The sequence below is a fragment of the Manis pentadactyla genome, chromosome 7 (assembly GCF_030020395.1).
Source record: "Manis pentadactyla isolate mManPen7 chromosome 7, mManPen7.hap1, whole genome shotgun sequence".
Classification (NCBI taxonomy): domain Eukaryota; kingdom Metazoa; phylum Chordata; class Mammalia; order Pholidota; family Manidae; genus Manis; species Manis pentadactyla.
Genome location: NC_080025.1, coordinates 91,055,653 through 91,109,425, shown reverse-complemented (window position 1 = coordinate 91,109,425; position 53,773 = coordinate 91,055,653). Strand labels below are relative to the sequence as shown.

Below are 53,773 nucleotides of genomic sequence, written 5' to 3'. Positions count from 1 at the left end.
ATTAAAACTACCTGTGAAACTTAGAGGCCAGTTTAGATCTGGTCCCAAACACACCATTCCCATGATGAAGCGGATTGTTCTGTGCTCACCTGCTGTTCTCACTCAGTGGGTCTATAGTGCTCAGCTCATGATGAGCAGTTCCAGTCGGTGACAGTCAGGTTCTTAGTGCCCGCGAGGATGGGGGCAGTAGCATGCCCAGAACTGCTGTTTGAGCAGTGACTAGTTCTCTGCTGAACATGGTAAGGCCTTATTCAGGAACCCTTGGGACCACACTGTGACTCGAAGCTTCCCAGACTTCATAAGGCATTTTTTTTTCCACAGATAATTACAGCACCATGGATTTTGCTGGGTTATTGTATTAGTTGTCTATTGCTATGTAACAATTACCCCAAAACTTACCAGCTTAAAGTATTAGTAAGTATTATCTCACGTGGTTTCTGCAGGCCGGAAATCCAGAGGCAGCTTAACTGGGGGTTTCTTGCTTGGGGTTTCCCAGGAGGGTGTGGGGAAGCTTTGGCTCGGGCTGAGGTCATCAGGTCATCTGAAGGTTTCCCCGGGTCTGGAGGATCTGCTCGCAAGATGGCTCCCCCTGCAGTTGTTGGCAGAACGCCTTCATTCCTCTGGCTTTTGGAAGGAATCTCAGTTCCCCACCACCTGGGCCTCTGAAGGACTGCTTAAATGTCCTCATGACCTGGCAGCTGGCTTCTCACACTCCATCCAGGAGAGAGAGAACAAGGCAACAAACAGTTCAGTTCTTTCCATGTCCAAATCGTGGAGGCCACACGCCATCTCTTTTGCCTTGATATCAGCCACTCACCTTCATCAATATCAAAATCTCTGCTTTTTCTTTCCCCAGCTGTACCTTCTGCCAGGGACCATACCTGAATATTTAGACTGTAGCTGTGCAGAATCCTAAGTGTCCACAGGTGAAAGGAGAGTAGATTCTTAGTCACAGTTCACTGTTCTCTCCAGAGCTTTCAATCTCTTGCCTATTTTGATTTCAGCCCAATGTCTATAGTGTATCCGTGTTACAGTGTGATGGTATTTAATTACTATCAGATAAGGGAGAATGTCCCTCTCCTTTTTATTAGCTTTGCATGTAGCAATGCGTTTGAGTTACGTTAATGTCCAGATTTGTGTCTCAGCACCAGGCAAGCTTTTCTGGTTTCTCTTTCCACAAGCAGCAGAGTTCTGGCTAGGCCAATCTCAGATCATGAGCCCACACCCAGAACTATCAAAGGCATCCAAAGGAGAGAATAAAAGGCAGTAGACCAGATGCATAACTTGTGACAGAATCACACAGTGGAATATTACACAGCAGTGCAAGTGACAGAACTATTGCTACTAGCAGTATGAGTGAATTTTACAGTGTTGAGTAAAAGAAGCCAAACATCAAATAATTAAACTTCTCTGATTCCCTTTATATGCCTTTCAAAAACAGACACAATTTATGGTTTAGGAATCAGGAGAGTGATTACTTTTGGAGTGGGTCGTAACAGATCATAGGACTGGTGGAAGGAATAGGAGGCATTTAGAATGCTGATAATGGTCAGTTCCTTGATCTAGGATGCCAGTTAAATGAACATGTTCAGTTTTTAAAAATTTATTGAACTAAACACTTAGGATTTGTGTATATTCTGTATGCATGCTTCTTCAACAAAAACAACATAAAGTGTAAGAATTATTTTTCATTCTTGGTGTTTCTGCTTACATTTAAATGTTCCAAATAATATATAAAAATATCTAATATGCTGAACCACAGAAAAGTTTAATATACAACAGACAAACACTAGGATGTAGAAATATCAGGGGCTATCTCAGTGTAACTGTGAGCATTTGAGCAGGTTCTGCACCTTTCTCTTGAAGGTATTTTTCCTCTCTTGTTGGAACTGTGTCCCAGTTCAGAAAGGTAATAGCCATCGCTGATCTCTTTAGGGACCTTACAAAAACAGCATCTTCTGGGTCATCAAACACAGTTCTGCAAAAATAGCAGTTATATCAGAAAAAAACCCATTTAGACCAAAACGAATTTTTAAGTAAATAAATGCCTTGTTTTTCTTTGTAGTATTATTTGTAGTATAGTACCTCTAACAAAAACTTTGGGCCCTACTGACAAATGACTTTCAGGATAAGTAGTGCTATTTTTTATTATATATATTATTTAAAAAATAGAGTATTTGAACATATTAGGTCTCACACATTCATGCATTCCTGTTTCGAAACCAATGTTAAGTGAGATGATTAAAATATTTGTAGATCCCAAGCATATTAGCATCTTAGGTACATTTTACTGGAAAGTTATAATTTCTCTACATTATGGTATATTTTATAAATGTGCATGGGAATATTTTTCAACACTGAATCCAAACAAAAAATTCCTATGTGTAAAATTTTAAAAGAATGATGATTTTTTAATTCATTAATATTCATGAAGTTGAAATTGTTTTTTATAGTTTAATGAAGTATTTGTTTTTGAAAATGTAAATTCCAGTGACTATAAAATGTTAATCCAAATGGCAACTGCTCTCACTGAACATATTTAGGAGAATATTAAACAAGGAAGGTAAAGGCCCTCATTTGTAATTTGCTAATAATTCTTAAGTTTTATATTTTTATACATTGAAACAGACTTTCATTTATTTCAGGTTATAATATTAAAAACCTAAATATATCAAATATGAATACATAGCTTGGACTCATTTATCACAGAAAACATAACAATTTTTCCTGTTTATTTAAGAGTTAGTCATTTTTTTAACTTGTTAAAACCTATTTTGGAAATGTGGGTAAATTAGGGGTCAATACAATTAGAAACAATGATAGTAAAAGTAAAAAGTCAAATCACTTACCTGTCTACATTATTTGCAAATGCAAAATCTAAAAAAAACACATTTCTGAATTAGTATATTTCAAATGCTTATTCAGCATTTAAAAACAATGGAACAATGATGTAAAGGAAAAGTCTAGAGCATAACTTGCTCGTTTTCAAACAGTCATTTAGATGAATAGTTCAGTCCATCAAAAATGCCTTGATACTATCCCAAAACTGAAATTTTCTTATATGTAGTGCCTTAGGTTTTCCTTAGATTTTGTGGTAAATTCTTTAATACAATACGCATCTGAAAACTGAGAACAGTATGCTTAATCAACTTAGTTACCAATGAAATCCAAGTGGGAATTTCTGTAATTAAGATAATTGAAGTCTTGTGCAAAAACTGATCCTATTTTTCAGATAGCACATGCATCTATAAATGCACTAATAAACCAAATGAGGGGAAATATTCAGCACAGTTTAAACCATTTGGATTCTTGGCATTAACTTCAAAGAAGTAGAATAAACAAATCCTAGATCACAACAATCTTCATCTTCCCTAGCTTTGGAGCTCAAAGTCTAAGCCTGGATTTCTTATGGTATCTTCCAGACACTGTCATTACTTGGTTTATTCCTCTCCAGAAGGCCTAGTGCCAGGCTACTGATGGAATGTACCAGCACCTGTTGGGCCACCAAAACCCACAATGTGAGCTCTTGCCAATTCACTAGCAGCAGGGGCACACAGCCTCTGCCTTAGGAGAGGAGTTCACAGTATCCGTCCCTTCACAAATGGCTAACGCAAGTCTCCCGTGCCCTTTCTGATCTCTCCAGACTCTCCTCTTCTGTATTTTTAACTACAAACAGTATGTATTTTGCCCATAATGAATATAAACAAGAAAACAGTAAACGGTGGGATCTTCCTTTGACCTTTTTCAGTTCCCCTTGTCAGATGTATCACTAGTCCAGGTTTTTTATGTGAGCTTCCAGCTTCCTCTTTGCATACACACATGCACTCACGCACATACAGAGATTTGTTTGCTGACAAAATCCAATTTTGTCTTTACTCTGCATTTTATTACTCCATGATATATATTTTTTTAATACTTTATATCATGGAATAATTCTAAAATGCAATAAATAGTTCATATTACATGAATGTTCAGATTATTTTCACTTTTTGTTCTATTACAAAAAGTGTTTTCATTGAGCAACTTCATACATGTATCTTTGTCCTTGTGTGCAAATGCTTCTGTGGGAGAGAGACGCCAAATTCAATTGCTATGTTCAATGGTTTGCACCTTTTATAGGCTGATAGATACTACCATATTGCATATGATCATCCAAGAAAGTTGAACCAGTTTACACTCCCACCAATAATAAATGAATTGTGTTCTTTTCTCCCCTCATCTTCACTAACCTTTTTAACTTTTGCCTACCTGCTGGATGAAAATGGTATCCCATTGTTTTATTTTGCACTTATTTACTCACTAGTGAGGCTGATCATTAGACATCACGTTTACTTCTTTCTCTAAATGTCTTGTCCATAGCTTTTGTCACATTTTCTGTTTGGAGTTTTCAAACTGGTTTATAGGAGCCCTTTGATATAACAGGCATTAACTTTTGCTTATGTATATATTGTTAATATTTCTTCCAATTGTGTGTTTTAATTTTTCCCCATATTATATAATGGTTTTCATCTTATGTGGTTAAATCTGTCAACATTTTATTTTAATGGTATTGTGTTTTGTGTCAGACTTTGGCCTTCTTTACCTAAGGATGATAGCAGTATTTTTTTCCAGTACTTTTCAATTCTTTTACATTTAGATATTTACACTCTCTGGAATTTATTTTTGAATATGATGTCTCCATTACAAAGTAGTCTCAGTTTAGCTCTTCGGCCTAGGACTGCTGCATGTCACAACTCCGGGGGTCCCCAGTCATTGTTTTCTGTATGTGTGGAGCCTACTGGACCTGTACAACGTGGTAGCTCTGCTGGCTGCTGGTTTTGCCTCCGCACATCCTTCTGACCCTGCACAGCTTTCTCAATTGCCAGCCTTTCTCCAGATCACACACGGACCTCTGGTACTGAGGCTTCCTACAAAGTAGTATTTGGCATTTGCTTTCCTGGGTGTGCCTGGTGTCATGGCTGCCCAGAGTAAGAGGTGTCTTTGAGGCTTCCTGAGCCTTCAATTACCCAGCTCAAAACTTTTAATTTTCTGTTTTCTCTGGATTCTCCCTTGTTGCTTTGTATCTGGATTCACTCACTGGGATGAACTACTATTTGTTGAATAGTCTGCCTGATTTTCCTGTTTGGTTTTTGTCTTCTCTATTCCTGAGAAATACATGCCTCAGTTGCCAGGCCCAGGTTCTGGGACACTATTCCCCAGCCTGGTCTCAGTACCTAGAGTTCTGTCTTATTTTGGGAAGTCTTGTTCTGAAGTATGATAGAAATTCAGCAATTTCACTTTTAGAACACTAGGAGGTACTTTAAAAGTTCATTAATATTTTCATTTTGAATAGCCCTCAATGTCTTTCCACATTCAGGTAATTACTGGGAAATCTGCAAATGCCTGCTTCCTGAAAGTCATATAAAAACCCAGGGAGTTTTGGTTCTGAGAATATTTTTTATCATGCAGTAAGTACTAGAGGCATTAGTGGGAATAGGTGCATGCCATTTAACCATTCCTACTTGATAAGGATGGATAGCTGGGGTTTGAAGAAACTTCAAGTTGACTTTGCTTCTCAAGCTATTTGAATATAATTGGTTTCTTTCTGAATTTAAGGTTAAGGAAAATAAAATCAAAATGTAGTATTATAATTGCCTTACAAACATTTTCAAGTATACTTTCTTTCCAATAAAATAATTCAGCATGCTAAATGTGTATGTCACAGTAAGATAAGATTTGTATCAAACAAATGTAGAAACTATAAAACTCCAAGATAAACATTTAAAAATCTTAGGGAGTCTTATTAGTTTCATTATAAATATTTGGCTATTAAGATAAAGTAAAGAAAGCCAGCCTATGGGCTAAACTACTTTTCAGTTGCTATGATATAGTGGCATTTTGTGTAAAATGAGCAGGCTGATTATAACCTATTCTTAGGAGTTAAGATATCTATGAATTAAGAAGAGAAACTTTCAAATGCAAGAAAATACTCTTCCTTGCCTTTCTTCCTCTGTTTTTTGTTTTTGGAAGTTTGATATAAAAAGCAGTAAAGAGAATAAAAGGAAAATAGTTTTTTCAACCATCTGGTTGCACCAAAGAAATGTAAGGAATTTAAAGCAATGGCCAGCAGTCCTCCTCACACTTGTAACAAGGCGAGCACTGAAAAATAGGGTGGCCTTACATTGTTTGTTATTGGATGCATCAGCTATTTTTAAGGCGATATTTCCTATACTGAGATTCCTTTCCACAGTATGGCTTACTCCCACTAACCTGTTATCAGTCAGGTTAGGCATCATCTCTTACGTGAAGTAAAGAAAAGCTAAGGAAGTGGCTGACTAATAATAGGACAGTTCAACTAATCATGCACTTGATGTGTGTCAGATCAGGTGTTCAATGTTTCACATGCTAAGCATCATAACAGCCAGAGGAGGATGTTATCCCTGTTTTAAAAATCAGAAGCTGAGGTAAATTAATGTCCAACATAAAATTTCCAATTATTAGTAGAGCTGGTGTTCATACCTAGGAGAATCTGATTCCAATACTTGTGTTTTTGCCTCGACACTGGCTGTTTTCTAATTGGAATGTGCAGCAGAATTTCCTGAAAGGCTTGTTACAAGGGAGCTTTATGGGTTCTATCCCTGGGTTTCTAATTTAATGTATCTCTTTTGGGGCAGGAATTTGCGTTTGTAACAAGTTCCTAAGAAATGCCACTGCTACTGGTTTGGGTACCACACTTTGAGAACCACTGCTCTACACTTTACTTGTCTGCATCCAGAACATGTCCTATAGGTATTACTTCCATTCTATGGGGCATAGAGGGGAAAACGTGCAAGTTAAATGACACCTTGTAGAAACAATCATACAAATCGATGCATTCTACAATATAACTGGCCTGGTACCTTCACAAAGTCATGGAAACAAAATTGGAAATTTATTCTAAATTGAAAGAGACTAAAGGGTCATAATGTCCAAATATAATTGAGAATATTGACTGGATACTGGTTTGAAAAAGCAGGCATAGAAGCCATCTTAGAATTTAATACATTAAATAATACAAATAAACTAGTTATTTTTCTTAGGTATGGTAATGGTATTATGGGTATATAGGAGACTGTCCTTATTTTTAAACTTACAGGCTTATTTATTTAGGAATGAAGTGTCGTGATGTACTGAAACACTGAAGTGTCATAATGCTACTGAAACATTTAAGTGGTTCAGCAATATTTTGATGCTTCCAGTTTACATTGAGGTTGGGGATGGCCAATGAGATGTAAGTAGAAGCTTCTGAGGAATCCTGTTCTTGAATAAAAAGGCAAAACCTTATATATGGAAAGTGGTGAATATGGCAGAGTATTAATAATTATTGAAGAAACATGGGCATATGTGGGTGTTTATTTTAATATTTTTAAAACCATTTCTTTGATAGAAAAATTTTACATTAAGACATTGAGGGGAAAATCTTGATTTTGCACTCATTTTATTTTCCTCTCTCTCATTCTTGGACAATTTAGCTAGTTGTAGAATTCTTGGTTGACTATTACTTTTCCTTAGCATTTTAAAGGCATTATATCACTGTCTTATGATTTCCACATAATTGTAGTTGGGGAGTTTGTTGTGAATCTACAAATTATACTTTTGTAGGTAATCTACATTTTCTATTTTAAGATCATTTTGCCTTTGTCATGGATTTTTGTCACTATATATCTTTTATGCCTTCATATTAATTTTGGTGAATCTAAGGATTCATATCACTTATCAGATTTGGAAAACTCCCAACCATTATCCATTTTAAGATAACTTTTTGCCTAATTTCTCTGTTTTTTTTCTTCCAGGATTACTAAGTTTATACTGGACCTTCTCTTTTGATAGTCTCCTTGTTTCAACAGCTAATTAATATTTTCTATTTCTTGCTTTCTCTGTGTTGCATTCTGGGTAATTTCTTTAAAATTATTTTCCAGTTTAATATTTTTCCCTTCATTTGTGGAAAATCTGGTTCTTTTTCAAATGTATGTTGTCTCTTTGGCAAAGTGTTGTGAGGAAAAGGCTTTGTCTTTGCACCTTTCTTTCTTCCCTCCTTGTGATGCCTAGTGGTATTAGCAGCCACCTTGTAACCAAAAAGCACAGTAAGAATAGAGCAGAAGATAGATGTATTTTTGAACATTAACCCTGCTGTGTGAGAAAAATGAACACCTATTTACTTAAGTCTGTACTTGGATTTTTGTTGATACAAGAAATTAAATTCCAATTAATGAAACATTACTGAAAATATTCAAGTTATACTCTTACATGACAACTGTGTATATAAGTACAATAAAAATATTAATAGTGCTTATTTCTGGGTAGAGGAATTGTAGGTGACCTTTATTGATATTTTTTTCCACTTTACCAGCGCCAATTACAGTTCTAATTTGGTGAAATTGCCCAGGGACAGCGGTAATAATAACAGCAGTATCTTATTTACTGAGCTCATTATACTCTGCTAGATACTAAGGTAAGGACTCCAAAGTAATACCTCATTATTATCACATTACTATTTAACTTAATATACATAAATGAAGATGAAAATTACATATCACTTTCATTATACTAATGAAATTTGAAAATTTTCACCATACAAGTACTTAGTTTAGTGTAAATTGCAGTTATTACTGTTATAATCAAATTACCCAAAAGTTTAAGGAGTTTTAATTTCTTTTTTCAAAATACCTGGAGGTACTTTCTGGGCTGGTTTTTGTTTAAATGGTGATCTAGGATCCCAAGAGGCATCTACTTTTCTTCTGAATGCTATTGATTGAGCAATATGAGCCTTTTTATGGTTAAAAATGGTAAACGTTGATCTTCTTTCTTTTTCTGTAACTTCTGCTAATTGCAAAACATAATGTTATTCCAGAGCATTATAAATGGATATGCAGAGTAATTCAGAATAGAATTGAACACTCAAAAATGTATTTATCTGAACTATGTTATATGTGAACATCCTGTCAAAACTACTTTGTGAAGGACTATCACAGTTATTTCCATAATTTTACAAGTGCTCAATATATGTGCATCATGTCACAAGGCACAGATCAATCCTAGTACAACCCAGACACCATCTAACACATCACTATGGATGACTGAAATCACAACTGTGATACATCCTCATTAACAAATTACTCAGTAATAAATTATCAAGAATGTTCAAACTTGTAGAGATAGGGAGGTAAGTAGATAGATGGGTAATAAAGCAGTTGGGGGTAAAATAGGCCTCCAGAAATGTGAAATGTTAATGCACTGAGATTAGTTATTTTTGTGGCTTATATAAATCAGACACACTAGTTCACAGTGTCTAAAGATAGTTTCATAAAGAAGTCATCATTGATGATAAGCTTATATATATATATATATTTACAGAATTCAAAGAATATGACTTTTATAATTTAAATGGGCCTTAAGAGATTTAGTCTTTCTCATTTTTGAAATAAGAAACTGAGGTTCCAGGGCATAAGTTATTGGCATCCAACACATTACTGTCAAAACCAGAAGCAGAAGGAGACCTATTCTCACGCTCAGATGGCCTTCCTAATATAGTGGTCAAGACATGAATTCCCAAACTAGGGCAAATTTCAAAGAGCAAAATGTTCAAAAATTTAAATATTTGAAAACCTTTCTTACAAAGAAAATTATTTTCGAAGATATTCAACATTTTTAAGGCACTGAGTTATAAGACTGCTTTTCAAATATTTCTCTGCAAGAAAGAGGTGTCCTTACGATTTCGGTCAAGCAACTGTACTCCTGGAAGGTGGTATATTATGTATAAACGGTACAGGTTATATTGGCACAGTGGGTTTTGGTAGAGACCTGAAAAGAAAGAATCCAAATTAAGAGGCCAGATTTTGAAACTGGTTTCATTTATTGCTTGGTAAATATGGGAAACTACAGGATTAATAAAAGGTGTAAGGTCATGTAAAGCTCTGCTTCATAGACCAAACCAATGGTTTTATTAGACCCTTACTTACTCAAAGAAGCACTTATTTTCCTATCTGTTATATTGATTCAGCAACTATTTTCTTAGTGCTTGCTGTCTACTAGGAACTGTCATAGGTGCTTGAGACATATTTTGACCCAAATCTGCTACAAATGAAGGAACATGTCCATAAGTTAATGAACAAAGGAAGAACTAGATATCAGTGCTATGGGGGTCTTGACACTGCTCTTTACTAAAGTATTCACTTGGTTCTCTTCTTCCAGTCTCAGAGGTCACAAGGGTGCCTGTGTGGAGATGGGTAGAGATGGGGTAAATGCTCCAGTAGAAGTCTTCTTCCTCCACTTCACAGCACGGTGCAGAGTTCAGTGTGTAAACGCCAATAGTGGCTTCAGATCTCAGCAGGAGCAAAGCTGGGCAGGTGCTGATCTGACATGTTGTCTCTGGCCAGACACATATGGCTCTGATTTCTTTTGTGCAGGTGCCATGATACCTCCTGAATCATGCTTTCTAATGGTAGCTAGAGGTGGGAGACGTGCAGATACAGAAGAGCTCCTGGCACTTCTCATGTCTCATACCTTAGACATCAGCAACAGCGCAAAGTTGTGAGGGTTTTATTTTCATAGAAAGGGTATGTTCCCTACTCTTCCCTAGATAATATTAAACAGGATTACATCAATACAGTGTGAAATAAAACTTGGATGATTTCCAGTTGGATATCTTTAGCTGTGGGGGTCTGTTACATGCAATTTCTAGAAAATACTTTTGGAAAATAAATACATCTTGTGTGGAGAACCACTAGATGGCAGCAGCAGAAAGAGCTCCAGCTATTGCACAAATTAACTAAACGAGGCTCATTTAATGTACATGTTAAATTTAGGAGTATTGCTGTAGCATTTGACTATATAATACAAAAAAGGTTTAATAAAAGCATGAAAATATTAAGCATTAGAGACCCACAAAGTCATAAAGATTTCTAAAGAACAGTTTGCAACATAAAGAAGATAGGAGCATGCTTAAAAGACAACAAACTATTTGGATAAAAACTGAAAAGTTAATCATCTGGGTGTTTTTCCTTTAGGCAATAAAACATTCTGATATTTGTCATATAAACACAAACTTTTTTAGCTAATAAAATTATTAAATGGAGATGTTCCCTGTGGAAAACTTGAGCTTTAAAGAGAGTTAAAGCAGGCAATGGAAGACACCTGGTGCATAATAAACAAAAGTTACAAGAATGAGGAAAGGCATAAATGAAAATGTACAGTCAGGAGCAACAAGTTCAAAGGAAGGAAACATGTATGTATTGGGGGAAATGAGAGGAAAAATGGCATGGAAAATTTTCAAGATTTCCTAAGTAACAAAAATGGTTTGCATTTTCATCTTAAAAGAAGAAATTTAAAGCGGTAACAAATAATTCTAAGCACAGGAAGAGAATAGAATGGATGTATATTAAACCAGTAATAAGAACAGATTTAAGATCCGCAGGGATCATGCATTGTAGTTTGAGTCAAAAAGAGAAAAGAACACCCTTCAAGGATATAAAAGCAAAACAATTGTTTTTAATGAGAGTTTAGGAGGGAGAAAAAAATCACAAATGCTTTCGTGCAGAAGTTTGCTCTTTGGTTCCTGTCTTAGAGAATCACATCTGACACCTCATAATCCTATGATACATTATAGAGCTGGGAGCAGAGTCCACTTCTGCATGTGATGTTAATGGAAAATGTATCACCATCTTTCAATGATGATTCCTATTGGTATAACCTTCATATTCCCATTCCCCTCTGAGAACATTATAATTTCATTTCTTTTCTTGGCTTTTTCTCCTAGTCCTTAGTTAACTAACTCCTTTCTGTAAATTTAAAGACCTCTCTCTTCAGCTAAACAAAACACCAAATTTGGATTTACTACTATTACATTATTTATTAATTAAATACTATTAAGGTGATTCAACACTAAAAACTCAATGTGTTTATTGTGGTTCACCATTCATCCCACCGTCAAGTAAAATCTAAGTGACAGCAAGTTAGAAAACTGGGCTATTAGCCCAGCTTCTACTTAAATTAACTTGAAAAAAATGGAATTAAATAATTTGAGAGGCATTTCATCTTTTTATTCTTCACTTTTTTTCCTCACTCATAAATTTCATAAATTTTAGAAAGAAGCAATCTTATTTTCAAATGTCTTTCCCCCCGCCCTTCCATACTATTAAGCATTTAACATTTTGGATTTATTAGTTTTGGATTGATGCATAAAAATTACCATACATTAAATTTCTAAGATATGAAATCAGTTTCCTGTGTCTGAAAGTTCTGAAAGGCTTCCATGATGTATGGGTACATTCTTTTAGAAACTATGAAGTGAAATTGCTTACACTTTCACTTTCAGGAGGTTAATACTATTTAATCCACCTTCCCTCTAGGCTACTTATAGAGTACACCTCTGTGGCGCCAGCACTGTCTTGCTTATCTTAATTTGGGATTCTGAGTCTAAGTAATTTACATCTACCCGCTAATATATCAACATGTCTCTACTACCTTACTGCACAAGCTTGAATTACATGACTCACATGTATGAAACTATTTACGACTGAAACTGGAGAGAAAAAAGTATATAGCTGTCTGAATAATTGGCTTCAGTTAATTTTTTTTTAACTTTTAAAGCAAAATTAAAAATCATCTTTTAAATGAAGCTCAGTTTTCTAAAGCCACTTTTGAAGGTTGATGTGATTGATAATGGATCAACCTATCCATTTTCATAGATGGAGAAAATGATACAGAGAAGTTAAAAACAGTTATATTCTGTGCCTGTATCAGGACAACCTGTGGAAGAAGGAAGTTCAGCTGTCAGTCAAGACACTAAGGTTTTGAATTTCTGGTTCAGGTTCCGTAGTAAGGTCAGCATCTCCATTGTTATCACCAACTTATTTTAACTAAAATCAGTGCACCACTGCACATGACATGCTTGTATTGAATATGGAAATCACCTCTGATTTTTGAAAGGCAAACTTGGACTCAAGCCGGGAATGAGAGTGGAGGGGTCAGAACTCTCTCTTCTTTAGGACAAAAAGCAGTGAGACACCCCCTGCCTTTCTTTACTGGGTGGGTTCTGTTTGTTGTTAGGGAGGGGTGGACCTGCCTTGAGGGGCTTTTCTGGTCAGGAGGCTCATGTGAAGGGAGCACTGTCCCTTAGTCCCACCCTGATCTCCCAGCGTTCCCTCTTCAGCCGTTGGTTGTTTGCTGTCAGCAGTGGACTAGGGCCAATGAGGACCAGGTGAAAACATTTAAGAACAAGATCTGTAGAAAAGGGAGACCCTCTTTTGAAAGGGGCATTTCCTGTTTCTAGTGGTGAACTCTTAAGGCTGTGTGAAGAAGCAAGTTTTAAAAATTATGGAATACAGGAATCTAAGTATACTTTCCAACAGTGGAGCTCAATCAAGCATAGAGACAACGTGAGAGAAATGAGATAAGCGTGGAGGAACGGGGGAATGTTGCTGCTGGTGGTGGTGGTGTTTTATCCCCCTCGGTGCTGGGAAAGAGGCAGGGAGACCTGAAAGTTCGTGGAAGTTGTCAGCCACGCAGTGGGTCTTTGACACAAGCACATCTTGATTTAGAATGATTTTGGAGGGAAGCAAAGAGGAAAATGGAGCTGGAGAGGAAGGGTGTGGAAAGGTAGACCACCTGGAGAGAAGAGGTGGGGCTGTCCTGACTCAGCCTGGAAGTCAGGAATTCCAGTTTCCAAGACCTCACACTGCTGCTGGGTTTAGGCCTCCCTGAAGCTCCCAGTCATGTGTCTCCTGGACAATCTCTTGGCAATTCTCCTCATAAATGCCAGTGAAGGGTGCAATGCTGAAATGGATTAGAGGTTTATCCTCTGGGCTATTTTCTCACCCTCTGAAGAACTTGTAGTTGAAGTGTAATAATAGTAACACTTAAGCATTTCATAAAATTTTACAACTTGAAGAGACAAAAATTTTAACATTTGAAAATACATGTACTTTTCAGTTCAGCTGATCAGGTGACCCTAATCTGTGACTGCAAATATGGTTCATAGAAACTTAATCTGAGGACATTAATACACAAATATAATTAGTAGTCTACTCAGTGCAAACATTTTTTTCCATATATCTTTAACCAAAATGGGGCAAGAGTTCAAAATGCGCGTATTTCCTGCCAACAGTTTTCTGAAAATGCTCTTTTTGAGGGGTAATGGGACACGGCATTTTGTCCATTTCAAAAAATAATCCCAGTATAAGAATCTCAGAACAATTATAGTTATATAACTTGAATTACATCACTATGATTTTAAGCACAGGCCATTTAAACTGTTGTGACAGGTAATGATATGGACATTATACTACCAGAATCGCCTAACAGCCTTTCAGAGAACTAGAAAAGTCATGTCTGTAACCCCGACCTCAGGGCTGACACAATTCTTTGCTCACGTACACACTTGACAAGTGGGATGTGGGGAGGATTTCAGACTCCACTCATTCCTGGGCCAGGCACCTTTGTTCAGGACATAATCCCGTGGGCTATGGTAGCAGCAACCTTGATTTGCTTACCTCCAAATCCTGTACTGTAAACTAAGTTTGCTTAAATTACTGAGTTCTTACTTTTAGCAAATTATCCCCTTAATTTCACAGCAAGTGCCTTTAACTCTCTAGAAAATGTATAAAACGGTATGCTCCATAAAGGTCCAGATGGGGTCTTTCTTACTCACTTCTGCATCCCCATCTAGTAGAGTGTCCCATAATGAAGGCATGATATTTAATGAATGAATAAATGGTAAATACTTATTGAACAAATGAGTGAATAAATAATAAATTTAAAAAAGCAAGGCATGAGTCTAAGCTTCAACAGTCCTTAGTAGTTTGGTTTAACTCAGGAGTCTTGCATTTCAACTATTGAAGAGGGAATAATTCTAATCACATCATAGGTGTGCTGTGAAGATGTAAATAAGAATATAATATGAAAGCATTTTCTCAATAGAAAATGACATTCAAATGTGTTACTATAATGATTATTTAAAATGTTAGCTGTGTATTTTAAATTTGTTTACTGCTTAGCAGAATTTATAGAATGTGTGCATCTTAATTCATTACCTCATTTTCATAATCCGCCAAGAAAACAATTTTTGTTTTTTGTTGTTGCTTCAAAATGACATTAATGTAAAGAAATGCTGTTAAAAAATGTTTTACAGAGTTAATATTTGAAGCAATCCTGAGAGGTAGCAATTAGCCCTTATTTTATCTTATTTTTATTTTATTTTTTATTTTGGTACCATTAGTATACAATTACATGAGGAACATTATGTTTACTAGACTCTTCCCATCACCAAGTCCCCCCCACATACCCCATTACAGTCACTGTCCATCAGCATAGTAAGATGCTATAGAATCACTACTTGTCTTCTCTGTTGTACAACCCTCCCTGTGTCACCACCACTTACATTATGTCTGCTAATAGTAATGCCTCCCTTTTTATTCCCCTTATCCCTCCCTTCACACCCATCCTCCCCAGTCCCTTTCCCTTTGGTAACTGTTAGTCCATTCTTGGGTTCTGTGAGTCTGCTGCTGTTTTGTTCCTTCAGTTTTTTTCTTTGTTCTTATACTCCACAGATGAGTGAAATCATTTGATACTTGTCTTTTTCTGCCTGGCTTATTTCACTGAGCATAATACCCTCTAGCTCCATCCATGTTGTTGCAAATGGTAGGATTTGTTTTCTTCTTATGGCTGAGTAATATTCCATTGTGTATATGTACCACATCTTCTTTATCCATTCATCTACTGATGGACACTTAGGTTGCTTCCATTTCTTGGCTATTGTAAATAGTGCTGTGATAAACATAGGGGTGCATATGTCTTTTTCAAACTGAATTAGCCCATTTTATAGTAAAATAAATGTGAGTGTTCCTATCTAGCATCACCTACAGTCCCCCCATCCCTGGGCAAATGCTAATCTATTTAAAAACAGTTATCTCTGTGTTGCTGTGTTGATAGATGTGCCTATTCTGGACATGTCATGTAAACAAAATCATATAATATGTGCTATGTGATTTTGAGGTAAAACCAAAAACACACTCAAACAAACACATAAATCTCCTTTTGTCACTTTTCATTGGGCATGCCGTATCATTTCACAAAAAAAATTTTTTCCTACCTGCTGTTCTTTCAAAAACATATTTTAAAAAAGAGTAAGACCTAGTCCTGTTTTCAGGAATATCTAAGTATTTTAGTTGTAAACATTGACCTAATTTAAGTGTCAACAATGAAAACCATGTCCTGTGTTATTACTATTTTAAGTTAATGGTCATATAAAAGCACAAATCCATACTTAGGGTCTTCAGATTCAGCATTCCCTTTAATTCCTTGACTGTTGCATTGATGTTTGTTAGCTCATTATGTTGTAGCAAAAGTATATGCAATGAAGGCAAGTAGTGCAGGCCTAAAAAAAAAATATTTTTGCAATATTTTAAACATTCTGATGCTAATTAAACATGCTGACTAAAGAAAAGCAAAGAATACATTATAGCTGTTGGAAAGGAGGAATTATTACTAATTGTATTGTGAATTATCATTATGAATACAACAGAACATGAGAGTTCAAATAATTGTGATGTGGAAATGTAAGTTAATTTCAGTTATTTTTCAGTTATTGTAATAATGTTTGATTTTAGAGGAGTTATTTTCTTCTTGCTTTGTTTTGTTTTCCAATGTTACTTAGATTTATAATGCCTGTCAAGGGCAATAATTTTGTCTTATTGTAGTAGCAATAATCAATAATTTCTCATTCAATTCAATACCTCTCCCTAAATTGCTCAACTACATATTTTCTTTATACAGTAGGAAACCAAATATTCATATAATTTCTGTTGATTTTAAATTGCACATTTTCCCACATTTTTAAAAGAAGTTGAAAGTGGGTTGTGCCTTCTTGATGGCTACATTATAGTTTAATTGACAAGAATTTCTTTCTTTATGGCACATGAAATCATGGTGGATCTTAAAATTTATGACATTTTGATTTCATAATACATGATATTAAAGAAAAATATTTTGTGTGCTGTGCCTCTTCATATTTCATAATCACAGTACATCATGTACTTTTGTACCTTGCTTGAAATTGTCAGCATAGTGATTATTGCTCATAAAATTAACTCAGAGTGAAAACAGGAATTTGGCTGGTAATAATTATAGCCAGTAAAAACATTAAGACTATGTATATAAAGTTGTTATATTTATTAATGCTCCCAAATATTGTTAAAATTTGCTTCCAGTGTAACAAGTTTATGTCCAGCTGTGCAGTACAATGGTAAATTTGTATTTTAAATACTTTTTTGTATTTTGAATAACATACATAGCAATATTGCATTAAAACCATAATCAAATACACATTTCTCAAAATGAAATAGTACCTAGGGACATTTAAAAAAAATAGATTCTATCACATATTTTCAACAGAAATGTTAAAACAGATTGTTGCATGCCATTAGCAATATCATAGTTGAACATTATTACTTAATTGAAAATCTATTCAATCAACAGAAAATTTAAAACTTACCTTCTATCTCAAATATTGCATTGTTGTTTAGATATAGTTCTGTCAGACAATAGTTTCTAGTTAGAAATTTTATTCCATGGAGCTGAAAGTGAGAGAGCACAATATAGTCTATAGTAATTACTCATAAAATTATAATAAGACCATACAACTTTGACGTTTGCTCTTATTATTATTATTTGTGACCTTTTGATCTGAGCCATGAATTTACATCTGGATTGTCTTTGAGGACAGTGTGATGAAAAGGATATTTTCAGCTAATTTAGGACACACCTTTTTTACCACATCTCACCAAACTCCCTGACATGGTTTTCAGTGTCTCTGCAATCTGGGCTAGCCCTTCTGCTCTAGCAGCTTCTCACAGGTCTGGTTCCATATAGCCTCATTGGATCTGGCGCCACATAGCCACTAATTCACCAGCACATATTATTTAGTGCCTAATACATGCTAAATGCTGTCTCAGATACTGCTGAAGCCATTTGTGCATTTGTATGTGAGTCATGATTTCTCTGCCTGCATGACTTTCTTCCTGGTACATTCCCGATTATTCTTAAAGATCAGCCCTAGGCCAGCAATGCGTACCAAACCATGCCTGAGCAGGCTGCCACAGGAGGTGTCCCCTGCTCCAGAGAATGGTTGAAACCACCCTTTGTTCTCCTTGCATCTCAATACTGTCTTCCTGCTCTGTTTGACCCGCTTTTTGTTTTCATGAACTTCCACCTGCTTCTAGCACTTGAGTCTCCTAAGTGATGGTCTGATTTTCAACTCTTTCTTTATGCTCCAGTCTATGAGCATCCCCACTTCTCTAGCTCACTGTCCTCTGATAAACAGATCTCCACAGTGTAGCTGAGAACTCTGTAGTCTGAGTAGACACAGGGGCAGCTCTGCCAGGTCAGGCCTGGTGCTAACAGCTCATCCAGCCACCGGGCCAGGACAAGGCAGGGTACCACATGATCCTGTTACCTCACAGCTCAATTGTTTTTAACAAGGCCTTCCTGATAACCCCCTTGCCCATGAACCCTCATTTTCTCGACAACTCTAGCACTTCCTTTGAGTTATATAATTAATTATTTAATCACTAGTTTTGTGTCTTCCTTAAAGGAATCATATTTCTACAGTATCTTTTCTTCCCTACCTTCCCATTCTCCTATTGATGTGGTGAAGTTTCATCTTACTTTTAAGATTAGATAGGAATTCAACGTATATGAATTGGAAATAGTCAAAAGCACTCTTGAAATTTTTTCAAATGAACCATTAAGTACTGTGTACATGATATCGGATATTCAATTCTAAACTGAACGTCAGAAACAATTTGTTACCCTGAAAGGAAAACCCCATTTTAAAAAATATACATTCTATAATCTTGATAAAATGTAACAGATTTGTTTGAATTATGAGGAGACATAGTAAGAGACATAGGAGGGGACAGGTATATTCTAGAAGCAGCAGATAAGTTAAATATAAGAATCATAGCTTTAGACGGAAACAACCCAGGTCACAGTACAGCAGCTGGAAATTACAGGGAAAACCGGGTGCACTAACCCCCTGGGCAACAGCTCTGAGACCCCTCACGGAGGCAAACAGTCAAGCAGCCCCCCCATCCATTACCCCACCGGGCGCTGCGAAAGCAGAGAAGCAGCCTGAGACAAACTCCACCCACAGAAAGGGAAATTCCTCCCTTCTGGCCAGGCAAGACACAAACACCCACTCTACACGCAATTACCCAACACAAGCCACTAGGGGTCGTAGTTGCCCCAGTAAAGAAAGGCCAGTAGCAAGTGAAAATTTTGGCCCTCCCAGCTGACAGTCAATAGCACCTGTCAACATGAAAAGGCAAAAAAATATGATCCAGACAAGACTAACCCAGACAGCTTCAGCATCTGCTACATCTTCCCCTGAGAAGGAATCTGGGGAGATAGATTTAGCCAGTCTACCTGAAAAAGAATTCAAAACAAAAGTCATAACCATGCTGATGGACTTGCAGAGAAATATGCAAGAACTAAGGAAGGAGAATTCAGAAATAAAACAAGCTCTGGAAGGACTTCAAAACAGAATGGACGAGATGCAAGAGACCATTAATGGACTAGAAAACAGAGAACAGGAACGCAGAGAAGCTGATGCAGAGAGAGATAAAAGGATCTCCAGGAATGAAAGAATTTTAAGAGAGCTGAGTGATCAATCTAAAAGGAATAATATAAGAATCATAGGCATTCCAGAAGAAGTAGAGAGAGAAAAGGGGATAGAAAATGTCTTTGAAGAAATAATTGCTGAAAATTTCCCCAAACTAGGGGAAGAAATGGCCTCTCAGACCACAGAGGTACACAGAACTCCCATGACAAGGGATCCAAGGAGGGCAACACCAAGACACATAATAATTAAAATGGCAAAGATCAAAGACAAGGACAAAGTATTACAAGCAGCCAGAGAGAAAAAAAAGGTTACCTACAAAGGAAAACCCATCAGGCTATCATCAGACTTCTCAACAGAAACCCTACAGGCCAGAAGAGAATGGCATGATATACTTAATGCAATGAAACAGAAGGGCGTCGAACCAAGACTACTGTATCCAGCACGGATATCATTTAAATATGAAGGAGGGATTAAACAATTCCCAGACAAGCAAAAGTTGAGGGAATTTGCCTCCCACAAACCACCTCTACAGGGCATCCTACAGGGACTGCTCTAGATGGGAGCACTCCTAAAAAGAGCACACAACAAAACACCCAACATATGAAGAAGGGAGGAGGAGGAATAAGAAGGGACAGAAATAAAGAATCATCAGACTGTGTTTATAATAGCTCAACAAGCGAGTTAAGTTAGACAGTAAGATAGTAAAGAAGCTAACCCTAAACCTTTGGTAACCACAAACTTAAAGCCTGCAATGGCAATAAATTCATACCTTTCAATAATCACCCTAAATGTAAATGGACTGAATGCACCAATCAAAAGACACAGAGTAATAGAATGGATAAAAAAGCAAGATCCATCCATATGCTGCTTACAAGAGACTCACCTCAAACCCAAAGACGTGCACAGACTTAAAGTCAAGGGATGGAAAAAGATATTTCAAGCAAACAACAGAGAGAAGAAAGCAGGTGTTGCAATTCTGGTATCAGACAAAACAGACTTCAAAATAAAGAAAGTAACAAAAGACAAAGAAGGACATTACATAATGATAAAGGGCTCAGTCCATCAAGAGGATATAACCATTATAAATATATATGCACCCAATACAGGAGCACCAACATACCTGAAACAAATATTAACAGAACTAAAGGAGGAAATACAATGCAATGCATTCATTCTAGGAGACTTCAACACACCACTCACTCCAAAGGACAGATCCACCAGACAGAAAATAAGTAAGGACACAGAGGCACTGAACAACACACTAGAACAGATGGACCTAATAGACATCTACAGAACTCTACATCCAAAAGCAACAGGATACACGTTCTTCTCAAGTGCACATGGAACATTCTCCAGAATAGACCACATACTAGGACACAAAAAGAGCCTCAGTAAATTCCAAAAGATTGAAATCCTACCAACCAACTTTTCAGACCACAAAGGCATTAAACTAGAAATAAACTGTTCAAAGAAAGCAAAAAGGCTCACAAACACATGGAGGCTAAACAACACGCTCCTAAATAATCAATGGATCAATGACCAAATCAAAATGGAGATCCAGCAATATATGGAAACAAATGACAACAACAACACTAAGCCCCAACTTCTGTGGGACACAGCAAAAGCAGTCTTAAGAGGAAAGTATATAGCACTCCAAGCATATTTAAAAAAGGAAGAGCAATCCCAAATGAACGGTCTAATGTCACAACTATCAAAATTGGAAAAAGAAGAACAAATGAGGCCTAAGGTCAGCAGAAGGAGGGACATAATAAAGATCAGAGAAGAAATAAATAAAATTGAGAAGAATAAAACAATAGCAAAAATCAATGAAACCAAGAGCTGGTTCTTCGAGAAAATAAACAAAATAGATAAGCCTCTAGCCAGACTTATTAAGAGGAAAAGAGAGTCAACACAAATCAACAGTATCAGAAATGAGAAAGGAAAAATCACAACAGATCCCGCAGAAATACAAAGAATTATTAGAGACTACTATGAAAACCTATATGCTAACAAGCTGGGAAACCTAGGAGAAATGGACAACTTCCTAGAAAAATACAACCTTCCAAGACTGGCCCAAAAAGAAACAGAAAATCTAAACAGACCAATTACCAGCAATGAAATTGAAGCGGTAATCAAAAAACTACCAAAGAACAAAACCCCCGGGCCAGATGGATTTACTTCAGAATTTTATCAGACATACAGGGAAGACATAATACCCATTCTCCTTAAAGTTTTCCAAGAAATAGAAGAGGAGGGGATACTCCTAAACTCATTCTATGAAGCTAACATCACCCTAATACCAAAACCAGGCAAAGACACCACCAAAAAATAAAACTACAGACCAATATCCCTGATGAACGTAGACGCAAAAATACTCAACAAAATTTTAGCAAACCGAATTCAAAAATACATCAAAACCATCGTACAACATGACCAAGTGGGATTCATCCCAGGGATGCAAGGATGGCACAACATTCGAAAGTCCATCAATATCATCCACCACATCAACAAAAAGAAAGACAAAAACCACATGATCATCTCCATAGATGCTGAAAAAGCATTTGACAAAGTTCAACATCCATTCATGATAAAAACTCTCAGCAAAATGGGAATAGAGGGCAAGTACCTCAACATAATAAAGGCCATCTATGAAAAACCCACAGCCAACATTATATTGAATAGCGAGAAGCTGAAAGCATTTCCGCTGAGATCGGGAACTAGACAGGGATGCCCACTCTCCCCACTGTTATTTAACATAGTACTGGAGGTCCTAGCCACGGCAATCAGACAAAACAAAAAAATACAAGGAATCCAGATTGGCAAAGAAGAAGTCAAACTGTCACTATTTGCAGATGACATGATACTGTACATAAAAAACCCTAAAGATTCCACCCCAGAACTACTAGAACTGATATCGGAATACAGCAAAGTTGCAGGATACAAAATCAACACACAGAAATCTGTGGCTTTCCTATATACCAACAATGAACCAACAGAAAGAGAAATCAGGAAAACAACTCCATTCACAATTGCATCAAAAAAAATAAAATACCTAGGAATAAACCTAACCAAAGAAGTGAAAGACTTATATTCTGAAAACTACAAGTCACTCTTAAAAGAAATTAAAGGGGACACTAACAGATGGAAACGCATCCCATGCTCATGGCTAGGAAGAATTAATATCGTCAAAATGGCCATCCTGCCCAAAGCAATATACAGATTTGATGCAATCCCTATGAAACTACCAGCAACATTCTTCAATGAACTGGAACAAATAATTCAAAAATTCATATGGAACCACCAAAGACCCCGAATAGCCAAAGCAATCCTGAGAAAGAAGAATAAAGTAGGGGGGATCTCACTCCCCAACTTCAAGCTCTATTATAAAGCCATAGTAATCAAGACAATTTGGTACTGGCACAAGAACAGAGCCACAGACCAATGGAACAGACTAGACAATCCAGACATTAACTCAGACATATATGGTCAATTAATATTTGATAAAGGAGCCATGGACATACAATGGCGAAATGACAGTCTCTTCAACAGATGGTGCTGGCAAAACTGGACAGCTACATGTAGGAGAATGAAACTGGACCATCGTCTAACCCCATATACAAAAGTAAACTCAAAATGGATCAAAGACCTGAATGTAAGTCATGAAACCATTAAACTCTTGGAAGAAAACATAGGCACAAACCTCTTAGACATAAACATGAGTGACCTCTTCTTGAACATATCTCCCCGGGCAAGGAAAACAACTGCAAAAATGAACAAGTGGGACTATATTAAGCTGAAAAGCTTCTGTACAGCAAAAGACACCATCAATAGAACAAAAAGGAACCCTACAGTATGGGAGAATATCTTTGAAAATGACACATCCGATAAAGGCTTGACGTCCAGAATATATAAAGAGCTCACACGCCTCAACAAACAAAAAACAAATAACCCAATTAAAAAATGGGCAAAGGAACTGAACAGACGGTTCTCCAAAAAAGAAATACAGATGGCCAACAGACACATGAAAAGATGCTCCACATCGCTAATTATCAGAGAAATGCAAATTAAAACTACAATGAGGTATCACCTCACACCAGTAAGGATGGCTGCCATCCAAAAGACAAACAACAACAAATGTTGGCGAGGCTGTGGAGAAAGGGGAACCCTCCTACACTGCTGGTGGGAATGTAAACTTGTTCAGCCATTGTGGAAAGCAGTATGGAGGTACATCAAAATGCTCAAAACAGACATACCATTTGACCCAGGAATTCCACTCCTAGGAATTTACCCTAAGAGTGCAGCAATCAAGTATGAGAAAGACCAATGTACCCCTATGTTTATCGCAGCACTATTTACAATAGCCAAGAATTGGAAGCAACCTAAATGTCCATCGATAGATGAATGGATAAAAAAGATGTGGTACATATACACAATGGAATACTACTCAGCCATAAGAAAAGGGCAAATCCAACCATTTGCAGCAACATGGATGGAGCTGGAGGGTATTTTGCTCAGTGAAACAAGCCAAGCAGAGAAAGAGAAATACCAAATGATTTCACTCATCTGTGGAATATAAGAACAAAGGAAAAACTGAAGGAACAAAACAGCAGCAGAATCACAGAACTCAAGAATGGACTAACAGGTACCAAAGGGAAAGGGACTGGGGAGGATGGGTGGGTAGGGAGGGATAAGGGGGGGCAGAAAAAGAGGGGTATTAAGATTAGCATCCATAGCGGGGTGGGAGAAAGGGGAGGGCTGTACAACACAGAGAAGACAAGTAGTGATTCTACAACAGGTTGCTACGCTGATGGACAGTGACTGTAAAGGAGTATATAGGGGGGACCTGCTATAGGGGAGAGCCTAGTAAACAAAGTATTCGTCATGTAAGTGTAGATTAATGATTAAAAAAAAAAATGCAGTTCCTATGTGGTGACCTCTAATGAGTTCTACACAATGATATAAAGGACATATAAAAGTGTAGGCAAAGGGTCTGTTTGTGTTTATACAGAGGATCAAAGCCTAATTTGGCTACCCCGAAAATGAACTAAGATACGATATGAAAAAGAACTTCCAACATCAGCACTCTCGGGAAGACTCATGACAGAAGATGATCAGAAAAAAAAACAAAAAAAACAAAAAAAAAAAACTTCAACAAAGATCCACGCACTGTCACAGGTGTAGATGCACTCATCCCACCAGTTCCTGGACTTGCCATGGGAAAGATGAAGGAGATATCTAAGCTGGCCTGTGCATGCAGTAAAACAAAAATTGGACTGGATCTATACTGTTGGAACTCAACCAAGAATTAGGAGAAGTGCAAATTGTAGCACTCCAAAATCTTACAACCACAGACTATCTATCGTTAAAAGAACATATGGGATATGAACAGTCCCCAGGAATGGGGTGTTCTAGTTTATCTGAATTCTCTCAGACTGTTCAAGTTCAGTTGGACAATATCCACCATATCATAGATAAGTTTTCACAAATGCCTAAGGTGCCTAACTGGTTTTCTTGGTTTCACTGGAGATGGCTGGTAATTACAGGTATGTTTTGGTTAGGTAACTATATTCCTATTATGTTAATGTGTCTGCACAATTTAATTAGTCGTTTAAAACCTATCCATGCTGAAGTTACTCTACAAGAAGATATGTCAAAGAAATAATCAATCTTCCCAGGTTTTCTTCTGCCTGCTACTTCTATAGCTTTTCTTCTTCCTACCTAATCACAACCTTTAAATAGAACTCGTGCCACATGTCGAATTTACCGAGTATCATAATTCTTCCAAGTGGTAAAGACACCTCAAGACAAATGCTGGGCATAGAAGCCACAGGGCATAAATATGCAAAGAAGTAAAAAGCTAACCTTTTCAAACAATAAGGCTTCTCTCTCACTTACCAACTTCACATTTCCCTGTATGGCCCCGGAAGATGACTGGTTAGCCAGAGACGGGTAAGATTCCTCAAGGGAGGAACAACCTAAGACAGGCACAGTCGCAGGGGGCCATCTGGTGAGAAAATGGGGAGCAGCAGAGGTGAGGCTTAGAACCTCCCCCCTCATGTTCTGAGAGAAATCTTCTGCATACATGGATGTTTATTGCCCTCGTCTAGCGCGGATTAACACATAGTCTACAGGCACACACCTGATCATCTACATTTGCTCTCTTACAACACTAAACTCTGTTTTCTACCTTTATCTCGTATCTACCTACCACTTCAGCATTTTATTAAAAATAATAATAATAGAGAAATGTGGTATCCACATATAAATCAAGTTTAAAAATCAAATGAATATTCATATTTGAACTGACTGTGTATAGTTCATAATGCATGAACAAAACCGAAAGCTTCTGTGATGACTGCCCTTGCACTGTTCACCATGTAACTTATTCACTATGTAAGAATTTGTTCTCCATGTAAGAATTTGTTCGTTATGCATCAGAAGATTGGAGACTGACGAAAATTAGGCTTGGGGTGGATTAATGAGTGTGCATTGAGTATTGACCCCCCTATACAGAAATTTATTGTGGTTAACAACTATTTGATCAATAAATATGAGAGATGCCCTCATAATATATATATATATATATATATATATATATATATATATATATATATATAAACACACTTCCAATTGTAAAATAAATAAGTAACCGGGACGTAATGTATAGCATAAGGAATATAGTCAAAATATTGTAACAACTTGGTATGGTGATACCTGGTACCTAGAATTATCATGTATATAAATGTTGAGTCGCTGTGTTGTACACCTGAAACTAATGTAATGCAATGCTGTTGTCAACTACCCTTCAATAAAAAAAAAAAAAAAAAAAAAGTTAAATTAAAAAAAAAAAAAGAATCATAGCTTTACTAGTTAATACAGGATCTAGCAGATAGAATACTTTCATGAGTTATTGATCCAGTGCTTACTAATTTATAAACACAGAAGTATATGCTCACAATTGTAAATTAGTCTTATATGTTTAATTAAAGTTTATCATGGAACTATTGTTATCAGTTAACTGGAACTGTTTTGCCTTGAATGGAATGATTCAGTCAGATGCGAACCTATCTGATTTAGTGAGTTTTTGGAAATTCTACTCATGCTCTGTCATATCTCAGAAAATCTATTTTAGATTTGTATCCAAACTTTGCAAACTGGTTTCTTTAATGAATTTTCTTTACATTTTTTCTCATATTTGCAGCATTCACAAGTTATGAAGCTATAAAAGGCACATGTGCTGCTCATCTCATTGTTTCACAGATTCATTTCACCAAATCATGTCAGCATTCATGCAGGAGGACCACTGATGATTTCACCACAGCTTTTGTTAAAAAGTCACGAGAGCAGCTGTGTTTCTCCCAGGCAGGACAGCCCACTCAACACCAGGAGCAGGTGGGTGGGTCCGGTTGGCTTCCTACCCCTCTCTGCTCTTCCTACAGGCCTCCCGACAGCAGCTCACTGCCTTCTGTCCTTCTCTTCGTCACTCTCTGATCTGATGATGGGTGCACCAGACAGCAGCGTCGAGATATACCACTGGAAACCATGGCTTTTTCTTCTCTTCTCTTCATGTTGCCTGCCTAGCCACACACTAACAGAACATTACTAATTAGTTGAGCCTCTAATTTCTCTTCCATTACTCATTAGCACAAGAAGACTACTAAAAACTCAATAGTTTCATCTTGATTATAGAACCATAGTTTTCCCCAGAACATTAACATCCTTGGACTGTGATCACTGAGATTTGCACTGTCTGTTGGGGTGAGATGGGTTGGGGGAATTGAGTGTAAAGAGATAAAGCCAGGTCATGAGGACCCTGGGGAGCTATTAAAATATTTTGTGCAGAGGAGCATTATTGCCCAATTTTATTTAAGAAAGACAATGGCAGGGAGGAACATGATTTAGGTGAGATAGTAAGTATAGTGGTAGGATATGAATAAGAAGGGTGTTATGCTAATTTAGAAGAATGTATGGTAGTCAGAGTAGAGTAATGACAGTAGGAGGAGAGAGAAGTAGAAGAAAGTGAGAGGTAATTCCATAAATCCAAGAATTCACAGGATTTAATAGACATTGCAATATAGCAAGTTGTTGAAGTAAAGATCTAGCAGTAGAAATTGGAAGCTATGCTGATCATTCTCAAAAGCAAAGCAAAATATTATTATAATTATCTTTTTAGAACAATCTACACTATTGATTCAAGGGCTGCCGTAGGATTTATATGAAATGTGACATTTCACAAATCGTATATCTTTAGCTCAAGGCTTGGCATGTAGCAAGTACCCAATAACAATAGCTATTAGTAGTAGTAGTATTTTTTTTTATACAGCTGAGAGCACTAACATTTAATGTAAAGCACTTACAAGTAACCACTGATGTACTAGTATGGAAAATTGTGTATCAGCATGAATTTAAAATTAAGGAGGCATTTTTTTTTAGAACAGGTTTTCTCAACCTCTACAACTATTGACATTTTTGGGCCAGATAATTATTTGTTGGTGGGGGGCTGCCTTGTATATTGTGGTATGTTTAGCAGCACCCCTAGTTTCTACCCACTAAATGCCAGTAGCACACAGACCCAACTGTGACAATCAGTGTCTCCAGACATTGTCAAATGTCAGCTTGGAACCAGGTGGGGGAGGTTGCAAACTCACTCCTGGTTGAGAATTGCTAATTTAGAGTCAAGGGAAAGGGGAGAGTTATATTTACTAAGTGCTTTTTATGAGCTGGGCCCTAAGCTCAATGTTTTCACAGACATTATCAAATATGATCTTTACACTAGTCCTATGTTGTTTTGTTCCTTATTTACCTAGCAGAAAACTGAGGCTCAGAGAAGTTACAGATTTCTCAAGGTAACAGAGCAAGGATTCGAAACCAGTTCTGACTTTCAAATAAAAAATTGGCATATAGCACATCAAAATTGGGTTAATTAATTTGGAGAAGCTTCTGTATAAACCATCTAGAAGATATTAATTTGAACATACTTTGAGGTAATGAAAAATATTGGTTTGAGTAATGGAAAATATTGAGTAATGAGAAATATTCCATAAGTTAATTTTTTCTACTATTTCAGCAATAACCAAAAAACATGTTTAAAATGCAGCCAAAAATATTTGGCATAAAATGGAGAAAAATAGAACTATAATTATATATCTACATCATTGTCTGGCATGCAGTAAGGCTACATCCTTTTTGTGCATTATTACTGAAATACTAGAAAAAATCAATTTATGGACTATTTCTCATTGCTCTAATATTTTCCCCTACTCAAACTAATAATATTTCCATTACAACAAAGTATTTTCAAACTAGTATCTTGTGGCTGGTGTATATATCAACTTATTTAATCTTTACAACAAACTCATGAGGTAGGCATACTATTATTACCTTATTTTAAGCAATGAAACTGAGGCACAGAGAGGTTGAGTAACTATTCAAGATTACACAGCGAGTATATGGTGAACTGAGGTCTGACCCAGATTTCAGAGTCCTTTCTGGGAACCACTACATTTTATTACCATCCATAGTAGGAAGCTGAGATATCGGTCAAGTTCTTTCCCAGACTCAGCTTGAGTCATTGGCTTGATTTGTGCCACCCACCTGATCTAATCTTGATCTCTCAAGTGATATGGATTTCTCTCAAAAATTGCTGCAGCCTGGCTGGCCTACCTCAGGCTAGCTTTGGGTCTCAGGCACTGTCCTAGCCTGTCTCCACTCCATAGGAAGTTTTCCTCATGTTTTTGCAATGACCTTCCAGCAGAACCTAGATGGATACTTACAGCTGCCAATCAATCGAAAGTACAAGAACTACCCAGGACTGGAGCTAAGCAGCATTGTATGCAAGTGAGTGCACTTGCTCCTGGCTTCCTCAGCCTCACCTCTCAGCAGTCCTTTTCCTTCCCCTATTAACCCTGAACACCCCACACTTGCTTTCTCCTTCTCTCTCCATACCCATTCAACATGCTCTAGAGTCCCACTTCTGTAGATTCATTTTAGTAAACATATTGTTGATAAGGCTTAAGATAGACATCCCAAGATTATTTATTTTAAATTAGAGGATTATGATCAGTGACTCTAATCGTTGACTTTCAGGTCAGTTTGAATAGATACTGCAATCTGAGAAAACTTGCTAAGTGTCCCTCAAATTAAGCTCCAAATAACTTGCTAAGACACCAACTTGTAAAATCATCTTTAGAGACTATGTTCACTAAATCCAAATAGTGTCATCACTATAAAGGATGACTTCAAAAAGCTTATTATTGTGAAACAAGACCACAGAACTCTAGACTTGGAATGGAACTTCAGAATTATGCACGAGATTGTGTAAGTAAGGAAAATGGCTTCTGCTTAAAGGTTTAGATTGCACAACAGATCTAATTTTTTTTCCATACAAAGAACTCATATAAAATGACAGTAAAAGAATTGTTTGAAAAGATATATATCCATAAAGACAGAGAGAGCAGGAAATGAGATGACAGCAGTACAACTTTTGGAAGCTGGAAAGCATATGGTCTAGTGGTAATAGAACTAACATAAATAAGAAAGCCAAGTCCTAAACCAGAATGCCACCTGATATATATATACCACAATATTCTAAAAAGGCTTAATGACTGGAAATGAGGGTAAAGAGGAGTGGATTAAGTAAGCATTACTGGAAGTTTTTAAAGCAGCAATTCTATCCCTCAAGGTTGCTCCCAGTAGAACCACTTGGCAACTGGACCTCTCCTACCACCTCAAAAGATGAGAGGTTTATTCCCTGAGCAGAATAAAAGAGTTCCTGTATAGATAGACACTAAACAGAGGTAAAGATAAGAGGTTCATACTGAAAACAGGAAGATTTAAGGGAAGGTGTGCACACTGGATGTTGAGAGCTCTCAGTCCTCTTTTTGAAGGTCAGCTGTCAGAATGCTGGCAGCAGGTCTTTATCTATCAGGAAGGAGACTGGGAAAGGTTTTTCTGAGTGTTCTGATCATTTCTGAGGGGAGACTAAAACTACTAATATCAGGATTTCTCCCTGAAACTGCCCTGCCTGAAAACCTATATTGGACATACCCCACTCATACATACTCAGTCCTTCCAATCAACATTGTAGGCTCACATCTTAAATATGAACAGTTAGTCAAAGATATTTGAGTAAAAATTCTGGCATGAAAAATAGAGATTAAAAATGGTAATAAGATTAACTTAGAGATAATAGATATTATATAAACAGTAGCAACAATGACAAAACTTATTATTATGCTTGTGGAGATTAGAGAAGATATCCTTGAAACAATAAGAAGGTGCTATAAAAAATATGTATGTAAGTAATATAAAATGTTATATATTTTAATATAAAATATATAATTTTATTATATATAAAGTAATATGATAAACCTTTAGAGAAAAAAAGAGCCCTTGGAAGAGCAGACATTTAAACATACTAGGAGAGTTGGAAAAGAATGTTGAAGAGTCTCCCAGGAAGTAGAGCAGAATGACAAAAAGAAAAAAGAAAGAGAGAAAATAAAAGAAAATGAGAGGACTAGTTGAGTAGTTCAATATCTGCATAGTAGAACTAAAGGAAGAAATCAGCTATATACTTCAAGAAAATTTCCCCAAGCTGGAAGATGTGTACTCCAGATTGAGTATTCCCCAAGCTCAGCACAGTGGATAAAAATAGACCCACAGCAAGGCACATCATTGTGAAATGTCAGAACACTGTGCTCCAGACAGGAAACATGCACACGTGTGCGTACACATACACCCCCCACACACATAGAGCCTATATTCAAGGATTAAGACTCATAATGGCTCCATGCTTTTCAACAGCTACACTGAAAACTAGAAGACAGTGGAGTGATGCCTTATCTCCAACCTAGAATTCTGTTAGCTGAACAAACAAAAATACCGTTCCCAATATAAGAACTGAATAAACAGAATTGCAGGCATGTACAGTCTTTAAAAGGTTATCACCTGCAACCCTTTCTCAGGAAGCCACTGGAGAATGTACTTCAGAAAAATGAAAGACGCCCAATACAAGAAATAGGAAAAAAGACAGAGGGAATCCCCAAGTTGGTGATGAAAGATGACTGAAGTTGTGCACTGGCGCACAGGCAAAGTCCAGACTGGAACAAGTCAGAAGGTTCTGGGCAGACCTTTCCAACAAGTGAAAGTAATTGAATGCATTGAATACATGTGGTCAACTGGCAGAGAGTTTGGATTGAATAAAATGATAGTGGCAAATAAAAAATTAGATTGCTAGGGTTGCACAACAAATGCCACAGATGAGTGGCTTTAACAACAGAAATTCATTTCCTCATAGCTCTGGAGGCTTGAAGTCCAAGATCAAGGTGGTGACAAGGATGTTTCATTCTGAGGCTTCTCTCCTTGGCTCATAGATGGCCATCTTTGTACAGTATCTTCACATGATCTTCCCTCTTTACATGTGTATGTTTGGTGTCTCTGTATTCCAATCTCCTCTTCTTATAAAGACTCTCCATATTGTATTAGGACTCACCTAATGACTCTATCTTAACTTCATTTCCCCTTTAAAGGCCCCATCTCCAAATACAGTCCCATTTTAAGGTATTGGGGATGAAAGATTCAACATATGAATTTTGTTTGTTCACAATTCAGCCCATAACAAAATGCTAATGAAAAAAATCAAACAAATATAAAACCCAGGGTAGTGAGGAAAACATAATTATGGAAAAATAAATACAGCTTAATACATGATCTAACTCTGAAGAACATAAATTATTGTAACAATGCAACCAGTGAATACTGATTTAACCAAAATTACAATACAACCACATCAGGGGACAGAGAATGGAAAGTATGCATGTGTATGGAAAGTATGGAAGTAGGGTCAGGTACAAGAAAGAATGAAATTCTATCTCAGTGGGAACTTAGTAGCTTTTGCCCACATTAGAAAAATCAAGAGGTGGAAGCAATATCAACATGTGACTTTGAGATATTCTGACAGAAGATTACTTAAGAGAATTAAAAGTTGCATCTGTGGGCTAGCAAGTGAGGACAGAGTGTGGGGAAATGTCGCTAACTTAAAAACTAGCAAAATCTTTAAAACTATTGTAATACCTATATAGCTGTTTTAAAAACAAAACAATGTTTTTTTAAAAAAGAGTGGGTCCTTAATATTCTTTCTGTGCCTACTGTGTGACACTTTCTTTGATCAGTACATCACATATGCCGTCTCATTTCTGTACCACAACAACCCTTAACATAGTTATAAAGAATAAATACTCTACGTATTACGTAAGAGGAAACAGAGCTCTAGAGAGATTTTGTGATTTGCTAAATATCACCAGCTGATTAGTGTCAGGGCCATAATTATATCTAGCTCTCAGTTCAACATAAATGTATTAAATACCTACTGTGTTCCAGATTCTGCAAGGAATCATTTATGCAGATATTGGTGCTATTTTTATGATCTTCATCTTTCTAAACACTATCTAATGAAATGTGGGACATACTTGTCATTATTTTTTAGCTGCCCAGCATCTACGCCTCCTCCCCACAATTCAAGGAATTAGTCATCTACTGAGTATTGGTGGAAATCAGAACCTACTCCCCATTAGGCAAGATACTTGCTTTTCCCGACTTCCTGATAGGGAGGACGTGGACCCATGACTAGGCTAAACCAGTTCTGATGCATTCCCTCTGAACTTTGAATCAAGAACTAGTGATGCAAAGGAGGAGACAGTTCAGAGTTGATTTTGATGGTGACAGAGGTGGGGCCAGCAGCGTTTGGCCCAGCAGTGAACGCGGCAGTGGAGATGGGGGAGGGTCCAGCAGCTGGTGCGGGCCACAGGGAAAGCAGCAACCAGGCTGGGGCTTCTGTTGACTTGGGAAGTCAACAGTGTTTGCAGAAACCATTTCTATGACATGGATTTGAACCTGGCTTACTTTGATCCTAAGAATTTTCTACACTTGATTCTTAAGCTACCTATTATCTACCCATATCTTTTCAATATATTATTTTCCTGCTTAACTCAGCCAAAGCATGCTTCTGTTAAGTGAACTTCTGTTACCTTAACTAGCACCTATGCAAAGAGAAGTTCAACTTGGCAGACCTAACTATGATGTCAAACAGAAACTGACATTTGGAATGAATAAACAGTTATAGTGCTAACAAAATATTATCAATTTACCTTTCTCAAACTTATAATTTATGATCAATTATGTGTCATTTGTGATTCATTTATGAAATGGAAATATATTTATGACAAAATATTAAGATTTTTATTTACTCATTCTTCCATTCAACAACTATTTTTTGAGTAGCTACTATGTGCCTGGCACTGTGCTAAGTTCAGGGGGTAGAGCCATGAACAAAACAGACAAAAAAGAAGAGAAAACAATACCTCCAATAAGTAAATTATATATCATGGTCTCAGTTGATAATAAGTGCTCAGAGAAAATATAAAGCATGGAGATTGGGAGTGCCAGGAGGGGAGGTAGTGTTATATTTTAAATGGGTTGGTCAGTGTGGGGCTCATAGAGGAGGGTACATTTGACAATTTCTAGATCTATTTTTGGCTGTCACTTCCGGGGAGGAATCTCCTGCGATGTAGTGGGTAGAGGCCAGGGATGCTGCTAAACGTCCAGAAGAGGCCAGCACAGCTCCTGCAACCAAGAATTATCTAGTCAAAAAGTCAACAGCACCAAGATTGGAAAACCTAGGGGCAAAGACCCATAGACCAGTGGTTAAATGGCATGGTGAAATTCTGAAAAAATTCTATAATTATGTGTTATTTAAAAGGATATATTATTGCATGTTTGAATATTGAAATCACAGTATTTCCTAAATTTACATAAAACTCTAAGTATTAGTTGGGGAGAATTTGAATGAGATACATTGAATAATATAGGAGAAAAAAATTTTCAATATACTTCCAGGATCCTTAAGCCCATTTTTATGGTGTTCCTGTCTAATAAATGAAAATAATTCATTTCTATCTTAGTTTAAAATAGTAGAAATCTTAAAAATAAAACCTACACTTTAAAAATATTCAGGAATACTTTATCCAATACAAAAATATTTTCGTTCTCATGTTGTCCCCCAGTTCCATGAAGTTTTGTAAATGCCCTTTTCCAAAAATAGGTCACACTTCTTGGTTAAATAATTTTAAGTCATAACTAGATACATAGTGTACATATCTATGAATTTCACAACCATGCAGTGAAACCTTATTTAGGTTATTTATGTTGATTTACTTTCTTAAGGAGGTTTTAAATATTTGGCAAAATATAAGTCTTTCAACAAAGTTGACATAAGGGATAGAATTAATGTTGCCCTGAGGTAACAGAAACACGTTAGAGCCCAAATTATATGGAATGCATGTTAGTTCGCTTTATTCTTTAATAGCTCTTATGCTTTCCCATGGGGTTTGTGCCGCTGTAAATCATATTTTGGAACTAGATATGGTATGTATAAATGAATAATGAATATGTATATACATATACCCAAACCCGATTGGAGGAACCAAGATTCCATGATACAAAGGATGTTGTAAAGCTACCTGAAAAAAGTACTGTCAAACAATTTTTTATTTAAAAAGCGGCACATTAGAAATAATTATTTCAGTTTCCAAATGTAGTTTGCTAATTGCATACATCAGTGTTGCTTCCTTAAATACATAAAATTGTACTATTTACTAAACTTTCAGTGTTTGCTGAAGTTCTTGGAGATAGGAAACAATAACATTTTTAATGGCATGAACAAGCTCAAGACTTTTCTTAAAGCAATTTTGCTTATTTTAATGTGACCATTTTCTACTCAGTGTGGAAAATGTTGTAAGGAAGTATTTCAATTGTTCTTTAGATGATGTACTTTATAAATAATGACTTGGCAGAAGAGATATTTTTATTAGGTTTAGTTTGTAAACTTGGTTCTTCCTACATGGCAGAAACTCAGATTCCATTTTGGACAGTTGCTTGTTGAGGTGTTATACAGGTTTTCATTAAATGCTTACACTAATTGAAGACAAATGAGATAAACCAAAGTACTGCTCCTTCTTCCAGAAATAGAAGGATACTAGTTTGATGGCACCAATATTATGAGCTCATTATAAATCTGTGTAAAATAAATATTTTGAGGTAATGAGCCCAAACACAGATCAAGTGCCATTTGAATTAATAAAAATGAAATCACTTAGATCACTTGTCTGAGCAGACTCAACTTCTCATGAAACGTTGGGAAGAGTGACCTTGTGGACCAGAATTCCCTCGGTCAGGGTCCCCAGAAGGTGAGACCAGGAGACTCTTTAGAAAGCCTCAATTAATATACTCCTAAGAGCAGCTGCCTCCCATAAGTCACAGTAGTGGAGTTAGAAAAAGGGGACCCTGAAAGGGAAGGAAGGCAGAACTATTGAATGTCTATGCAGTATAAGGACAAAACAAGCCCTCAGAAGGGATAATGAAGGAACCAGGATTACCTGTGCAAACCTAGAAGAGCTAAGGCATTGGAGGCCCTTAGAAACAACTGAACCTATTTATCTTGCTAATAACAGGAGAAGTGCACACTCTTCTAGCATGCGAGGCTCCAAACACCAAACTGAAGGCTTGGCCACCCAAGACTACTACTTTCGCTCATTCCATTCCAGGTAGTGCTCAAATGCAGTGTCCTCCTCAGAAGCATAGGCATTCCCTCTGCCCTTTCTAATCTTATCGTTAGAGCAGGTACCATCACCTTTGTTATATTCCATCTGTAGCCTAATGCAAGTACAGAATAAGCCACATCAGATGCGATACTTTTGGCTCCATGTAACTTCTAAGCTCAACTCAAACTGGCCCGCAAAGGAGAACATCTATTATCTTACATGCCAAGATATCCGCAGGTGGTGAGTGCATCAATCTTAGCATCTCAGTGAGTCTCAGGGGGTCTACCTTTCTCTACATGTTGGATACATCCTCACACTGGTAGGATGGCTCCTAGCTTCCTACTGAGACAGAAAACATCCAGAAGAAATGTGGGACGTTTCTTCTCTTGCTGTCTTTTAGGAGTAAGGAAGCCTCTCAGCAGGTGTCTCTATGTCTTCTTTACCACAAATGGGTTATGTGCCCATTCATTGACTGGCCACTCACAAGGAGGGTGGTGTTAATCCTGATTGGCTTAGTTCAGGATCCACCCTTTGGGATTGGCGACAGGGCCACAGACCTGAATAAAAGGGAGAAGTATGTACCCAAATCGCAGCCCAGATTCTGCTGGAGAGGTAAAAGGAGAGAATGGATATCGAACAGACAGCCAGAAATGTCCAATATGTATACTTCAACAAAATTGTTGACTGAATAAATGAATAACCCAAAAAAGTCATGTTCATTTTATTTTATGACTTTGTGCCTTAGTTGTTCCTAAATAGAGAGGAGGGTAGTCAAAGATGTTCACAGTGTAAGAACAATGCTGGTCATAAATTTAGATCATTGTTAACAAAATTCTAAATACTTATGTTCCTATGTTAATGTTGACATTTTTCACCATAATTCTCCATAGCATTTCTATACTGGCATAACTTCTTTGGTGGTCAACCAAGTAAAATCTAGATTTTTTTAAAAACCTAATAATAAAAATTTTACATATGAATTTTAATGAACCAAAATAACTAATATGCCTTTTAGAGTTTTGGATTCTGAATAAGACTTTAATTTTTCATAGAATGTGAATACTCAAGCAGTTTAGCAGGCAGTCAATCATTGATCAATAGGAAAACTCACATTAGCTTATTCACTTATCCCATGACCACTAAAAACTTATGTTGGGTATTATATCCTTTCAGTGTTATGTGGACTAATAAGTCTGTTTTTTAATGAACAAAGTTAAGTGATGGTGATTTGGGAAATAATACAGTTTGTTGAACATAAATAACCAATCGCAAGAAAATTCAGCTGTTTGTTGCATTCCTTTCCCACCAGCCCTGCTTCAAAAACAGAAGAAAGTCATATAGCTGAATAGTTTGGAGATGGGACAGTGTCCACTACCAGAAAGCCAAAAAACGTTACAAAATGCTCACTAGACCTCTCACTGTAGACACATTGCTGAAGTTTGTACATGCTCTTTCCTCTGAAACTGAACACCACTGAACACCACAAGCAGCACACATGAGAAATGAACATTAGTCACTTTTGCCATGCTTGATGATTTCCATCTTGTTCTAATCAGAGGTTGCACACTGTGACCCAAGATAATTTTTGGCAGAGTTTAAAAGAGTTTTGAATTTGTATGCCCTTAGGTGGTGCATGCTCTTTCCATTCAGTTGTTAGCTGCCTGGGTCTTGAAGGTATTTGTGTTTTTTCTCCCAGAAGTTATTTCAAGCTTATGAAACTTATACTTACACTTACAACTAGAAGCACTTTCATTTTCCATTTTCCACTTAGTTAGTTAAAAAAAAAAAGACTGAAAATGATGCAGTGCAGCATTGAACTGCTTTGATAAACCTGGCTGCTTAGAGACTCAATGCTGTGAATCTAGACTGCTGCTTCACAAGCAGACTACGGCTGAAAGCTCAAATTATTTTTTTTAATCAGCTGGCATTTGAAAGTAAATTCAAAATGCCAAGATTGGATCATCAATTTATACTGAACAAAATACAAGCTGTTGGAAAATAAAATTCTTGAAAGTTGAGAAGAAGTAACTGACTAGCTAACTGTAATGACTGAGTGTGAATTTTAGTTCAGCACTGTGCTTTGATGTGGAGAGAACTTGGAGACCCAGTCAGTCCCCTCTCTGGGGGAGGCAGTGAGAGGACTCCCCCTCTTAGACCCGAGCCTCTAAGAGAAGTTTCAAGGACCACACTCAGTGACCTTGAAGAGTTTCCCTGCTGTTGGACTTAGAGCTTGGCACTTCTTGAGGCAGCTAGAGCAGCTTGGGTAGCAATTGGGAGGTAACCAACCCCCTTAGCCTCTGACCACAGGACAAAGGTGTGTGAGTTCTGGGATCTGCATTGTGGGATCATTATAGAAATGTTGAACTTGGACACTTTACAAGGAATCTTGTTCAAGAGGGCAGTTTGCCACAGCCAGGAGACCCTCAGTTGTTAAGAACCATAAAAGAGAAAATAAGGTGAAGGGAGATCAGGAGTGGCTATTGAATAGGAATTAGAATTGGAGAAACCTAGCAGGGGTGCTTCTGAATAACTCAGTAAGAGAAAAAAGTCAACTTTATACATCTATGAATACCAGAAGGTGCAAATCAAATAACTTTGTTTTTCCCTTGCCTTTCCTCTACCTCCACACCTCCCGTTCCATACCAACCCTGGTGAAGGCTGGGGGTAGAATGAAAGGGAAGAAAAACAACCAGCTGTGCCTCCTAGCTATTAAAGAAGGCAGGTGGCCATCTGCAGCCAGCCCTACCTGGGTAAGGGTGGGGAGGTAGGAGGATGTCTCTCACTTATCATGAGCACTGAAAGTTGATTGATACAGTCACCTATGTGTTCTCATTTCTGAACTGGGGCTATAACTAAGATACAAATGGTCTGTAAGATTCCGAGTTACATGAAGAGATTAGGAACGTCATGAGACTGCCCAAATGCCCTTGCAGAAGCCTGGGAAGGAACTGCCTCCACTGAGCAGTTTTGACAGGACCTAAGAAACAAAAGTAAAGTTCTAATAGGATAGCATCTCACAAATTGTGCTATTCAATATACTAGTTTATATATAACATATAACTATGTCTCTATATAATAGTTTCTTAATTAAATATTTAAATTAGGAGTATTAAATATTAATACTTTTAAAGATTAGCTCTATTAACAACATGCAATTAAGATAGTAATTTAATTATAGAGCCACTTAAAGATAAAATATACTACCTTGTTATGATGTAGCCATAAGTACTTTAGTTTTTTAAACCTAGAAAGATCAATAACCTCTGTCAGTTCCCTGGAAAAGAAAAAATAAGTAAACAATAGCAACGATTAATTCTTTCATGCTTAAAACAGGTCATATAGTATGACTTTGGAGTAATTGAAAAGGCTTTGTTCTTTTGAAATTGTTGGCACATCTACATGCTAATTTCTCAACTTCCATCAATAAAACTTCATTCATTTAGATTAAGATTTGGTCAGCCACTTAAAGCAAATACATAAAGGAGAATGATTTTCACAGTAGAAATTTATACTTCAGTATGACTGAATTTATTGGGACCTTGATTTAAAAATGTTTTACTGGGAAGAGGGAGGAAGAAGGAAAAAAAATTAGTTCAGAAAACACTGGATTCTAAGAATGCAGCAGCCCAGTTTGAAAAAGACATGCACCCCTATGTTTATCGCAGCATTGTTCATAATAGCCAAGATATGGAAGCAACCTAAGTGTCCATCAGTAGATGAATGGATAAAGAAGAGGTGGTACATATGCACAATGGAATATTATTCAGCTATAAGAAGAAAACAAGTCCTACCATTTGCAACAACATGGATGGAGCTAGAGGGTATTATGCTCAGTGAAATAAGCCAGGCAGAAAAAGACAAGTATCAAATTATTTCACTTATCTGTGGAGTATAAGAACAAAGAAAACTGAAGGAACAAAACAGCAGCAGACTCACAGAACCCAAGAATGGACTAACAGTTACCAAAGGGAAAGGGACTGGGGAGGATGGGTGGGAAGGGAGGGATAAGGGGGTAAAAAAAAGGCAGGGCATTACGATTAGCAGACATAATGTGTAGGGGGGGCATAGGGCTGTACAACACAGAGAAGACAAGCAGTGATTCTATAGCATCTTACTACGCTGATGGACAGTGACTCTAATGGGGTATATTGGGGGGACTTGGTGATGGGGGGAGTCCAGTAAACATAATGTTCCTCATGTAATTGTAGATTAATGATACCAAAAAAAACACAAAACCCTGGATTTACAGGTAAATGTTGGAAACGCAATTGGCTTCTGCTTCAAGTGTCTGTAGGGTTCTTACTTTGGGGCTCTACAGATCTTGGCCTGTATGACATGGAAGTTGCAGTACACCAAGAGACAGAGTCTGGATAAAGTGTTTTATTCTCCCTTTGTTGCTTTAAATATGGGTTTGAATATATCCCATCCTTCTTGAACTTCTTGAGAGTGCAAGACTCTCACTGTGCAAATGGTCCTGAGCCTTGTTGCTGTGCAGCTCACTCAGCAAAGGGACAGACATGTGGTGTGGAGGGGGTGCTGTCCACAGACAGGGCACATCTCTGAGGATGCTGGCTCTTTGCTGTGGGTTGCAATAAGCAGATCTCTTTTATTTCTCAGGGCTAAAATTGTAGGCTCAGGCCAGGTATTTATATGTTATGTCTCTATCTATCAAACACATAGAGCACACACTTTGTGCCAGACATAAAACCTGAACAGTTTTACCTTAATCCTTTCTCACTTAAAAAAAAAAAATTCTCAGATTAGCCCAGACTATCTTGTCCTGTTGCCATGCACCATTAGTCTTTGAGCACTTCCCCTGGCACAACAAAATATTCCCAGACTCCTTCAAAGCAACTTCTAATAGGAGGTTTACACACATAATGCCTTCTCTTCTCTCACTGTAGCTATGTAACCTCTTTCTGGGAAGGAGCATTTAGACTCTTATGTGCCTAAACTACTGCAAGGAGCACTAACGATAGTATGTTAGCTTCATCTGTTCTGATGAAAACAAAACAATCATTACATAGTAGCAGAGAAACTGAAGCCCCCACTTACAGGATTTCCCCAAGGATTTCCCAGAAGAGTTATTTTAACATGTTAATGCTTTAAAATACCAACTGTCAAATTACTGTTATCAGTTTTCTTCCACTAGTAATATTGATGCTGAATTTGCTTCTATAAGATAATGTAATAAAGTGATTCACATTTAAGGGGACTTCAACTCAAGTCAGAAGGGTCCATTCTGCACATAAACCTGTCCTAAATCAGTAATGAGCTGTTACATTTTAAGGTGAGGCCAATGTAAGATAAAAGGAAATTCCACTAATGATGTCAGTGCTTCATGCTAACAATAATAGCACCATTGTCAGCATATGACTTCTCCCTGATTACATGAGAAGACATTGGTAGGATAATTTCATTTTCCAAGGGCAACAGAGACATAGGCAAATCACCCAGTTTAGCCAGTTTTTTGGTGTCTGGACTATGAAATATTGTTTTATACCAAGGTGGATTAATGGTAACTTAGTATTCTTAGGATATAAAACGTGTTGTCATTTAGTTAAGAAGACCACTAATTACCTACTGACAAAAGATCAATATTTCTAATTTTTTCTAGTGTTATAAAGCTTTTCTTATTAGCTACTCCTACCTTTGTGATCAATACAGTACAGTTGTTAAAAATCATTGAAAGGCTTAGGGATGCAATCTTTTGACCACATAAAATATTCATTTTTATTGTAAAATGAACTGGTCTCTAGAAAGGTTCAAAGTATGACCGTAAGTGTGTCAGAACTATCTATGATACCTGTTCCATTCTAAAATACATGTTTTTAAAAATCTTAAATTGGCCAGGTATTTAACCCTTACTACCAAGAGATTCAGGGCCATTACAAAGATAAATGTTTTTCTCTGCACTAATAAACTGAGAGATTTCCCTACTTCCCAGTGAAATCAATATAGAGGTCATTAGCTAGGGTTTTTGGTATAACAGGGGTTTGAATTGTAATATGGGGGGCATTATTCTCTAATAACAGTGATAATATTAACTGCACCAATGCTCATGGAGCACTGATGGTGTGGCAGGCACTTTCCCACCTTCTACTAACTCATCTCAGCTACACAACAGCCCTAGGAAGCAGGTGGTGTTGTTATGGGGAGGCACTGGGGTTGCCAGATAAAATACAGGATACCCAGTTATGTGTGAATTTCAGAGAAACAACTAATGTCCCAATGTGATGTTGGACATACTTATGGTTAAAACAAGTTTATATGCATTTGTTTCTCCAAAATTAATATTTTTGCTAAGCCTGACAAACCCTAACAAGGAGGTGTCTGACGTGCCAAAAATTACCCAGCTGGAAGAGGGAGAGCTGGGATTCAAACTCAGCCTGGCTCCGTAGTCTTTGTTTTTATCCATTTCGATACCCTGCCTCTCCAACAGAGACTGTGGGTGCTAACAAGCGATGGTTAGAGTGTGGTTCTTGCTTATCTAGTCCTTAGGGGAAACAAGGGAAAAGAACACTCGAATCTTGGAAGCATCATATGATGCCCTTCTATCTCTTCCAGAAGGTACACTTACTTTTTAGAAAGGAACAGCTCAAAGACATCAGCATCCCTCTTGTGGCCACATATCTTTAGTTGATCTTCAACAGCCTGATAACATATAATTAATCTGTCAAGCCACATTCCACTGAGCAAAATTGCTGAGACACATGCAGTCAGTAACAATAACGTCTATACGAAGATCAAAAGAAAGGTGACTATGGGGTCAACCATACTAAACTGATAAATTTCAACACTACAATTACATATTATTTAATCATTTTTGTGGTTGAATTTCATTATCTTTAATCCTGGGCACAGGTGTGTAAATAATTTTTTATCAAAGACCAAAAGTGGTTATTGCACATATATTCCAAAAACAAGTTTTCATTCTCTGTGAGGGGGAGTAATTTGGTCTTTAAATATTCCTAAATGTTCCTTCAAACATGAAGAATTAATATTTGGTAGGTTTTCTGTATTTACAGAAGACAATATCAAGGTTGGAGGTGGAGGGAGTAGACCATAATGTACGTTATCATATAGGTGATTGGCACCCTGTAAGTTGCCAATGTCAGATGAATGAATGAGTGAATAAATATCATTTTCCTTTGCAAAGGAACAGTCTTCATTTTCCTGAGTCACTAACATACTTGCACTGTGGGAAGTTTTGGTGGAGAAGAAGCAATTTTTATTCCCATAGGCTTTGTTCTGAAAATACACCTCCAACAACAGCTATTTAAGTGCTTTGCTTTTTCTACTAAAGGTCCTTTGCTAAATTACAAAATAACATTTATAGGCCACATGGCCTAAGATGATATGGAAAAATTTAAGCCCATCTATAATTTGCCATGAAGGAGTAAAGCTAATGAGACACAACAAAAGTAGAAGGTACAATCGTTGCACTCCTGGAATCTGACAAACATTGTAATTATCAGAGTCAAAACAATCACCAAATTTCAGCTGGGATTTGTTGTGGGTGGTAAGGTTGTAATGTCAGTGATTTATGAGATTTTGGCAATGGTTTCATTATTTAAAAAAGGAATTTAAGAAGAGTTAGATTTTATAGAAGGAATAAATATCTAAAGACATGAGGAAAGCAGATGTCCCAGAGATGGATAGCAGCTAATTTATATCCCAAACTTCCTTTGTTACCCTATTACACAAGCTGAACCTTGGAGCTTAGACAATTCACTGGCTCAGGTATAGGCATTTCCTTCAGAGTACTTTATGAACCTGATAAGCAAGCTGAATTTGGGTCTTGAAAAAAATCCATTGGTGCAGGCTTAGACATCCACATTCGGATATTTTAACTTAAACATCTAAACTATAAGCTTCTACAATACACAGTCAATTGCAACTTTGCCAAAGTGTTTGGGATGTTAAAGGCCAACTGAAATAGAATTAAAATTCTTCAGCTATCTATTAAAATTATAAATGTGCTTGTACCTTGATTCCAACATTCCACATTTGCACTCAGAAAAGCATGGATGCATACACACTCTCAAAAAATGTCAATATCATTGCTCATCTCAGCATACATTGTCTCTAGTTATGAAATATGCCCACTAATTGGAATATGGGTTAAATTATGATGTAATTTCACAATGGAATACTGTGTAGTAGTTTAAAAATACAGAGAGATGGATGTATAAATGTAGAAAGATACCCAAAATATATTTTAAAGTAAAAATGCCATTGGCAGTATAATGAATAAGTGTAATTATATTTTTGTTAACAATGGTATTTATGTGCATACAAAATGCACATAAATTGTTACAAAATTCATCACTCGAGATCATGGGGGACTTTCTAAGCAATACATTTTAAAATAATGTTTGAATGTTTTATAATGAACACATATTAATTTAGTAATAAGAAGTTAGTATGAACTGAAAATTTTATCCATGGTATGACAATGTAAGGATTTAAATCAAATTTTAAAAAGTAACTGGGAAATTGAAACATCAGTATAATAGGGAAATCACTGTTGTAATTAATTATCTACTTACACAGCTTTATATCATGGATTCTTTCCAACCAAAAATTTCATATAATCTGGTAACAAGTATTAATATGAAAGAGCCAAAGAACACGAAAACACGCCAGGAAGTTTCAAGTTTCAGTGAATCTCTGTGGAACAGTTCCAGCTCCCAGTCAACACACAACTTCACGAGCAACAGATTCCTTTTATCTAAAGAATCACAACATGCATTCTTTCCCTGAACTGTTTTTTTCAGCTGTGGTGAAGTGTACATAATATGGAAAACAATATTTTAACTATACAGTTTTGTGGCATTAAGTATATTCATATCATTGTGCAACCAGCACCACTAACCATTTCCAGAAGTTTTTCATCTTCCCCAAATGAAAATCTAGACCCATTACACTATCTCTCCTTTCCTCCACCCCTGGCAATCTCTGTTCTACTTTCTCTCTCTCTGAATTTGACTACTACAGGCACCTCAGTTAAGTGCAATCCGACAATATTTGTATTTTAGTGATTGGCTTATGTCACTTCATAATGTCTTCAGGAATCATCTCTTGTGTTAGAATTTCCTCCCTTTTTGGGGCTGAATAATATTCCATTGTACATCTAGATGACATTTTGTTTTCCGTGTATCCATCGATGGTGTCTTGCCAATGCATTTCAGCCCTGGACAAGTTCACTACGGATTCAATGAGACCAAAGAAATGACAATGGAACATTCTTGGGGTGAAAGGGTTTATACCCAACTTCATTTCCATGGTGGCAGATCAATCACTAGAATTCCACCCATTCAGAATCCCATCCACTCAGAGTGAGTCTGCATGCAGCAAGCTGGTCTCTGCCTCTGGGCCTCTACCCCCGCAGCTGTCTCAGTCTCTGTCCTTGGTGCTGCCACCACTCCAGTCTCATCTCTACTCTCCTGGCAGCCTTACAGCAGTTTTGTCCAGAACACTGGGCAGAGCTCTTTATATAGAGTCAATAACAATGTATTGCCCACACGTGTGTAGTGAGCTAGCACCAGGGCCAGGTGAGAATCGTGGCCACAGGAACCTTCACTTTATCCACAGATGGACACTTGGGTTACTTCCACATTTTGGCTTTTGTGAATAATGCTGCTTTGAACATGAGCCACATTGTGAAGAGGTATTTGTTTGAGCTCCTACTTTCACTTCCTTTGAGTGTATACTCCAAAGTGGAATTGATGGATCATCAATAATTCTATGTTTTTTGAGGAAATGCCATAGCATTTTCCACAGCATCTGCACACGATAACATTCTTTAAGTTGAACACTTTTTCAATAGTAGGTCCAGACCATTTTGCCATTGAACCACAAACTACTGAGTGCTTCCTTGAGGCTGTGACTAGTTTAGTCTGTGACCAGCTAGAAAATGTAGCAATGAATCAGGTAAGGTGCCTGCCCTCTATGAGCAAGCCTTTAAGTAGAAGTAAGGGACATACATTCCTATAAAAGAAGGTTGCAGATGTTAAGAGCTTTAAGAAGGACAATATGCCTGGTATATTCAGAGTAAAAAGAAATTATTCAGCCTGGGAACTCTGAGATTTCAAGGCAGGACTGGTGATTTGGTTGTGTCTGAAAGGGTCAGGAGAAATTAGAAACAAAATACTGATGGATGGATGTTTTAGTCAGAAAGAACAAGTACACAAGAGAAGAAACAAGGAAGAAGGTGTGAAATGCGTAGGCTGTACAGACTTAGACCACAGTGAAAGGTACATGACGGCAACTGAGAGACATAAAATAAAAAGGTGGTTTGGGGTCTTATTATTTGTGTTAACTTTGAAATTTAGGCTCAGAAGTGTGTACTTATTTAGTGTAGTATGCAAACCAAACTTTCATAGGCCCGAGACCTCAACTGAACTTAAAAGCACATATTTTATTTATTAAGGTATCATTGATATACAATCTCACGAAGGTTTCACATGAGCCACATTGTGGTTACTACATTCACCCCTATTATCAATTCCCCCCACACACACCCCATTGTAGTCACTGTCCATCAGCCTAGTAAGATGCTATAGAGTCACTACTTGTCTTCTCTGTGCTATACTGCCTACCTGGTGACCCCCTACATTATATGTGTTAATCATAATGCTTCCTAATCCCCTTCTCCCTCCCTCCCACACACCCTCCTACCCTCTTCCTTTTGGTAACCACTAGTCCCTTCTTAGGGTCTGAGTCTGCTGCTGTTTTGTACCTTCAGTTTTGTAAAGCACATATTTTATGTAATATGTAATTTAAATAAATTTTATATGAGATACATACACATATATATGAAATCCATATACTAACCACATGGTAAATCAATGCAACAAGGTTCTAGTTTTCCCCATGACAACTACATCAGTGCTCTTAATATCAAATTATTTTGAAGACCTTTGTCCTCTTTTGGAGCCCGTGCTTTGCTGGTACTCTAAAAGAATGGGCCTAATAACTACTGGGTAATTCTGCTTTGGACTCAGTTCTTGGACACTAGGCATCAGAGCATTGTTAAACTGGAGAAAAGAGGTGACAAGCCAAGGCCTCAGGGAAATGGCTGTAGCAGCGACACAGACAATGGCCTGAGGTGCAGAGAGAATTGCAGACAGGAAGCAAGGCTGCCTCTGGAAAATCAAGGTAAGAGCTCATGATAGTGGCAGGTGGGAACACACAGTGAACAGGTAGAATGGGAGGTGTACAGGGAGAATTTGTGGGAACTGGAGGCAGAGACGAAAGGCCAGCAGGGACACAGGTGGTTATGATAATGTCATGACCTGATGATGAGCCAGGGAAGGGAAGGTGAATTCAGCTGAGAAATATAGAGGCACAGGTGAAACAGGCATGTCAGGCATCCATGGGAGAGCTGCAAGCCCACCAGGGGATCTCACTAGAGATGTACAGCCCCACGAGTCAGGTCAGTGCAGAGGAGAGAGTGGCACCAGGTAAGAACATTGTGAAGTATTTATTTCTAGAGAGGGGAGGAGGAAACCAAGCCGAGACAGGAGACTGGGGAGGGAATGTTTCTAAAGTTAGGAGGAGAAACAAAAGGACAGTGGGAGCCCATGGGGCTAATTCCAGAAAGGTAGAACTTGAATTTGCCATGTTGCATAGGGTGGTAGAGGATATTACTCAGAAAAGGTGTTGAATTTGGGGGGTAATTTCAGTTGCCTGGTGCATGGTGAAAATCAAACTAACTGGCTAATTTTAAAAATTAACAGAAAAACAAAACCAATCCAACACGGGACTGGGGTGTAGAGAGTTCTAGCACAGGGAGGAAAGCGGCAGCTTCCTCCGCTGCCTGATGCCTTAGGATCTAGACACAAAGGGAAAAACAATGTTCGAACGTTGTGGGATTATTAAATCCTAGGAGAAAGAAGTTTGTACGAAAATCTAAAGAAAAAATAACCCTCTCTGACAACGTACTATTGTAATGATAAATTCCAGTACCTACGTGCAACACTCGCGTAGCTCAAGTTGGTTAGGACTTAGTGTAAATAGCTTTGAATTCAGCCCAGAGCTCGCGGGCCGGCTCAATCCTGGGAGCCCCAGCCTTCCCAGACAAGTCCGAGAACTCGAGAACACTTCGCTAGCTCCGTATGTGACACAATGTCAACCTTTTTTCCCCACTCAAGTACTCGTTAAGCCATTATCTTAACTGCCCTATCTCTGCTTGATTTGTTCATCAAAGAACCTTTTCTTTTTAGTATGTCCATTTGCACTTTGGGGGAACAGCATTTCAGGGTTATGTATCCCTTGGAGAGTCAAGCCCCCAAATCCATGGCTTTATTTACCTAATTTCTAAACTGCCATAGACTTCTGTGCAGCAGAAGGGAAAAAGACAGTGGAAGGCTGTCAGTCAGTGTGCAGCCTGGCAGGTCCCTAACCTTACCCCGGAGACTGCTGACCTCCAGTACCTGAGGAGGGCCTGGGGTCTGTTATCACCCCACCCCTCGGCCCAGACCCGGGGGAAGTGTCAGGTGGGCCAGGGTTTTCCCTAGGGACCCGCGGGACTCGTGGTCTGGGGAAGGGGGCGCCGCTCACCTTGCGGCTGATCTCCAGGGCAGCTTCTGACGCCCTTGTTATGCTCTTTGTGCATCGTCGGAAGGCACGAGCCAGATGGTTAGGGTCCTCGGTCATCAGGACACCGCGCAGCCAGCGATGATCTCCTCAGCCTGGCCCGCACCTCATGGTTCTATTACCAACACTTACTGCAACCTCGTCGACTAAAAGCCAATTCACGCTAAGGAAGACTGAAAGCAAACCCCGACTTTGTGACGTGCGTGCGTGTGGCCCTGCACCACCCACCACGTCATACGTCCAACACACTCGGCAGTCACCCAGTAACAGTAATTTCGCTGATATGAGATCTGAATATCAGATGTGTCTGGTGACCACTGGCCCTATGTGAAGCAGGGGTCTCCAGAATCCTAGTGGAGCTTGAGGCAAAAGGAAAAAAATCCAGTACTGCTGACTCTGTCTTTAAAATTTGCCATTTTGCTCATCATGGATGCTTTTGCATTAATTTTGATTTTCTCTAAAAAATACATTGTACAAAATATTTATTTTGACTACTGAATTTTGAATGTCCCTTAAATTTTTGTGCTAAGGCCAGTACCTCATTTGCCTTACCCTGGACACAGTCCTGGGATGGAGATGAGATGGTGGTTTCAAGGAGCCCCAAGAGCACAGGTGCACAGAAAAATGCAACTCTTTGCTGACCTTATTGGCCAGGAATAAGAACATGTTGGTTCAGTAGCTGAGAAGTCCTTCCTTTGGCAGAAAATGGGTAAGTTGAGCCGCTATTTGTTGAGTCTCTTCCAATACGGATTTTTGTTTAAACTGGTTGCTCCCCTAGCATAGGCTATCTTACGATGTTATTTATATGAGTTTGGTTCTCCTCTAGCTTGGGTAATTTTGGAGGCAGGATTCTGTCTATGCCATCACTGTTTTTTGCCAGGGCCTAATACACTGCATTCAGTCAATGCTGACTCAGTTGAATGAGTTAGTTTCTTGGCTCTAAATTTGAACTTGAAATCTAGGAATTAAATGCAGCTTTTTGAAATAGGTGAGGCAACTTATGTACAAAAATGCTGGTATTGGAATAGAGCATTCATAAAATTCTCAGTGAAGAAATCAAACATGGCTATTTTAGTATTTCTGAAAAGTATTTGGGCCTGGTTGAGGTGGGTTGGTAAAGTCTTCTAATTTATCATGAAGGGAGGAATCATGTGAGAACTATTGTTTAAGTGTTTTTTATCCCAGAAATCAGTTGAAAGGAAAGATCCACTGAGAAAATGCAGAAAATAATTTATTGGCCTCTTAGCTCCCATATTTGCTGTGCATATGTGTTATAGCATTTCAGATATCATTTAAGGATATGCTACAAAGAAAAATGGAAATGCATACTCATTGGTCAATTATGTACATTACACAAATGTGAGTTTTGGATCCATATGCAAAATACTTTCAGAGAACATCTTAGTGAAGTAAACTACCAGCCAGTTAATTTCTGCTGAAATTATATTTAAAAATTTAATCCATGATTTATTTTTAAAATCTTTTTTACTTTATAATGATTAAAAAGAGAAAAGATCAATAATATTGTAATTAATTTTGTATGGTGACAAATGGTAACTACTTACTGTGGTGAGCATTTTGAAATGCATATTATTGTTGAATCCCTATGCTGTACACCTGAATCCAACATAATATTGTATATCAACTGCATTTCAATTTAAAAAAGAGAAGAGAAAAAACCCAAAAAATGAAACCCAGTTTTGTTCTTAGGAAAGGAACTCAGAACCTCATTTATTATAAGGCCTTAGTATGTTCCCCTTTCGAGAAAAGTTCACAGTTTAACTGATCATAAGGACTAAAATAATGCAAATTTAATTGTGGACTATCAAAGATGGAGGTTAGTGAAGGCAGTTTTGGGAAGAAAAGTCCTTCCTAGACATCCTAATATTGGTAGTATAAAATTTTTACAAAAGAAGTATCCTTAGCAGAGTGGGTACAGAGAATTTTTACCTCCAGGAGGTGGGACTTCAGCCTGATGAATCCAGCCTGAAATTTAAAAAATTCATGTTAAATGTATATTCTCTTTTATAATCAATCTTGTCTTAATATAAAAATTAAGTGGTTCCTCATAACTCCCCTCAAATCTTTGAGTAATATTTACATTGATGCAAGACACACAGTGTTTATCTGTGGCTTTACTTCCCTGGCATGCTGCCATTGCCTGCAGGAGTATGCATACCCCAGTTTGAAAGCTCTATCATATCATGTATATGGGTTTAGATAAGAAGAAAGAGCCCTTGCTCCAAGTCAGGGCATGTGGCGTTTAGTCTCAGCTCTGGTATTAACTAATTGTTGCCCATCTTCAAGTTCTTAATGTCTCTGGGCTTTAGTTTCTTCAACAGTAAAATGAAGAAGTGGGTATTTTAGTTAAAAAAATCTATTTTTATTTATACTCTCCTAGACTAGTAGTGTGTATTATTTACAGAGTAAAAGGTTCTTGTTGAGATGTTGACATATCATTGTTTTTAAGAACAATTTTCCAGTGTAAAATGTGTGGAAAAAAAATTGTGCATGCGATGGTCATTATTAAGTCTATGTAATTTTAAAAATTATCATCCTAATTTTGTCCTGGACATTTCCAGTGATCATTCTAGATATTATTTTTCTGAGTGAAAAATATTAGATAAAATAATCATTATAAGCCATTTTTGCCTGTATAGAATGAGCATAAAATAAGCAATATATCAGTCACAATCAAAATATATTCTTATATATACATACAAAAAGATAAATCTTTGTTGTGTACTGGATGACAAGAATATCAACGTTTTCATTGTTATAAGTTTAGGTAAAATAGCATACCTTGTTAATTGACAGCTACAATTTATTTTGTTTATTTACATAAAATGAAAATAATAATGGAATATTGAGAATTCATGGAATTCTCCATGAGTCTTTCATGTTACTACAAGTCATATGAGAAGAGGTAATGACTGTCTTTGTTCAGGACTATATTTTAAAGAATATTTAGATAATGAACAGCCTTGGAAGATATAATGTCTACTTCTAGAAAGGGTGAGTATGTTTATTTTTCTACTGCACAGCATAATAATGATAATGTCTCCCTCTCTTACAATAAAGATAAGGTCAGGGACAGATGATAACTACACTTATCATGATGAGCATTTGGTAATGTGTACAAATCACTCTGTTGTACACCTGAAGCTGATATGTCAATTATATCTCAATTAAAAAACAAAAGATAAGGTCAGGTAAGCTTACTGGCCAGTCTAGGATTTGGTTTCCCTAAACTCGTATTTCTCTCCAATAACACACACCACTGTATGGGGCTACATTACATGGCCTACTTCGCATTGCCCTCTGGAAATAGCAGCTAGGGTAGCTGGTGCAAATACTGATATTCTACCTATGCTAGTAATGTGAATAATAAACTGTCCTTAGTTTTTGACCCAGAAATCTCGTATCTTCTGCCAGCATTTAAAAACTGTGGCTGGCTAACTTTAACTTGTGCTTCTGCTTGTGTAGGTTTTTTTTTTTTAATGAATAAATGCATCCATATAATTTGTTCTTCAGCTTTCTTATTTCTCTTTACCATGTCATGATATTCCATCTTTTAAAGTCAGCTACTGAATTGAGTTGTTGCACTATGCTCCATTGTAATGTATCTTATGATTTATTTACTCATTACTCTATTGTATTGATGGACATTTATGTTGTCCAGTTTTTAGCTATGGTAAACAATGCTGTTATAAATAACTTATGCTCCTGGGTTAGTATTTCATTAGCTGAAATTCCTCAATGGTATCAATGAGCCATATATAAGAGTGTCCCTTTCTCTATACGATATCAGTCTCATCAAATTTTGCCAGTCTAACTGGAGAAAGGTTTTATGTTTTCATTTCTGTTCGTTTAATGAAGTTGAGTGTCTTTTCAAAGCTTATTGGTCATTTGTAGTTTTCTGTGTATTGTCATTTCATAACAATTGTTTAGCTTTTAACATGCAAATACAAGTAACTGAAGCCCTACAAGCTAGATCCGGAGAGTTCATCAGTTACTTCTTGAAGTTACCCAATGGATTGCTTCAGGTCATCTTGCAGCATTCTGTCTTCCCTTGCTCTCCTCTCCCTGACTGATGCCTGCTGCCCTTCAGACTATTTAAGTAGACTTCATTTCTCTATTGTCAAAGTATCCCTTTTCTGACCTCCAGGATTCCTGCTCAGGATTCTTTCACCTGATGCTCTAAATGTTGCCATATTTTGAATTATTAGAGGGGTGGTGGGTTCTGAGCTAGCAGCGGAAGCATCAATCTCTTCCCAACCCCAAGATGCACTTTGTCATCAGGGTTCTGAAGGAACATTCCTCACATGTAGTGTTTTTTTAAACTCTCAGGAAAGCAGTCCTTTAAACTTCTTCCTTACATACCTGGTTTCCTCTCAAAATTCACAAAAATTTCCCAAATACCTACCTGATATTGGAACAGGAAATGTTTCAGATTTGGAAATATTCCTCTACTCTCTGGGAAAGCCTGAAACTTCTAGACAGACCCCCAAATGACCCAAATAATACAATTTTCAATTCCAACCCTATGCCGTTACACTGTGACATCACATTTTCTCCCAAGAAAAATAGGGCCCCTGTGTCAAAGCTCTGTCCATGCCCCCTCATAGCCACCATTTGACTATCCCTTGGGCCTAGAGGAGCACATACACGTTAGGATTCTAGTCACGAAGTGTGAAAAAGATGAGGGAGCAAGAGTCCAGATGAGCCCATCCACTTGTCCCAAGGGGTGTGTGGGAACAGCAAGGGGTGAATTCAGGGAAAGACCTGAGCAGGGGCCTGTAAACCATGGAACCTAGGACAGAAGACCCCTTGTCTGAAATTAGAGATGGTACTGAGTGGACAAGTCATACAATGTATAAAAATTAATTTCCATTATAGGATTTCATTGCATGATGTCACTGAAACTACTAACCCTTCCCCT

At 37.4% G+C, this 53,773-nt stretch overlaps 1 protein-coding gene across 1 annotated transcript; it reads right to left on the bottom strand.

The window, feature by feature from the left end:
- Positions 1-1,001: 1,001 nt before the first annotated feature.
- LRRC72 (leucine rich repeat containing 72) lies at positions 1,002-49,013 on the bottom strand. The gene is made up of 9 exons (XM_036894500.2): positions 48,796-49,013; positions 42,809-42,882; positions 39,433-39,502; positions 17,507-17,588; positions 16,280-16,390; positions 9,730-9,819; positions 8,686-8,838; positions 2,850-2,877; positions 1,002-1,978 (listed from the first exon to the last, which is right to left on the bottom strand). The coding sequence occupies exons 1-9, from the start codon at positions 48,889-48,891 to the stop codon at positions 1,813-1,815; spliced, it is 870 nt and encodes a 289-aa protein (XP_036750395.2). The 5' UTR covers positions 48,892-49,013; the 3' UTR covers positions 1,002-1,812.
- Positions 49,014-53,773: the final 4,760 nt, after the last annotated feature.

Bases quoted from the DNA above. Each gene is read 5' to 3' on its own strand.
- LRRC72 (XM_036894500.2), bottom strand. From the start codon at position 48,891: ATGACCGAGGACCCTAACCATCTGGCTCGTGCCTTCCGACGATGCACA. The intron at 9,820-16,279 runs GTATGGATTTGT...CTTTCTTTTCAG, and splicing joins GCTGAATCTGAAGACCCTAA to GTCTCTACCAAAACCCACTG. The intron at 8,839-9,729 runs GTAAGGACACCT...TGCAATTAGCAG, and splicing joins ACAGTTGCTTGACCGAAATC to AAGTTACAGAAAAAGAAAGA.